The sequence below is a fragment of the Archocentrus centrarchus genome, chromosome 7, assembly GCF_007364275.1.
Source record: "Archocentrus centrarchus isolate MPI-CPG fArcCen1 chromosome 7, fArcCen1, whole genome shotgun sequence".
NCBI classification, from domain to species: domain Eukaryota; kingdom Metazoa; phylum Chordata; class Actinopteri; order Cichliformes; family Cichlidae; genus Archocentrus; species Archocentrus centrarchus.
Window position 1 is genome coordinate 33,865,062 of NC_044352.1, and position 72,089 is coordinate 33,937,150.

At 41.9% G+C, this 72,089-nt stretch overlaps 2 protein-coding genes across 3 annotated transcripts; both read right to left on the reverse strand.

Annotated features, from left to right (window-relative positions):
* Positions 1 to 27,812: 27,812 nt before the first annotated feature.
* LOC115783410 (uncharacterized) lies at positions 27,813 to 31,014 on the reverse strand. 2 transcript variants are annotated; one of them, XM_030734219.1, is made up of 3 exons: positions 30,998 to 31,014; positions 30,792 to 30,856; positions 27,813 to 30,641 (listed from the first exon to the last, which is right to left on the reverse strand). In XM_030734219.1, exon 3 carries the CDS (start codon positions 30,307 to 30,309, stop codon positions 27,871 to 27,873), a length of 2,439 nt encoding a protein of 812 aa, XP_030590079.1. In that variant the 5' UTR covers positions 30,310 to 30,641; positions 30,792 to 30,856; positions 30,998 to 31,014; the 3' UTR covers positions 27,813 to 27,870. The 2 variants fall into 2 exon arrangements, with proteins under 2 accessions (XP_030590079.1, XP_030590078.1); XM_030734218.1 differs by having other exon boundaries at positions 30,792 to 30,919; positions 30,998 to 31,013.
* LOC115782470 (uncharacterized) lies at positions 30,324 to 33,856 on the reverse strand. The gene is made up of 11 exons (XM_030732645.1): positions 33,486 to 33,856; positions 33,109 to 33,193; positions 32,735 to 32,887; positions 32,480 to 32,634; positions 32,251 to 32,387; positions 32,054 to 32,144; positions 31,850 to 31,961; positions 31,544 to 31,770; positions 30,998 to 31,169; positions 30,792 to 30,919; positions 30,324 to 30,641 (listed from the first exon to the last, which is right to left on the reverse strand). The coding sequence occupies exons 1-11, from the start codon at positions 33,543 to 33,545 to the stop codon at positions 30,324 to 30,326; spliced, it is 1,638 nt and encodes a 545-aa protein (XP_030588505.1). The 5' UTR covers positions 33,546 to 33,856.
* Positions 33,857 to 72,089: the final 38,233 nt, after the last annotated feature.

Below are 72,089 nucleotides of genomic sequence, written 5' to 3' on the forward strand. Positions count from 1 at the left end.
TCCCCTCCCTGATGGACATCTACACCTCCCGCTGCATCAGCAGAGCCAGGAACATCATCAAGGACAGCTCACACCCTGGCTTTGACCTGTTTGACCTGCTGCCCTCTGGCAGGCGCTACAGGTGCATCAAAGCCAGAACAAACAGACTCAGGAACAGTTTCTTCGCCAGAGCAATCACCACCCTGAACTCACACACTCACCCACTGTAACTGTGCAACACCCACATCTCTGTGCAATATTATATTATTCATACTGAACAATATCTAACATTCCTATATTGTGTAATATCCAGTATTCATTCACTAGTGCAATATTCATTCACCAAGTGCAATATTCATCATCTTCATTATTATATATATACACGCATTTACTTTCTTACAATGTACAGATGCACCAATGTAGGTATGTATGTATATATTTTTATACATTCTATTTTTTGTATATTTTACACATTGTTTATTTTCTGTATATCTCTTGATCATATTGATTATACTAGATTATAATATTTTTATAATATTTTTATTTTCATTCTAGAGAGTTTGATTTTCTGTTACATGGCACTGAACAGGAGTGGCCCTCCAATCTCATTGTACATCCTGTATAATGACAATAAAGGCATTCTATTCTATTCTATTCTATTCTATTCTACAATGCCTGGGCATGATCCTGATGAGGTGGCGGATGGTCTCCTGAGGGATCTCCTCCCAGACTCATCTGCCGCGACTGGTTGGGCTGAGGGGAGAGAAAAGACATGCTGTGGAAGAGAGCCAGAGATTAATAACAATTAATGATTAAATGCAGAGTGGAGTATAAACAAAGTAAATAAGGTGAATGAAAAGAAACAGTCTATTGTGGGAACCCCCCAGCAGCCTAGGCCTATAGCAGCATAACTAAGGGAGGGTTCAGGGTCAGCTGATCCAGCCCTAACTATAAGCTTGATCAAAAAGGAAAGTTTTAAGCCTAATCTTAAAAATAGAGAGGGTGTCTGTCTCCCGAATTATTCAAGACCTTGTATGTGAGGAGAAGGATTTTAAATTCTATTCTAGATTAACAGGGAGCCAATGAAGAGAAGCCAATATGGGAGAAATCTGCTCTCTCTTTCTAGTCCCTGTCAGTACTCTAGCTGCAGCATTTTGGATCAGCTGAAGACTTTTCAGGGAGATTTTAGGACAGCCTGATAATAATGAATTACAATAGTCCAGCCTAGAAGTAATAAATGCATGGATTAGCTTTTCAGCATCACTCTGAGAAAGGATGTTTCTAATTTTAGAAATATTGCGCAAAGGCAAAAAAACGGTCCTACATATTTGTTTAATATGTGCATTTAAGGACATATCCTCATCAGTGGTCAAAAAATGAATCAGTCAGTTAAGTCCAAGAAAAAAACAACGGGTTCAAAATGCTGCTTTATCTCTTCTTCCATCCAGAGGACAGTTATGGAACTCCATAACTGACCTTAGTGTGTGAAGAAGACTCCCCATTTACATGAACAAATTGGAGTCTATGAGATAAATATGATTCAAACCACTGCAGCGCAGTACCTTTAATACCTATAGTATGCTCTATTCTCTGTAATAAAATGTTATGGTCAACAGTATCAAAAACTGCACTGAGGTCCAACAGGACAAGAACAGAGATGAGTCCACTGTCAGAGGCTCAAAGAAGATGGTAAATGGACTAGTTCTTATATAGCGCTTTTCTACTCAGTCAGAGCACTCAAAGCGCTTATACAACACGTTTTTTACATTTACCCATGCACACCCATTCATACAAGCACTTCCATGTTTACTAAGCTAAGTGCTTTTTAATTATATAACATCCACACACATTCACACTCCGACGGAACGGTCGGAGAGCAACTTGGGGTTAAGTATCTTGCCCAAGGATACATTGGCATGTAGCCTGGAGTAGCCAGGAATCGAACCCCTGACCTTCCAATCAGTAGGTGACCTGCTCTACCTACTGAGCTACAGCCACCCCAAGATCATTTGTAACCTTCACTAATGCTGTCCTGGGGTTCACTGCCAAGAGCATGCACTGTACCTCTGTGCTCCTGGACAGTGAGTGGGGTGGAGCTGGAGCCCGGTGGGGGTGGGGGGGTGGGGGGGGGGGGGGGGGCGGATTAATTCCTCTTTTCAGGTCAGCTTGAGCAGCACTGTACAGAGCTCTGTCATCTGACTTGAAGGCAGCATTGCAGGTTTTGAGGAGTGAACGGACCTAGCTGTTCATCCAGGGTTTCTGGTAAGGGAAAATCCAGATGTTTTTGCAGTCACAATGTAGTCTAGTACCATCCCTGTGAATGTTTCGAGACCATCCCCACACCATCCCCACTGTCAAATATGGTGGTGGCAGCATCATGTTATGGGGCTGCTTCTCTTCAGCAGGGACAGGAAAGTTGGTCAGAGTTGATGGGAAGATGGATGGAGCCAAATACAGGGCAATCTTGGAAGAAAACCTGTTGGAGTCTGCAAAAGACTTGAGACTGGGGCGGAGGGTCACCTTCCAGCAGGACAACGACCCTAAACATAAAGCCAGGGCTACAATAGAATGGTTTAAAACAAAACATATTCATGTGTTAGAACGGCCCAGTCAAAGTCCAGACCAGAGTCCAGAGAATTTGTGGCAAGATCTGAAAACTGCTGTTCACAAACGCTCTCCATCTAATCTGACTGAGCTCGAGCTGTTTTGCAAAGAAGAATGGGCAAAAATTTCAGTCACTAGATGTGCAAAGCTGGTGGAGACATACCCTAAAAGACTTGCAGCTGTAATTGCAGCAAAAGGTGGTTCCACAAAGTATTGACTCAGGAGGGCTGAATACTTTTGCACACTGCACTTTTCAGTTTTTTTACTTGTAAAAAATGTTTTGACTCATGTATAATTTTCTTTCCACTTCACAATTGTATACCACTTTGTGTTGGTCTTTCACATTAAATTCCAGTGAAATATATTTATGTTTGTGGTTGTAATGTGACAAGATATGGAAAAGTTCAAGGGGTATGAATACTTTAGCAAGCCACTGTATACCCTAAAAGCAGCACAAATAGAATACCATATTCCTACTCTTATTGTTTAAGCCTTCATTAGACAGATAACTAATTGAAAATGCTGCACAGTTTAAGGAGATTTTTTTTTTTTGTTTTTTGTTCTTTCTTTTGAGTCTCATTCCGATTTGATCTTAGTTGGCCACTTGCTCAAATTCAAAAGTCTCCAGTTTGGTTGCATATTCATGATGTTTATTTCTTTCTGGAAATCCATGTCAGAGGTGACTCTTTGTCAGAATCCAGTCAAGATCTGGAAAGTGATTATTGTCCCTCATCTTCAGAGTCCTCTGAAGATGAAGAGGTTAAGCCAGTGTCAAGGTTTAAGAAAGCAAGGGGTAAACACCAAGAACCTGACATAAATTCTCTTGATCAAAAATCTGAAAAAAGGAGTGCTGAAGAACATGAAGACAGAGAACACAGTGAAGATCTTGATAAAGATTGCAATGCTGACAGTGATAAGGATAAAGATGAGAATAAGTTGCAAGTTATTACAGTGAAAGCCTATGTCAAGGGAGAGAAAGGAAAATGGGACAAGAAACAAGATTGTGTGTACTGCAAAGCACCGCAAACTAAAATGGCACGCCATCTAATACAGAGACGCAGTGATGAAAAAGAAGTGGCACCAGCAGCATGTCTTCCACCAAATTCAAAGAAGCATCAGGAGATACTAGAGCTACTTTGCCGGAAGGCTAACTACTTTAATAACATTGATGTGTTGCAGAAAGGACAGGGTGAGATAATACCCTACAGATGCCCATCAGAATATGCAGATGCAAATGATTATTTGCCATGCAATGTCTGTTATGTTTCTTCCTGAAAGCTGAGCTGTGGAGACACGAGAGTGTGTGTGTGGTCAAAAAATGAATCAGTCAGTTAAGTCCAAGAAAAAAACAACAGGTTCAAAATGCTGCTTTATCTCTTCTTCCATCCAGAGGACAGCCATCAAAAAGGTGCTCAAAAATTATTAGTAGAATGGTAATTGATGCGGTGTCCCGTGAAGTAAAGCATGACCCACTCATATGTGAATTTGGTGACAGACTACTGGAGAAACGTGGAAGTGAGCACTCAAAAGATGGCCATGTCAGTCAAAAGATGAGGGAGTTGGGTAGATTTGTATTTACTGCCAAGTCCCTTGACCCCAAAGTGAACACACTACAAGATGTTTTGGTGCCACCTATGTTTTCTTTAGCAGTGGCAGCAGCAAAGAAAGCATCCGGTTATACAAAATCTAAATACAGGTATGATACACCATCTCTTGCTTTAAAATTAGGACACTCACTGAAGACAATATGTGAAATTGTAATTGGGCAACATGTAAAGGCTGAAGATAAAACAGCTGCACACAGACTTAGAAGCTTCTTGGGCTTGCTAGCTCCAGAGAGGGGCCTCTATGTGTCACATCATGCAATAACAAATTTAGAAGAGGACAGATGGAACAAAAAAGAGATGAAGCTTCATGAGCTCACAGAAGAGCTCATGAAGCTTCATAAGATATTGAAGTTTACAGAGGAGGAGGCAAAAAAGACACTCTTGGAAGGGCCCAACCTGAGTGCATACAAGACTCTCGGTGAGTTTAAGATCCAGGGTCACTTAACCACGAACAACCCCAGGAGGATTTGGGCAAGTATTAGGAGCATTACAGACCACAGTAGGAAAGATGCTGTATGTTCCGACACCCTCTTCATGTAGCCCCTTTCACTGGGGTTAAATGTGTAGTAGCATTCCAACAGTTCCCTGTTCTCATCTCGTGCCTACTTATGCCGTCTTCTTGTTCCAGTAGCCCACTTGTCATCAGTATGTCCTGGTTCCTTTTTTTTTTAAAAGCCTGTCATGTCTGGCAGTTTTCGCAATCAGAATGATGTTCCAAATGCACTGTTGTACCAAACACTTTGCATTTACAAGAAGAGCTCTATATGTTTTCTATAAGCTATTCTTGTTAATGTTTGTATTTTTTTTTTTTTATTCATGCCAGATCTGACAGGAAGGAAAGGGTAAAAAGATGAGAGCTAGAGAGAGAAAGGGAAAAAATAAATAAATAATATAAATATATAATGAATAAATATGTCCTGGTTCCTTGACAGCCTCAACATAGGAGACTTGACACAGGAGGAAAGAGCACAGAGGGAGGAATTAAATTCTGCAACAGGGAACTAAGAAAAAAAATCTAACACTAGAAATATGCAAAACAAATATAAACATTTAACAATAGAATAGATCACAATAGAATATTGTTAAAAACAAAGCTTGACAGTCCAAAACAAACTAACTAAACCCAAACTAACCCAGGGCCATGACAATATAGAAGTAAACATTAAATTATCATACTGATGCAATGTTTTTTTTTATATGGAAGTGGGGATAGCCACTGTAACATTACCATTTGACTAGAATTTTGAAGCCTCATATTTAATGCTTTGGTTATTAATATATTGGGGTTTTTTTGTTAATTTGTCTGTTTCTTTTTGGTTTGTGTGTTTTGCTTTGGTATTTTACCATTCAAATAAGAATTGGAACCTTGGGTGGATCAGAGTGCCATATACAACTATGGTATGGTAGAATTCTCATTCCTTTCTTGGTTGTGAATTAGGTTCTTAGTGTAGTTACTTTACATAGTGAGTCTTAGTCTATTCCATCTCCATCAGTGTACATCAGGGATACTCAACTTGATCTAGCCGAGGGCCACATTTGGAAAATGAGAAGTGGCCGAGGGCCAGCCATTAAACTACATTCATATAAAATGAGCAAACTTTAAAAAAGACTGATAGCTTGTGCTCATATTTTGATGCATTTTATTAGCTCCACTGCAATTCAGCAAGATATATTTTGAACCATCGTGAACAGCATAGCTGGAACGTTTCCTATTATGCAGGCAAATATTGGACAAATTCAAAAATGAAAATGATTATTAACAGTTCTTAGGCATAGAATGAACATATTTCAGCTCTTTTGGTGTGAAAGCTGTTTATAAAATATATTAAGCACATAACTGCACAGTGCAAGCCACCAAATGTTGGAATAGTTCAGAAATACAATTTAAAAAAAAAAAAAACTGCTTTACTATATTTCAGTTATTTTAAAGTTTGGAACAGACAGCACAGGTATGTAATCAGATGTTTATGTTTTAACCTCTTCATGCATCACATACTATTAGTTACTGACTACATGCTTAATGTGAGGTAACACATCTCATTTCCTTTGAGAGCTTACTGAAGTTTGGTTTCTGAGAGGTCAAGGCAATATGCAAGCACTGGTTGAGATGTGAGTCGGTGAGTCTATTGCGCTTTTTGTCCTTAATTAGATTCATCACTGAAAACCCCGACTCGCATATGTAAGTGGATCCAAACATTGTCAAAATGTATATAGCGAGTCTTTTAGAGTTCGGATACTGATGAACAGAGTGTGCCCAAAATTCACACAGTCTCTCCTCTCTGAACTTGGCTTTTAGGACATCATTAGCCTGCACCTGGACCAGTTCCAGCTGGAAAGCGCCCTCACTGATAGCAAGCACAGCGTTTTTTGCCTCTGCTGGGCAGCTCCCGGTGACAGCAACGGCGAACGGGTTGCGCACAAACAGTAGCAGTTGCTGTGGGATTTTGAAGTTGTGAAACCGCGATCTGAAGTTCTCTGACAGATTTTTTAACAGTGCTACCATTCGTGACAGCACAATCCCATTTGTAGGAACATCACGCAGGGTAGGGAAGTGAAGTTTTTTCCCCTCTATGTCCATCACGAATACGCCCAAGGTTGTCTGAAAAGCACTCACTTTTTCAAAGAGCTCTCCCACATTCGAATCCCCACCTTGGAGCTGCAGGTTAAGATGGTTCAAGTGATTAGTGATATCACACAGAAATGCAACCAGAGCCACAGATTCCTGATCTTGCATAAACTGAGAGAACTCATCTGCTTTCTTTGTTTTTTGACCGGAAAGAAATTCTGTGATTTCTTTGCGCAGTGCAAAGAAGCGCTGTAGGACTCGCCCCTGCTCAGCCATCTGACATCATTGTGCTGTAGTAGGTCTGAATATTGAGCTTCTTGCTCCTGTAGTAGCATTTTGAAAAGCCGGTGCTGTAAACTTGAAGTTGAGCGAATGTGATTTACAATTTTGATCACTGTGTCCATCACTCCTTTCATTTCACCAGACAGTTTGGCACACAACACCGTCTGGTGAATGATGCAGTGTAGTGAACTAACTGTGGGGTGGTCCGCTATGAGACGTGATGCTAAGCCCCTCTCTCGTCCTATCATAGATGGCCCACCGTCAGTTACAAGGAGGTTGATTTTATCCAGCTCCAGAGAATTCTTATCAAAGAAACTTTTCATAGAATTGTACATGGCCTCACCTGTTGCATTGCTCTTGATGGGCAAAAGGCACAGCAGCTCCTCTTTGAAAAGCTCCCCGTTAAAATATCTCACAAACACGGACAGCTGTGCAGTGTCTGTTGCATCTGTAGACTCGTCCATAGCTATTGACATGTAATCCACACACTTCAGTTCAGCAAGTAAAGTAGAAAAACTGTCCTCATACAAAGTTTCTAGTCTCCGTGCCGCCGTTGAATCCGAAAGCTGAACCTGCTTCACGCGGTTAACGATGTCATCTTTGTGTTTGTCACCGGCAAACAACTCCTCCACGATTCCCAAAGTGCACACTTTCACAAGCTCAGCGTCCACAAATGGCTTGCCCTTTTTAGCCAGCTCCCAGGTTACACGCAGTGAAGCAGCGGTGGCTTTTTCAGCAGCAGTAGTGGAAGTCGTCAAGATTGTTGATGTGGTAGCATAAGACAACTTTAAGGCCTCAGTCTTGTCTTTTCGTGCAATGCTACCAACCGGGAAAGCTGCACTGAAGCTAGCATGTTTTGACTCGTAATGCCGCTTAATGTTAGCAACTTTGCATACAGCAACTGTCTTTTGGCAAATTAAACACAACGGTTTTGCGTTGGCATGAGGTGGCAAAATGAATGCAAAATCATCTGTCCATTTGTTATTAAACTGTATGTTTTCGACGTCAACTTTTCTCCGCTTACTAACCTCACTCATTTTTTGCCAAGATATTCATTTAAGGACACGTCTTTTCCTCGCAGATCAGCAGTGATTCTTGACCTGCGCAAACTGTTCACTACCTTAAAGGCCCAAATCATTAGGACCTAAAGGGCCGTGTACAAACTAATGATTCTGTCTTACAGACAGTTCACTTGTGAACACAAGGGGGAATTATTCAGCATTTGTTAAACAATAAAAGGGAAAATTATTTTAATTTTGAGCAATTACAAGAAATGGCCGCGGGCCGGTCACCAGCCAATCACGGGCCGGATTTGGCCCGCGGGCCGTGAGATGAGTATGACTGGTGTACATCCTAGAGCTCCACTTTAGTCTTATCTTGCTTAACTCTCTCTCTGCTATTGTCATAACATTCAGTGAACAGGTGGGACTCAAATGGGATCTGGGATATGGGATATGGGTTCCTGATGAAATGTTCACAAGCTTATTGTCCAATACTGATTTTGGGGACTGAACACGGACGCTCCAGATCCAGTGGGGGTTCAGGTTTCCAAAAAGGATTCTCCTAGGTCACTCCTTTCTCTCTTGCCTCGCTCAGGGGAAAAACACACAATCAGGTAGGCAGCGGAATATCAGTCCAGACAGAGAAGAAGCAGGTGAGTGATACAGGAATCACGTTCAACATTGCAGGCACTAATACAGGAGCCAATTTATTAACGTGACTAGGCTGACAATCCAGCACTGACTCAATGGCAGCTTCCGCTTAAGAAGCCACAGCAAACGAGTCAATGAGCCACAGGTGCAATCATCCCCTCCAGGTGTGCAATCAGTTCCCAGGAACCCCGCCTCTTGAATACCAAGGCAGGACACCAACTTCACACACACCACTGAAGGAGAACAAAGCACCAATCCAAACAGAACAGGCAGTTCCTGCACTGAGAAAAGTGAATCTCTGGTGAAGTAAATTTAGCATAACTGATTCTGTGAAATCAACAATAAAAATTCAAGTTAGTATCTTTAAACAAATATACAAAGTATTGAGGTCAAAAACATTTGTTCAAGATACAAGATGTAATTTTTTTTCGGAACATAAATTGTTTAAGTACTAAGACCAATCTTTTTAAGTTCATTTACACACAAAAAAAAAACTTATCTTTACTGCGTTTCATTTGATTTTCACATGACGTCACACAACTTCCGTTCAGCCTCGATGCTGGGTATCTTTAATTCCAGTGATGGAGTTTACACAGTCTAATACATTTGCCACAAATATGGTTTTAGGATATACTATGACATGCAGACAAGTTTTCACTGACAGCACATACAAAACTGGACAAAGGCTGCAAATTCTTCATTGAACATCATGGAGGTACATGTTTTTGTCTTTTCTAGCTGTTAATTAATATACTAGGATAGCATTAGTCAGTTTGTTAGCTAGCTAACATTACGTGACCTTTCTGTTTTGCAAATAGAACGTCTTTAGGCTCTAATCTTGATTAGGTCCTTATAGTATAGACTGAGGTTGCAACCCATCGAAAAATACGAAATTGTTTCTTATTTAGCAGTTAAATGTGGTTTCCCAGTGCTGCCTGAGTGTCCAGAAGTTTTGGTTGCCTGCAGACAGCCGCCACACACCTGAGCCATGTTTTTACTGTCCACCCGCTACGTCACCATGTCCTAAGAGACTGAACTGTTGCAAAGATACAGACATGAGTAGGAAGACTCTCATCCCAGGCTGAACAGCTTTAGCAAGGATGAAAGGCGCACGGTGAGCTGTCTGATGTCAGGAGATAAACACTGCAGACAAATAAGGACCTAGAAGACCCAGGCATCAGTCACATTTCTTCATCTGTCAGTCATCTAAATGGCTATTTAAAGAACAAGTTATGCTAATGGATTAACAGTAAATAAATAGTTTCAAAAACATTATATATATATATATATATATATATATATATATATATATATATATATATATATATATATATATAAAATTTTACTATTAAAATTTGTGGGAGCTTAAACTAACTATTAGAGGAGTTATTTTGCATTACAAACATGTACAGGGAGGTGATAGTGTGACTGTCATAGTTTGAAAGGTTGCATGAGATAATGAAATCTATGTTAAAAATGACATCTCTCACTTTGCAGGTCCTCTTCCAGATCCTCACATCATGGCCAGCAGGGAGAAACTGAAATACACACACATGGACTTGAAGGGATCAGGAGCTTATCCTCTCACTGGTACAGAGGCTCAATCATCTACATGGATGTCTTCTTAAGTTGTAATTTAGTTTAATGTTGAAATGAACTGATATGCCTTTTGTAAATACATTTCTCTGCCAATGCAAAATGGACTAAATTGTGTATGTACTTCATATATATATATATATATATATATATATATATATATATATATATATATATATATATATATATAGATATATATATGTACTAAGAGCCAAAAAGATTGGCTCTTAACACTGACATTAAAGCTCTTAACCACTTTAATGTCAGTGCTTTTATTTAGCTTGTATTTTGTATAATAGCTTGAGTTAGCTTTTTGATTCATGGAAGTCATGTTGAAGCCAGGGAGCAGAACTGAACACACAAGTCAACAGTTCTTTACTCTGTTAACTGTTTTACTGTTTCTAGAAGATTCAAATGATTCGTTCTGCTTTGATGGGAGTGCTGTCTCTTGAATGGATGTGTTTTGAAGAAAAATCTTCGCTGACAAAGTCTTAATGCATATAGACAAAGTTTATTGCAAAAAACAGACGTCAAATCGGACGCCTCTTTCTTCGCTGTCTGGGAGAGGGATTTCCAATCGCCCTAACTCGTAAGACAAAGAGAATGGCAAGAGTTATATAGCCAGCACCCACATTCTTGACCCCTGACATTGTACCACATATAGTATTCTATGGAGAACCAGGTATAGCTTGTTTCCTGCATGTATGTTAGGTCGTTCTCTTTTTGGAGAGAGAGAGAGAGAGAGAGAGGAGAGAGAGAGAGAGAGAGAGAGAGAGAGAGAAACCAACAAAGGGTTACAATCTCTCATACCATTTTACTAATGGAACTATATACTCATTCTGAGCTATCCTTTTTTGGACAAGGTCAAAGCAGGCCTGAACTCAAGGCCTTCATCCTAAACGAGAAAACCCATACATAGATGCAGTTTAATGATGTCCAGCTTTTCTTGAAAAGTCCGTCTTGGCTTTGGCAATAAATCTGCAACCAAATCCATTTCTTCTCCTCCTTCAGCCATTGTGGGTTGACAAAACAGCTATAAAATCAACACAACCATATTTTTGCTTGTGCAGCTGGCTACAGATGCAGTTTGCTAGCTCTGGCTAGTACACTGACTATCCAATCAAAGTGTATGAATATGCTGACGTTACCGTACGCCTGCTAGAGGGCCTCGGTGTTGCCAACTCATAATCTGATTGGTTGATCAAACTGTTTGATCGACACTTATTTTTGTACTACGGGGCCCGCAGAACTGATATGAAGGCCTCCAGGCAGATTTCTTTGACCCTGGCAACAAATGATGGCTGAAATGTGATTGGTTAAATGCTTAATATGAAATACACGTCTGGAAACAGCGCGACCACAGGAAAGCTGTGAAAGGAACCGTACAAACCATTTGGAATAAGTATTGATGGACATGATATAATTAACATCAGTCTGTGATTCAGATATTTTTTAGGCCAGCAGAGAAGGCCTTGCAGGCCCTGACGGCCCCACCACTGCACTGCATCACCTTTTTAATAAAAAGGTGATGCAGTGCAGGTGAAAATAATTAACATTGAATGTTTATAGTTTCAGCAGCTGTAACATTTTGGGACCTAAAAGATAAAAAGTGTATAATCAGTTTAAAGGTGCCTCAAGGGTTAATGACCAAAATCACTTAAGTACTTTTATCAGTGTTAAATTTTTTCAAAGTACTTGTTCATTGTCTTTTATTCACAGGATGCAGGAGTTGGTACTTTGTCAGATAACCATTGTTTCTGATGACAAAGATGGGCTGATTAATTTTTTTTTTGCATTCAGGGTCTTATCTGCTATGTGTACATTCAAAGTCAAGAGACTCAAACTTTCAGTGTAGTTTCCTGATTTTCACAATATTTCATATAGTTTCATAATGACTTAATGTGTGCTCTGTGTCAACAGCTGCTGGAGGCGAGGACGAGTGACCTGGCAGTGAAGGAGGTTGCCTTCTGGGACGGTGTCACCACTGACCTCATGTTGGATGAGGAGGATGGCGTCTCAGAGGGCGTGTCGGGCTGGATTAAGACCCCCCATCTTCCCCAGCCAGGAGCTCAGTGACCTCTGAGCCAAACTGCAAGACAGACTAGAAGCTCACCCTAAATACAACACTGTGCACCATAAGTGTTTGTATGCTGGACCATGCTCTGAGAGAAAGCCACCACCACATGGCCAGAAGTAGCAAAGCATTATATGTCATAATGTTTTTGTTTTCTTTATATATATAGATTATATGATGTGTGTGTGTGTGTGGTGTGTATGTGCATATTGCTTTATAAATAAAACAAAAAAATATTCAAACTTGTGCCTCACAATTTGTTTCTCTTAATTGAATTCCTTTTAGTTGAGGTTATTAGCATGGCATGAATACAACATAACATACAAGGTATATCACAGAAATAATAATTTAAAAAATTTTTATTACTGGGTTATTATTTATTAGGGAGGGGCTTACCCAGGCCTGTCTTTATAAAGGCCAATGGGGGGACAGATCTACCAACCAATCACATGTGAATACTGAATTGTGATGTCATTTTTATCATCCAGTGACTGAGAAGCCACGTGGGTCTCTTGCCGCTGCTTCGGCTTGAGGCGCTGCTATTCATATGTAAAGTGGAGTCGTTAACACCTCTCGCTGGCCGGCTCCCCCCGTACCTCTACCCCCCGCTGATTCTAGTGGTACGTAAATGACCATATCCGTCTCAGGCGAACGAATATGCGCATCCCCGTATGCTGACAACAGCTGCCGTTTACTAGAGGCGCCCGCGTCAGTATACGGGGACGGATATGCCTCTTTTCGTGCAGTGCACAGGTTTGAACTGAAATTTGACTGACTGGATGTAGTCTTAGACTTGTAATTCACTATATAACAAGATGCCTTTTAAAATTAAATTAGACACAGCAATAAGCAGTGCCTAATTTTAAAGTGGTAAGCAGTGGTATTGAATAACATCCTAACATTGTTGAGTTAGTTTTAGAGACAAAGTTAGTTTCAAGCTAACTTTTATCTCTAAAGCTGCAGTGAGGCTGATAAACCATATTTTTAAGCTAACATCATTTTTTCACAGGCAGAAGAAAACACACTTCACAACACAGGGTTGTTTCTGGTTTGTTTTGCTTATATTGTTTTCAGGTTAATTTTTAAGATTACAAAGAAATTACTATCCTTACTATTTGAATCACAAATTTGTCTCACCTGGGGATATATGATGAGGTAGAAGCTGTTCAGCATGATTTCCTTGGGCACCTTCCTCTGACCAGCAGCAAGGTTGCAGGAGTATTTAATCTAATTATCCATGCATTTACTGCGCCAGGCAGTTAACCGCACTGGGCTGCAAAGTGTCTTAAGTGGTTGAAAAAAAAATCCCATGGCCCATTAATTTTCAAATTATGCAGTGCTTGCCAGCTCCCATTTTGCCCTTAGTGATAAAAGGATTGACGTAGAGGTTATTGCTGCCTTATGTGTATAACTCTTCAGAACTTGTCTCAGTTTATTCCCGTGGGCTGCTTTTAGCTCTGTGTGTTCTGGTGCTCCAGCCAATTTGCTTCAGCTGTGTTAGCAAGCATGCACCATGCAGGGCTGAATATGCCCAAACCTGCCTCTCTGATTTATACATGGGATAATGTGGCCTCATTATCCCATCCAGCTATAAACAAGTGCTTGTTCACACTTTGAACAAGCGTGTGTATGCTTGGTTTTGCTTATGCCATACATTTAATTACACCAGTTGGTGAAGTCATGGCTGCTGCTCTGTGGGCTGCATAGTTTCCCTAAAACTACTGATCTCCCGTCCAGTAAAAACTGAGTTATTTGTAGCACTGACTGTAAACTAGCTGGCAGCATCATGCTTATGATTCACTTTTGATGCTGAAAAGTGGCAAATGGCACTGGTTGTTTCTTAAGCGTTCATTAACCAGCAATAAGATTGAGCACTAACTCATAGCTACATGATATAGATGCAGCCACCTAAAATGGCCGGCTGATCCTTGATGGGACCTTGGCGAGTCCGTGGCCGATTTGTGGCCAATCCTTGGCCAGGCCTTGGCTGAAATGAGATCCCCTGCTTATGGTGTAGGTCAGGGCTCTTCAACTCCAGGCCTCGAGAGCCCCTGTCCTGCAGGTTTTAGATGTGTCCCTGATCCAACACACCTGAATCAAATGGCTGAATTACCTCCTCAGTATGCAGTCAAGTTGTCCAGAGTCCTGCTAATGACTTGTATATTTGACTCAGGTGTGTCTTGGACAGTGGCATCAACCTTGTGCACCGCGTGGAGAAACGGCGTCAGGATGGCTCTAACAGATCGACAATCATTCTCTTCACACTGAGACGAATTCGGGATGCCGTCTGGAGAGAAGCGAAGGGCTCAAAGTTTCTTCTCGACAACAGATTGAGGATCACGGAGGTCCTTTCTCCTGCAGGTAAGGATGCTAGAGAGAAACTGTGGGCCCTGGTGAAGAAAGCCAGAGAAGAGGGGAAGAAAGCTTCATTCCGCTTCATTGACTGTCCAGAGGTAACTTGAATACACTCCTAGGCTATGCTTTATGCCAAGTTCAAAACCTAGCAAGATTATACTTGTCATATGTTCTCAATCTGCTTTCTGTTAATATGGTGACAGCTTATAAGCATGTTTTATTGCTTGCTTTTTGTTTATGTTCTCTGTTTTTGGTTCTCGCAAGACTTAAATCCTTGTGCCCATATATAAGATACAATAACCTTTTATTACACATAAGGTTTTTTCAAATTTTTTGTTGTTAAGGATTCAATGTTGCTGCCTGTCATCTCAGTTACTTTATAGAGTTTTAATTTATAAAATTGTTGTTCCTCTTCACATTGTCAAAACTCCAGACCTACAAGATCCTCTATGGTCTAATTCATTATTGTTCCTACCCAAAGTTAAATGTAGCAGAAAATGTAAAAGAAAAATGAATGTGTCAACCAATTTAAACGGTTGTTAATCCCCACCTCACTCTTGGTGGATTTTTTTTCCAGCACATTTTAAATATATATTTCTATTTTGTTTCCCTAGTATTAGGTGATTTAAAGGTTCAATTTATTTTATTATTTTATATATTATATATATATATATATATATATATATATATATATATATATATATATATATATACATATATTAGGGGTGGTTAATTTCAGTTAATTAATTACGGGGAAAATAACGAATTAAAAATTTTAACGCATTTTAATCGCACTTTGCACCGTGGAACGTTTCTCAGTGCACGAGTTCCAGGCATACAGATTATATCGACGCACAATGTCCAAATTCGGGGGCCGCATCCTTCAAAGGACCCGGCCCACATCCTTCGCAGCCCAGGAAGACCGCAAAGATTGGAAGTGAGCGGCTATATATATATATATATATATATATACCAGGGAGATAGAAGCCAGGAAAATAAACCGGATGTTCTCCACTGAACCATCCAAGGTATACTCTCAGTGGCAGGGGGACAATATGAGAACAGCACCCCCACCAAGGCAGGAGATGGAGCAATACTGGGAGAAGGATGCAACACACAACACCAATGCTCAGTGGCTAGTGGATCTAAGAGCAGACCACAGCAACCTCCCAGAACAGGTCCCCAGTAACCATCAAGAAAGTCTCACACATGAAGAGCTGGACAGCACCAGGCCCTGATATGATTCACACCTACTGGCTAAAGAAGCTAACTGCACTCCACGAGCGCCTGGCAGCACAAATGAACCAGCTGCTAGAGGCTAAGAGACACCCAAGCCTCTTTCCCACCAACAGGGTTCAGGAGCCGGAGCCGTGAATTGAACCGTTAGGCGGGTTTTCCACCGCCGAAACACTCGGTGCTCGGCCGAAAAACGGGTTCAATTCCGGCCCCGCAAACTAGCTGGTCTGGAACCAGGAACCCGTGCTGAAAGCCGCAGAGGGGCATGACTCTGCCGTCTCAACATCAAGTTTTCTACCATATTACATGTGTATTACATGAGAAAAGCGAAGCGATCTTCACGGCTGTGCATTAGGTTGGGCTCTAAGGCTGAACTTGCTGCTTTGTATCAGTTCATATCACAGATAAACGGACACAAATTGCGTACTTGTCCTCTTGCTCTAATCGCTGTCTGTGTTTCCCTCTGTGCTGCGCACAGATGCTGCAGTAGTTTGGTTTGGACCCTAAAATGTATTTGCAGCACAAGAAAGGGGAGCGTGTTCTCCCACGTTTGTGCGCTTCAGCTTCCGTGTCCAGACGAGGACCCGCCCACACTCATACGTAAAGGAGCAGTTCACAGAAACGCGGTGGGAACGCGGGCCTGTTCTTAAGCGTTTCGCCAGTTCATTGGGATCGGCACAGGAACTTGCTCCGGAACCTTGGCGGTGGGAAAGTAGCACCAGAATGGCTGACTGAGGGCCGGGCGGTCCTGATCCCCAAGGACCCCCAGAAGGGACCAGTCCCATCCAACTTCCGGCCCATAACCTGCCTCAGTACAACATGGAAACTCCTGTCAGGAATCATAGTAGCTAAGATGAGTAGGCATGTGGCACAATATATGAGCGAGGCCCAGAAAGGGATAGGCAGAGAGACCAGGGGAGCAAAACACCAGCTACTAGTAGATAAAGCAGTCACTCGAGACTGTAAAACCCGGCTGACCAACATGTGCACCGCCTGGATTGACTTGGATTGAAGAAAGCCTATGACTTGATGCCACACACGTGGATCCTGGAATGCCTAGAACTGCATAAGATCAACAGGACCCTAAGAGCCTTCATCAAGAACTCAATGGGTATGTGGAGAACAACACTAGAGACCAACTTCAAGCCCATTGCACAAGTCAACATCAAGTGTGGGATTTACCAAGGAGATGCTCTGTCCCCACTGCTGTATAGGCCTGAATCCCCTCAGCCAGATCATCAACAAGACTGGCTACGGATACCGACTGGAGCAAACATCCGCCACCTCCTGTACATGGATGACATCAAGCTGTATGCTAAGAGTGAAAAAAAATATCGATTCGCTGATCCATACCACCAGGATCTACAGCAATGATATCGGCATGTCATTCGGACTGGAGAAGTGTAGTCGGATGGTAACTAAGAGAGGAAAAGTAGTCAGAACTGAGGGGATTACACTACCAGAAGGCAACATTGCAGACATTTAAGACAGCTACAAGTACCTTGGAATCCCACAGGCAAATGGGAACCATGAAGAGGCCGCTAGGAAAGCTGCAACCTCCAAGTACCTGCAGAGAGTAAGACAAGTCCTGAAGAGTCAGCTGAATGGGAAGAACAAAATCCAGGCTATCAACACTTATGCCCTGCCAGTTGTCAGATACCCTGCTGGGATAATAAGCTGGCCAAAGGAGGAAATGGAAGCCACTGATGTTAAGACAAGAAAGCTCCTTACCATGCATGGTATCCAGCACCCTGAGACTGTACGCTAAGCGGAAGGAAGGTGGCCGAGGACTAGTGAGTGTCAGAACCACTATCCTAGATGAAACGATGAAGATCAATGAATACATCAGGAAGATGGCCACAAAGGATCATGTGCTTAGTGAGTACGTCAGGCAGCAGAAACCTGAGAAAGAAGAGGACGAAGAACAGGAACCATCATGGAAGGACAGGCCTCTGCACGGCATGTACCACCGGCAGATAGAAGAAGTGGCTGACATAGAGAAATCCTACCAATGGCTGGACAAGGCTGGACTAACAGACAACACAGAGGCACTAATCATGGCAGCACAAGAGCAAGCTCTAAGTACAAGATCAATAGAGGCTGGGGTCTACCACACCAGGCAGGACCCCAGGTGCAGGCTGTGCAGAGATGCTCCTGAGACAATCCAGCACATAACAGCAGGGTGCAAGATGCTAGCAGGCAGGGCATACATGGAACGCCATAACCAAGTGGCCGGCATAGTATACAGGAACATCTGTGCCTAGTATGACCTGGAAGTCCCGAGGTCAAAATGGGACACGCCCCCAAGGGTGGTTGAGAACAACAGAGCTAAGATCCTGTGGGACTTCCAGATACAGACAGACAAACTTGTGGTGGCTAACCAACCGGACATCGTAGTGGTGGACAAACAAAGGAAGAAAGTCGTGGTGATAGACGTTGCAATACCAAGTGATGGGAACATCAAGAAGAAGGAACACGAGAAGCTCGACAAATACCAAGGGCTCAGAGAGCAGCTGGAAAGGATGTGGAAGATGAAGGTAACAGTGGTCCCTGTGGTAATCGGAACACTCGGGGCAGTGACCCTCAAAGTGGGAGAGTGGCTCCAGCAGATTGCTGGAACAACATCTGAGATCTCTGTCCAGAAGAGCGCAATACAGGGAACAGTTAAGATACTGCGCGGGACCCTCAAGCTCCCAGGCCTCTGGTAGAGGATCTGAGCTTGGAGGGTAAAATAGACCACCCGTAGGGGCGAGCTGGGATTTTTTTTTTATATATATATTTATATATATATATATATATATATATATATATATATATATATATATATATATATATATATATATATTTATTATATATATATATATATATATATATATATATATATATATATATATATATATATATATATATAAAGATTTTCACCAAACTTTCTCCTGTGGTGTCTGATCTACTGTGACTTAAACTGCTGTGTTAAGAAAGGTCGGGCGACTCCGAAGCTAGCAAGCCTGTCACAACCGGGAAAAGGATGTGTCCACCACTTTCAGTCCACTAATTACGAGCGGTAGCACTGGCTCAGAGGCCCCGAGGAACACTGCAAATTGTATTGCTGGGAGTGCTTGTTGTTTGCCACTGATCGACATGGTGTTTGGAGCCACACTGGGTTGTAAATTTGACTTGCCTAACCAAGGCAGCAACGAGACACCAAAGCACTGCCGGACACTTACAAGCAAAACATTCGGGGACACCAGAGCGGATCAGCTGAGCGAGCAAGTGCGCAGGGAAGCGGAGCTCCACGACGTAAAGGTGAAGAATAATAGGGAAATCTTACAGAGACTGTTAGATTGGCTTTTTTTGGGGGGGGGGGGCAAGCAGGAACTTTCATTTCGGGGTCACGATGACTAAAATGTTTCTCTCTTAATAATAATTTTAGGAGGTTGTTATCAATGCATTTTTATATGTGTCACAGCTGTAGCGGCAGTAAAAGGAGACTTGTGCACCTTGGGTTTGTTTCTTCTGTAAATGCTTTTATTCTGGCTACATGAGCTCTCAATCTGCGATGCAACAGCTCTTTCTACTGCATTTCTGCATAAAAAGATGTTTTTATTGCCATAAAATAGTTATTGAGGGTGGAGTGATTCAGGCGGATCACTACTGAAGGCCTAGGTGTGACATGCACGGCCGACACTGCTTTTTATATACATTTTGGGTTGTTCAGAAGAAGCCAGATTTTATATAAAGTTAAAAAAAACAATAAGTAATATTTTCCAAAAATAACACTGCATTTCCAAGCTAACTACACAAATACAGCAGACCAACAAAACAATCCAATACGTCTTACCGGCTTCCTTCTTGCACGACACCGGGCAGAGTTTTTAATGGCTGCCGCCCTTTCCGGACCGTGAGGCTGACTGTAGCGGAAGCTGCGGCGAACCGTCTGTAGGTTTTTCAAGAAGCTGAAAAACATTTTTGTACATTGTAAATAAACACAGTGCATACATAAACAATATTCAGGCAAAAAAAGATACTTACACACAATTATATCACTGTCCACGCATTAGAAACCCACTCGCGTTGCGAGGCGAACAGTCTGTGGAAAAAAAACGTGAAAATAAATAAGAGTAAAAACATTTTAAGTTCTTCTCTCCTCCACACATTGAATACTGCTGCTTTGTTTCTGATTCTTACCTCTGCAGAGGATCATACTGGCTTTTATTGGATTCAGAGTTGTGCAGGCCGCGAACTGCTTCCTATAAGATAAAACCAAATAAAAATAAGAAACCAAATCACAAAACGTCTGTCAGCTTACTGTGACCATTCCTCCACTCTTAGTATTTTTGTTTTAGAAACGACCAAGTCTTACCGCAGTTTTCGGATCGTGCTGCCGTCTTTTCCTCGAGTCCTTCTGTAGGTGAGGCTTTGTTAGAGTCCAAAGCATCGAGTCTCTAAACAATAGACGCCATGTTGTCTTTCAGTCGTGCTCATACAAACTTGAGTTAACTGAGTCAATAACCCACTCACTGCAGCCTGCAGTGTCTTCTCGTCTGCAGCGGGGCTGGTTGAGGCTGGCCGGTAGAGAGGCTTCTGGGGGGTTGAAATATAGACGACGTCCTCCATTGTCGTACCGGGAAAGCAGCGTAGACAAAAACCGCCATTCAGTTTGAACGGAAGAGAAGGAAGGCACTGATTGGTCCTACAGCGTGATCCCGCACGTGATCTGTATTGTCCAATCACAGGCGAGGAAGCTGCCACACGGAAATTAAATTCATTTCATTTCAAGTGAATTCAATTTTATTTATATAGCAGCAAATCACAACAAACTGTCGCCTCAAGGCGCTTTGTATTGTGGATAAAGACCCTACAATAATACAGAGAAAACCCAACAGTCAAAATGACCCCCTATGAGCTGCAAGACACACATCCACTGTCTGTTTAAGCAGGACAACTGAGAAGGTGACTGTTGCATTAAAATTTTCCTTATTTTTTTTTTTTTATTTACCTTTTTACATTTACATTTTTTTCATGAAGGTTTTGCTGATATCTCTTATGTACATCCATGTATAGCAAAATAAAAGTTTATACATTTTCGTATTCCATCTGCCTTGGTAGTCTTTAATGTCATTGATGCATGTGAACATTCACTGAACATTTATAGCAGCGTTCATGGGATGTTGTCTGAATGTTCAATGCTAGCTGGGAAGCCACTGCACAGGAGAGGATGATGGTGTGACAGACTTTTTGTTACAGTGAATTAGACTGAAAACTGAGTATGCTTTTCAATGAAAATAATGCTTGTGGTGTCACCAAAATCAAGATATAGCCTTTGTTTATCTCCCTCAGTCCACTAAAGTTCAGGGTTCACAAAAAACTCCATGACAAAGGCTCACAGACAGAAGCTCACAGCCTTATTGGAAAAAGGGACAAAAGCTGAAAACTTCCAAAAATATATTTCCAACTAGATAATTCAAATTTATAAATTAGAATGATTTCTTGTGAGATTAGTCTTGTTTGAATGTTTCGCTGTAGAAATAAAAATATGTTGGTTACAACTTGGGAGGGGTAGACCACTGGTGAGTATTGGTGACCACTGGTGAGTACTTGATTTGCATTTGTATGACTCACAGAAACATCCTTTACATATGAGAGCCTGCCCCAGACCTGAGGAGAGGGGGGGAGCTGAGGGAGCACTGACACAGAGAGTCCACGGCAGTTTCCCTACAGTTTATTGTTCTGGCCAAAGCCTCCTGCTGAGAGCCCTAAAACTCAAGGCGCGCGTCAGTATTACATACAAGAAACTGTCGAAAAACCCACTTTTCATGCAGTGGTGAATAATTGGAAGAACTGAGGTTTACAAATATTTACAGACATAAAATGAACATGTTAAAAAAAGACTTTCTCTCTTTTTCTAGATCAGTAGTAGTAGATTAAAGCACTGACCACCTTAACTCCTTCCTACAAAATTTTACATTTCTGTGAGTCGTATCTTTCATTAAACCATTGATCTATTTATAAGAGGCTGATTCAAACAACCTTCAGGGTGTTTACATGAGTCTGAGCCCCTCTACCTGCAACTGTATATGTATATAAATATATACATATACACACACACACGTATATATATATATATATATATATATATATATACATATATATATATATATATATATATATATATATATATATATATATATATATATATATATATATATATATAAGGGGTGGGACTCGATTAAAAAAATTAATCTAATTAATTAGGAGCTTTGTAATTAATTAATCGAAATTAATCGCACTTTAATCACATTTAAATATTTAACATGAGAAATATTAATTTATGTTTGGTTGATGAATGAATCAATATACATAAGCTTAAACTTCAAAATCTTGTTTATTTTCCCACCAGTCTACTACACAGACCAACAAAGGGTGGAAGTGCTCCTGTGATAAGCAAACTCAGCATTTTTGTTTGTACTTACACCTGGAAGTTTCTTGTATTTAAATGTCCCATCCACCAGCGCATCTGTCATCTCCATAGCTGTGTGTCCAAATTCAGGGGCGGTGTTGTGCGAAATTCTTTTCCCCCGTGAAAATCTGTTTCCCCTGTTTCGGAAGAGTGAACTACAGCCAGAGAGGCAGATCCGACAGTCTTCACGGCGCTTCTGATCAATTTCTCGGTAAAAGTCTTTTACAGTGTTTATTCCTCTCATCAAGAACAACAACTCTTGTGAATATGAAAACATTTGCTCTTTATTTGCCAAAGTTATTACACGGGGGGAACCAAATATTTCAGCCATCCAAAATATTGTGTTCCCCCTCCATGAAATGGGAACAAATTAATTTACGAGCAAGTATTTTAGAGTGTCTTTTTACCGAGAAATCGATCAGAAGCGCCATGAAGACAGTCGGATCCGCCTCTCTGGCTGCATTTCGCGCTCCTGACACAGGGGGAACAGATTTTCAGGGGGGAACAGAATTTCACCCAACACCGGCAGTCGGGTGTACTTTCCGGCTAGAGCGAGCCTCGATAGGCCAGTCAGCTGACAGCTAGCGCAGCGAGCTGCTGGTAGAGCAGCGGCAACGGACAGCTCCGAGAACAGCGGAGCACTTTTTATAAATAAGCGATATGAATTTGGACACAGCTCATCACGCTCATCACATTGTGTGTCGATATAATCTGTATGCCTGGAACTCGTGCACTGAGAAACGTTCCACGGTGCAAAGTGCGATTAAAATGCGTTAAATTTTTTTGTTATTTTCCCCATAATTAATTAATAGTAATTAACGTGTTAAAGTCCCACCCCTAATATATATATATATATATATATATATATATATATATATATATATATATATATATATATATATATACATGTGTATATATATATATATATATATATATATATATATATATATACATACATACACACATATATACACACATACATGGTTACACAAACCAACAGTTTTGTTGTGTTGTTATTGCATGGGTGTTTGTGTCTGTTTCATGAAATGTACTTACCAATGAGGGCAGAACGCCGCAGCACCAACCATCATGAGCTAGAGGCAGGCAAAGAAAGCCCCAGGAAACCCAGGCCACCAGTAGCCCGCCAAGACCTACGAAGACCCACGGCCACTCATTCCAGAGACAACCGCATACCCACCCCAGCAGATGGGGGAGGGAGGTTACAGACGGAGCCGCCCCCAGTAGACGAACAAGGGCCCAGAGAACCCAAGGCAATGAGAAGCCAGCCCACCTCCAGCGGCAAGCCCCCTGCACAGTCCGATGGCCCTGGGGCCCTGCCGACGGACTGTGCAGGAGTGCCCGACACCCCACAGACCCCCCCCACACACGTCGAAGAAGCCAACGCAGCCCCACACCACAACCCCCAGGGGAGCAGGTCAACACCCACTTCAGAACATCCAGCCCCACCCAGGAACCCCAAGGCACCCACACCCCAGGGGGGCATGGGGGGAGGAGACGAGGAGGCAACCAGCGAGGAGCAGCCGGGAGGCAGGGCACAAGGCCCAGACCCAGGTCCAGCCATACATACAAACACGCATACACACCCGCATGCACATCCACATCCACATTTATGCACATGTAACAATGCCAGTTCTTTGTTAATAGTGTTTATAGTTTACAGTTGTCTCTGCCTGTTATGTTCATATTTATTTATGTAGAATTTCACAAAAATTATTTTATTTAATTTACCTGACGTGTTTGTGTAGCTCCGGTTGGTGTGCGGAACCTTTCTTTTGTTATAGTTTTCTGTACCCCTACGTTTAGTTTTCTGGGACAACTCCTTTATAAGGAGCAGTTTCATGCTCACTCTCCCCCTTCTTCCTGTGGCGGTGAGTGAAAGTTTAGGAAGTTTAGTAATCGTAAATCCAGCTGTACTAGACAATAATGTCTTTGTGTGTTTTGTTTGTGTAGGAGCTTACAACGATCGTCACCAACCAGATAGTGATATTTGTTTACTGTGTCGTCAGGTATGTTTTGTATGATCGATTGTTGTGTTTAATGTGTTGCTGTGTAGTTCCCCCTTCTTCCTGTGGCATTCGGATGGAGCGGGGCTTACAGCGATCGTCACCAACCAGATAGTGATATTTGTTTACTGTGTCATCAGAAATAAAAGGAGATCGCCTCCAAATCACGTCAGTGGCCTGATCTGATCATTGATCCACACAACGCAGAGAGCTGTAGAAGAAGCCACCAGTTACACTCAGATACACATACAGTGCCTTGCGAAAGTATTCAGCCCCCTTGAACTTTTCAACCTTTTGCCACATTTCAGGCTTCAAACATAAAGATATAAAATTTTTATTTTTTGTGAAGAATCAACAACAAGTGGGACACAATCGTGAAGTGGAATGAAATTTATTGGATGTGTCAAACTTTTTTAACAAATAAAAAACTGAAAAGTGGGGCGTACAATATTATTCAGCCCCTTTACTTTCAGTGCAGCAAACTCACTCCAGAAGTTCAGTGAGGATCTCTGAATGATCCAATGTTGTCCCAAATGACTGATAATGATGAATAGAATCCACCTGTGTGTAATCAAGTCTCCGTATAAATGCACCTGCTCTGTGATAGTCTCAGGGTTCTGTTCAAAGCGCAAAGAGCATCATGAAGACCAAGGAACACACCAGGCAGGTCCGAGATACTGTTGTGGAGAAGTTCAAAGCCGGATTTGGATACAAAAAGATTTCCCAAGCTTTAAACATCTTAAGGAGCACTGTGCAAGCAATCATATTGAAATGGAAGGAGTATCAGACCACTGCAAATCTACAAAGCTGTCCCTCTAAATTTTCATCTCAAACAAGGAGAAGACTGATCAGAGATGCAGCCAAGAGGCCCATGATCACTCTGGATGAACTGCAGAGATCTACAGCTGAGGTGGGAGAGTCTCTCCGTAGGACAACAATCAGTCATACACTGCAAAAATCTGGCCTTTATGGAAGAGTGGCAAGAAGAAAGCCATTTCTCAAAGATATCCATAAAAAGTCTCGTTTAAAGTTTGCCACAAGCCACCTGGGAGACACACCTGTGGAAGAAGGTGCTCTGGTGAGATGAAACCAAAATCGAACTGTTTGGCCACAATGCAAAATGATATGTTTGGCGTAAAAGCAACACAGCTCATCACCCTGAACACACCATCCCCACTGTCAAACATGGTGGTGGCAGCATCATGGTTTGGGCCTGCTTTTCGTCAGCAGGGACAGGGAAGATGGTCAAAATTGATGGGAAGATGGATGGGGCCAAATACAGGACCATTCTGGAAGAAAACCTGTTGGAGTCTACAAGAGACCTGAGACTGGGACGGAGATTTATCTTCCAACAAGACAATGATCCAAAACATAAAGCCAAATCTACAATGGAATGGTTCACAAATAAATGTATCCAGGTGTTGGAATGGCCAAGACAAAGTCCAGACCTGAATCCAATCGAGAATCTGTGGAAAGAGCTGAAGACTGCTGTTCACAAACGCTCTCCATCCAACCTCACTGAGCTCGAGCTGTTTTGCAAGGAAGAATGGGCAAGAATTTCAGTCTCTCAATGTGCAAAACTGATAGAGACATACCCCAAGCAACTTGCAGCTGTAATTGCGGCAAAAGGTGGCGCTACAAAGGATTAACGCAAGAGGGCCGAATAATATTGCACGCCCCACTTTTCAGTTTTTATTTGTTAAAAAAGTTTGACACATCCAATAAATTTCATTCCACTTCACAATTATGTCCCACTTGTTGATTCTTCACAAAAAATTAAAATTTTATATCTTTATGTTTGAAGCCTGAAATGGGGGCCGAATACTTTAGCAAGGCACTGTACATGCACATACACACTCACCGACACACATATATATGCATAGATACACACATACGCACACTCATCAAACATAATCCTCAATCAGTGTTAAAGTAACTAGTATTTTGTAGTGTTGTAGTACTTGAGACCGGTCTTGGTCTCGAGACGGCTTTTTGATGGTCTGGGTCTTGTCATGGACTTGACCGCATTTGTAATCTGTCTTGTTACGGACTCAGACATTGAGGTCTTGGGATTTTATTTCAAGACCAGTCAAGACCGCAACTGTGGAAATATCACTAAATTGCCAGAATATTGTCCAATTAATTTTTTAACATCCTTGCTTTTATTGGATGCAAAACATACCGATTCAAATCCAAAAAAGATTGCGCTTGTCCACTGTTGCCAACTCTTCAGTAAGGAAAGTAGCTATTGGCTGTCCTAAAAGTTGCTATATGGCATCATCACCTAATTTGCATTATTGATTATTTGCATGTAGTTCCAATCAAGGCTGTAGGTGAGAGAAATAACATCTTTGGAGACTAAAAGGCCAGTGAAGCACACAGAAAGTAGTACCACTTTGTGTTGATCTTTCACATTAAATTCCAGTAAAATATATTTATGTTTGTGGTTGTAATGTGACAAAATATGGAAAAGTTCAAGGGGTATGAATACTTTTGCAAGCCACTGTATGTATGTCACCCACATAAGCGCTACTTTTGACACAATTAGACAGCTCAGTGTAGTGCTCCTGCCATAACTTAGTAATTTCTTTTACATCACTGACACATCAATAGTAGTTGGAAGTGATGTTTTGCAATTATTTTCTTAATTTCTTTCCAAAAGTCCTTGATATTGTTATTTTTTTAACTTTCTTGCAAGAGAGTCAGACCTCATAGTGTTCTCATTTCTCTTTATAAATCTTAAAGCATATTTAAAATTTGCATTTGCCTATTTTTTATACTCAAACAAAGGGCCATGTCTATGTTTACCTGAATCAACCCATGCTTTAAGAGCCCTTCTGGCCTCTCCGTGAAGCTCTCCTACATAGTCATTCCAGCCTGGCTTGATACCATGTGAGCTGGTTTTATACAGAGGCTTACTTGAGGTAAGAAGGTACGTCACAAGATTCTCATACATACACAGTAAAAAACAAAGTGTCAATTTAACACCTATAGAGTTGAATTTAACTCCGTTTCAGATAACATTTGGTCCCACTCGAAAATAGTGTAAAATGTACTCTATGGCCAGTGTCAAATTTTCAGAGTTAATTTTACTCATTTTAGTGTCAAAATCAACAAGTCAGTGAGTCAAATTATTTAACACTATTGTTGTTTTACACTCTTCAGAGTAATACTGTTATTTTTATGGAGTTAATTTTACACTAAATTTACTTAAAAATGTACACTTTATTGTGTTGTTTTTTTTTCCCCTTTCTTGTTTTGTTTTTTTTACACATATACCATATAATGCTAAAATTTAGCATTATATGGCTTTTATAAAATCTACCAATCACAATAATCACAAAGTTATAAGTTCACAGTGACAACATTTATTCAACTTTATGATCCAGTGCCATAATTACTTTAACAGTGTCAGTTTAATCATCTTCAAAACAATGTTCACCAAAGATAGCAATATGGGACAACAAAGAGAGCAGTGTCATTTGCTTCATATGACATTTGTATGGCAAAGGGCTTCGGATAACATAGATGGTTGACATCAAACACAACAAAACCTTGCATCATTTTAGTAACTTCATAAGCATGAAAATGTTCATGAAAAGTTACTGTACATAAAGGCAATGTAAGCAGCAACAATTTGTCTTTAACTATGAACACAGACTTGATCTGGTAAAAGACAGGCATTTCAGATTCAACTTTGCCACAAATAACCAGATGAGGACAGTAAATAAATCCACTGTGTTTTGCCCAGTTCACTTTCATAACTTGAACCTCACGAGACACTTGCACTGCCTCAGAAATGTCAGAACCTCCTTTTACCATGTTTAAAGATACCATTTTCCCTGGTCCAATGTCCAATCGATTAAAAGTTGATGAAGCTTGCCAAACATGTGCCATATAATTTTGATGTTTTTTAGCGAGTGTTTTCGTAATGTTTTTAAAAGACTTTAATTGTTTCTTAAAAAAATTGTGTTTACCTTCATAGCGCATGCACCAGCTATGAAGTACAGGGCCAATTTTCTGAATGCACCTAGGATAATGGATGAGAAAATGGTGCTTTGGTAAAAGTTTTTTCTGTGGATACAACTTTTTAAACAGTTTGTGATGATCCACAATCAAATGTTTTAAATATACACAGAGACCTTGGGTTAACATTGGAGAAAGAACAATATTTACAATTTGTAGTAGTAAAAGGAGGAGGCGCCAGTGTGGATTATCAGATGTTACCAGATCTCCAAACATGAGAGGAACATTCTTCAGCAAGCACCATGATTGAACTGCATTTAGTCCCAGATCATTCGATTCTCCACATAAATTCACAGCCACTGGCCTGTTGTTCCTCTCCATGAATCCATAGTCAAAAGTTAGTATTCTCAAATTCAGTTCCTCCAATGTAATGTGTTCTTTAAAATACTCAAACAAAATTTTCAACTCGTACTGGCCAATACCTTCAAAAATGTCGTGCATCACATCAACTGAGAAGTTTTCAGTTGTGTGAAAAAACATAAGTGAATTTAAAATACATGAACGCTTCACACCAAAAATATGAGGAAGAGAGGGATTGTAAGCCATTTCTTGGCAGTGTGCAGTGTGCATTTCTTTGGTGCGCAGCACTATTTTGGAAGAATCTTCGGAGAATTCTGTTTGGAAGTCATCTTTTTCAGCCAAACAGAACCTGCAACAATACCTTGCACTGAAAGACTCAACCAGACCAAACAAGCTATGTAGGCCTAAATTATCCCCAGTCACCTGCACAATACTCCCATGAACATGGCAACCGTACAGTGGAATAAAAATTCCATCAGTTTCCAAAACTCTAATGTCTCTAACAATAGGTGCAAGAATTTCACTAAAGCCATACCGTTTAACATCTTGTGCATGAAACAAGGCACAAAGGTGTATGTTAGCTAAAAGAGAATTCCATTTTGGAGAGAAGTTACGTAATGTAAAATATATTGCACCCAATTTGTAAATACCTCGTTTGGAACCAAGAGGGTTTGCTACCTCAAAATCATCATAAAACATCTGGATCTGCACTGAGTGCTTTTCAGTTGAAAACAAAGGATGACCCTTAAAAAAAGATCCATCATAAATATCTTTAAGTGTTGAGTCATCAAAAGTTGAGCTTTTCAACATTTCAGTAGAATATGGACTTTTAAATATAGACTCCAAAGTAGATAGAATTGGAACATACATGAACTTGTCTTGAACTACAACCTGATCATATGTTCCCGTCTTCTTATTTCGTCTAGTGTCAAATCTTGATCCAATTACACATTCAATTGGTTTTACAGTTTCCCACTTGCCTGACAAAAATTTAGATCTTTTGTATTCCGAGTTAAGAATTGTGAAAGGATTCTCAAGTTCTTCAAAACATGCTTCAACTTTCTTGCACATTACAGTGTCTCTTTCACTGCTAAATACATTCTTTATTACAGTTTCTTTAGCGTGATGTTGGATGTCTTTTACAATCTCTTCCATGGAAATCACAACAGAATTCACCAAACTTTGGCCAACACCTGCAGCCTCCATATCTGAAATTACTGATGCACAACTATTTACAATGTTTGTTGAAGATAAAGCTGTGTCAGCCTCTAAAGATTCAGTCACCATTTCAACATCTCTGGCATCTCTTGTGTCCAGAACATTTTTGTAAGGTGAAAACTCCCCATCTTCTACAGATTCAAATAAACCACTAAGATGACATCTATTTAGATGCTTTCTAAAACCAGAAAAGCTACCAAAAGAACGTGAGCATCCTACTTGACCACATTTAATATGGAGAGTCCTGCCAGAACAAAGACCATGGATTAGTTTAAGGTGCTTAACAAGGCTGTTTGGTGCATCACTGTCACATTTGCAGATAAAACACTTCATTGTTTGATGTCACACTAATGGAGCGTTCTTGCTCTCAACTCTGCAACTCTGGGTGTTTCCTTTGTTTCTCCAACATCTATGTTGTAAACAGTTGTTTGGAGAAAGGTGAAGAAGTTGGTCAAGGGAGCACTGTATGATGTACCAAACACATAATGGGCCTTAAAGAGCTCATCAAGAGCTCCAACTGAACATGTTGCCTTACATGGAATAGCATAGTTGTCAATCACAATGAAGAATGCGTGAATACTGCTTTGGATGGATCCCTGGACCAGGAGGTAGGGCTGGGTACGTTGCGTGATTTTGTCAAGATGCTGCTGTACACTGGTTCCAACCTACATAAAAAAAAAAAAATATATAAAAACATGACAAAAGTATTTAGTGACAAATTTCTGAATGAAGATCAGACAGAATCAAATTTTGAATTGTAAAAATGAAGAGACTGAATTATGCATTTTTATCTTTAAACAACTGTTTAGCAGTACCTTTAGAAATCTGATGAGGTGATCCACTGCTTGAGATGCAGACATCTTACCCGGCCTCTTTCGTCCTTGTGCAGATGGTGGTAGCAGATGCAGCAGAAGCAAAATAGCAGACATGTCACTATCCCAACCTACAGACCAACAGCTTCAGGTTACAGTCATCCCACTAACATATAAATTTGTCACAATTACCTAGAGGACCAACATACCATTCTCAGCTTCAGCATCTAACTCTGCATTCCGCAATAAATCCAAGAGCTCAGTGGTGGGTACCAGGCCATGGCTTTCCTTTATAACCTTGGATTTGAGACTGGTGGGCCACTTCTCCAAAAATCTGTTGGCAGTGCCTTCACCAAACAGGAGTCTGAAATCTTGTTTTATCTGAAATGCATAAATAAAAGCATTTCACACAGTGATAAGATGTAAATGGCCTGTACTTGTATAGTGCTTTATGAAGTCCAGAGGACCCCAAAGTGATTTACACCACATTTAGTCATTTACATGCTGATGGTGGTGAGCTACATTGTACCCACAGTTGCACAAGGGAAGACTGACATAAGCAATGCTGCCATGTGCTTGTGCCACCAGGCTTTCTGAACACCACCAGCAGGCAAGGCAGGTGAAGTGTCTTGCCCAAGGACATAACAATTTAGAAAGAGTTGTGGTTCAAACTGGTAATACACAGGTTACAGGACAAACTCCAATGACTGTTGCCACTGAATATTTTAGTAGTGTAAGAGATAAAGCTGTCTTACCAGTCCTGGTGTGTCCAGAAACCGTGGAAAGACAGAGAAGACAGTTGCTGCTTTCTTTTCATCATTGACCATTGAATGACGGTAATGGAAGGTAGCCTTCATCTTCTCACGGACAGTGTCATCATCAGCAGAGTGTTTCAAAACAGCAATAGCTGCTTCCACTTCCTCATCTGACAGCACTTTGTCAGCAGTGAAAACCCTGGATTGACCATGGCCTGGTCCACCACCTTAAAAAAAAAAAAAAGTTTCTAACTCCCAGCCAGATTTTACATTACTTTACATATACTCACTATTGAGAAAACTTACTTTTTGGAGATTTGCTACCTGAGGCACCCCTTTCCTCTGCAGTTTTTCTTTGAATGGTCTTTAAACGCCATGCAAGGTATCCTGAACCGCTCTCTGGATCATAGTAATGCTCCTATGTCAATAAATACAAGCAGACTTACCATTCCATAAACATCTTTGAAGGTAAATATATATGCTTAATGTTGCTGAGACCCTTTTACTTACATATCCATGTTTTGAAAATGGGTCTTCCAGATAGGGAAATAAGGCAACGATCTGAGCATACATCACTCTGATGCTTTTAGGAGGGGATGATCTGATATATGATCAAACAATGAGTCACTAAACTGACGTTTGAAAAAATAATGAAAAACAATTCAAAACCAAAATGTTTCTTTATAGCCTAAGTGTATGATTCTTACCCATGTGCTTCTGTCATTGCAGCTGTAAGGATGTTTATCATCTGTCTTCTGGTTGCATCTGTCAAGCATTTAGTTCTTGCATACTCTTGTATGATACGCTCACCACCAGGCTTTGTTGTCAAGATTTTTTCAATCAACTTCAATTTCAAAGAAAAACATTTTTTAAAACTCTTGAACCACTAAACCTAGAAAGTACATAAACAATGCTAAATTAAATGTAATAACTTACCGCTTGTGCCTCATAATTTATGTGACATGGCCTTTTAGGTTGACTTCCTTCAGCAGTGGCTTCTTCTTCTGATGGGTCACACATTGTGAAATTCAGAATGATTGTATCATCAGATGTGACTGAAGATGAAGATGATGATGATGATAGAACAGCACCTGCAAAAAGTAAAGCAACAGCCTGTTTAGGAGAACTCTAATGCTCCCAAACCAGCTTCTAAATTAAATATAAATACATCGGTGAATTGTTAGTGATTACCAGGATTTTCTTTGTTGCTCAACATAACTCGAAAGGTTCCAGGTGACTGATTCACTATTTCTTCAAAAACATCTACATCAACTTCTGTATCAGACTGGTCATACACCTTCAGATCCTGCTGTCTGCCTTCTGGAATGTTAAATTTCAGGCACACTAAAGCAGAAAGAAATATTAAAGAAGTGAAAATGAAAACATTCACTGCTGATAAATAAAGGGTGAAATAAGTAGAGTAACCCAACTAATTTTACAAAATGCCAGTGAGTTCAATCCAGTACATTTTAATACATGTTAATGCAAAGAAAAAAAATACTTCATGCAAGATGGGTTTCTTATGCAAGAAAAAAGTAGTGAGATTATTTTACTAGCATACTAACCTTCTCTCACGAATGCATCAAATGTTAGGTCAGAAAGTTTCACGTACTTCTGCTCCCCACTAAGCAAAACACGCAGTAGCATGGTCTGTTCGAAAAAAAGAATAACAAAAATAAACAACCACGACAGACACATTTTAATAGTTAATTTATGTGCTTCAAAGGTAATGCCATTTGAAAACTGAGTTAATATTCCCAATACACTTGAACATAATCTGTACAAGCAGTATGGCGCCTATTAGCTGCTACAGCCATGGTGCTAACCATGCTAACATGACTCGGTGGGTGCTACGACCCCGGAGTACCCACGGAATCTGGGCCTATGGCATAAGGCACAGTGATTAATACTATTACAATTTATAACAGTTACGTATTCTTACCTTGACAGCCTTCAGAAAAAAACTGAGCAAATATTTTGAGGTGGACAACTTGTCTAGCATAGGGCTATCCCTCGGCTCTCACCCTAACACAATACAACTTTCTCCAAACGGGTACAAAAATGAGGAGACATGGAGGCGGTTTTTCACCACTAACAAACTAAGCCATGGTGCCAAAAACCATTTGCCAAGCTAGTACTCACGCATAATAGTTGCGAACATATTTAATTGATAACAACAGAAGCTATAATATCGTTCTTCATCACAATTAATATTAAAATAAGTTAGTAAGTTAATAACACCGGATTGTTGAAAGTTACTTAATTTTTATGTAGCACAACTCCGTTCAGAATCCAAAATGGAAGTAGCCGTCTCACGAACTTCAGAAAACTGGTGCTTCGTCTTCTTTCTTCCTCCTCCCCCTCCTCTTTGCGGTTGCCAAAAATCTTTACTGGGGCATTATTGACACTTGACAGAGTAAAAAGTTTCACTGCGTGAATGTAGCATTTTACTCTGACTTTTAACTCCAATGTCAGAGCCGATTTACACTCCATATAGTTATAAATACTCTATTTAGATTAAATTAGGTTTACACTGAAATATTAACACCACATTTTTTACTGTGTAGTGCATAACTCAGTGCTATGTTGAGGGTTCTTACAGTTCATATCATGGCATGACACGGCTTCTTTTGGAAAAAACACCCTAAATATGTTTAGGGCTGGGGAATATGGACCAAAATAATTTCTCAATATTTTTTTAACTGAATGGTGATATACGAAATATATCTTGATATTATTTCTTCCCAAAGGTATAAACAAAAAGGCACTTCTGAGTCAAAGCTACATGTCCCAAATGTCACACAGACACTTTTATTAACACTCAGCTGTAGACGTACATGAGAAATTGCTCAAAAATGAACCACTGGTATATTTAAATTGCTCCTCAAATAAATAAATGTTTTTTTTCCTTCATAAGAAAAGACTAACAGCTATGCTATTAAAATGTAAACAGAAAAGATACAGAGCAAAAATAGCAAACGGCTGACTTCTTCTCTATTCTTTAAATAGCCAGTCTGCAGTGAAGTAGACTTCACCAAAGCACTTCCTCCTGTGTAAGATAACAAAATATGTAAACAAACTGAATGAACAAACTTCCATCCTTCAATCAAAGTGATTACATCACACACGCGCCTTATTTGGTTCAGAATATAACCAACAACATGAAGACATAAGCATCAAGATAAAAAGCATTACAACATTGTGTTCACAGTGTTTCAGCAACAGCAGCAGCTGTTTTACGTGCAGTCTGTGCACATGCAGCAAGCGCTAAAAAGATAGAGCCGTTACCGAGATGTGAGCTCAGTTGGAGCGCAAGGAAGCGTTTTTCTAGTGTCCAAAGCAGCAGCGCTTTTTCCTGTAACCACCTTAAAACCTTTACTTTGAAACAGCTGAAGGTCCTTCATCAACCACCTGATCAGTAAGTGTCAATGTGAAGAAAACTTTGAAGCTGCTCCATCCACCGGTGTTTGTTTTACACAGGAAAAAAACTGCAGTATGAAAGTTAAAATATGCAGATGGATTGTTAATACGGAGCAAATATTTCTAATCAGATCACTTGATTAATCAATGGAATAATTGATATTTTCAACCCTGTTACGTTGTACTGCTTTCACTATACTGTATGAATAATCATCTCCTGTAACATTTAGTTGATGAGGACTGTCAGAGTATGCTGGCTCAGAGGCTGGTTCTTGCACACCTTGCAGTTGTATTTTATGTTAAAATTAGGGGTGGGACTTGATTAAAAAAATTAATCGAATTAATTACAAGCTTTGTAATTAATTAATATTTGACATGAGAAATATTAATTTAAGTTTAGTTGATGAATGAATCAATATACATAAGCTTAAACTTCAAAATTTTGTTTATTTTCCCACCAGTCTACTACACAAACCAATGAAGGGTGGAAGTGCTCCTGTGATAAGCAAACTCCTGAAATTAAAGTTAAGCATCATAACTGGATAGTTTTATTCAACATTAATGTCTCACTTGTTATAGTTGGAAATTAACCATTCTCTCAGCTGTATTCCTTGATGTTGAAATGTGTTATGCTTGTTTTAACAGCTTATTTTGAATTAAAGACTTAAAATTAAACCACAAAAAGGAGAAAAAGTTCGTTCTCGTTTAACCAGCTGCTTTTACACAGCTGTGCTTCGCACTCACGGTTGCTAGGCGACATGAGCTACGCAGAGGTGACGCTGATATGAAGGCTAGCCGCTCACTTCCGGCCTTTGTGGTGTTCGTGGGCTGCGAAAGACGTGGGCCGGGTCCTTCGCAGGATGCAGCCCCTAATTTGGACATTGTGCGTCGATATAATCTGTATGCCGGGAACTCGCGCACTGAGAAACGTTGCACGGTGCAAAGTGCGATTAAAATGCATTAAAATTTAAAAAAAAAAAAAAAAAAAAAAATATAAAAAAAAAAAAAAAAAAAAAAAAAAAAAATTTTAACGCGTTAATTTCCCCATAATTAATTAATCGAAATTAACGCGTTAAAGTCCCACCCCTAGTTAAAATATTAATAGTATTAATGTGTTATTGGTTGTGTACATGTTTGTGTTTCAAGCATGTTTCCGCAGGGGTTTTGCTGTGTTCGGCGGTCCCGCCTCCTTCGCTGATGATTGGACGACCTGGGGGGATTGGCGCTCCATCTGGCGTTTGGTGATTGGCTCCGAGGACCAGCTGATGACCAGCTGATGACCAGCTGACAGCTCAAAAGCTCTTTGCATCTGACATCCCAGGAGGGCGGCCCAAGCTGAGCATATTGTGCGCCGGACCTTGCCTCAGCTACCTAGTCGCCGTGCAGAGTACTGTGTTTTTCTTTTATGTGTTTTAGATGCGGAGCGGAAGGGGTGAGCTGCCATTTCTGTTTTGGGATTGTTTCTCCTGTTTTTTTGATTAGGGAGTTAGGGGTAGTAATTGTCATTTGTTTGTTTTGTTTGGGTAGGGTTTAGGTAGTTTTTCTCCCCTGGGTTAGCTGTTTTTGTTTGTTGTTTTGGCCTTGGCTCACCCCCGAGCCAATGTTGTCGCACATACAATAAATTACACATGGATGTCTGACTCGCTTGTGATGTGTGGTGTTTTGGGGGCTGAGGCAAGGGGGCCGCCTGTCTAACCTTTGGTGTTATGCCCTAGCCCTAGACCGGGGGCGTAACATTAAGTGGGGGCTCGTCCGTTTGTTTTCTCTTGCGTGTGCTGGGTTGTTGTTGTTGCTTTCTGCTTGGCGGTTTTTTCTTTTGGTGGGGGCGGTGGTTGGGTATTGGTTTTTGTTGTCGGCTGGTGCGATGTCGTTTGATATGGATAGCTTTGCGCAACAGCCCACCCTCGATAAGTTAGAGCGGTGCACAAAGGCGGATTTGTTGTTGGTGGCGAATTTGTTTAATGTTGCGTTGCCGTTAAACGCTCGGGTGGCAGAGATGAAGCAGTGTTTGTCTGAGCAGCTGGTTAAGTGGGGGATTGTCGGCCTGTCAAAAGAGGGGGGTGTTTTCCCGGGGTTGGAGGCGGAAGAGGGGGCGAAGGTGGGGAGGCTTTCGAGACCAGTCTGGGTACCGCCACGGGCCCTGCCAGTCTTTTGCAAGCAGGTATGGGCACAGAGGGCCTGCGGTTAACATTGCAGCTGAAGGAGGTGGAGCTCCAAACGAAGGTTAAGGAGGTTGAGTTAATGCATCTGCGGTTGCGAGCTATGGAGCTGGAGTCGTCACGGCATTCTGACGTCACTTCTACACCTGTAAGTGTCCCTTTTTCTGGAGCTGTCCCTGAGCAATTCAGTGCCAGCAAAAACATTGCGTTAGTGTCACCTTTTAGGGAGAGCGAGGTTGATTCCTACTTTAGCGCTTTTGAACGTATCGCGACTACACTGCGATGGCCTAGAGATGTGTGGAGTTTGCTGTTGCAATGTAAACTGGTGGGAAAAGCGCAAGAGGTATGTGCAAGCCTATCCATTGGCGATAGCCTGGATTATGACCTCGTTAAGACCACTATTCTGCGCGCATATGAATTGGTCCCCGAAGCGTACCGTCAGAGGTTTAGATCATGTGAAAAATCCGCCAACCAAACGCATGTGGAATTTGCCAGGGAAAAATCCCACTTGTTTGACAAATGGTGCTCCGCTTGTAAGGTTGATGACTTTGCTAAGCTACGTGAACTGATCCTCCTGGAGGAGTTCAAAAAGTGTTTGCCGGAAAGTGTGGTGTTGTATCTGAATGAGCAAAAGGTGGAGTCTTTGTCAAAGGCTGCTGTGTGCGCGGATGAGTTTGTGTTGACGCACCGCGGCACGTTTTTATCTGCGCGTCGCGAGTTTACACCAGCGTCCAAACCCGTGAAACAAGGGAAGATCTCGCCTAAACGATCACGGCCTAGCCCTGTACCCATGGCTAACCGTGAATGTTTTTATTGTCACGAGATCGGGCATCTAGTAGCTAACTGTCCCTCGCTCCAGCGTAAAGAACATGACCAGAGTGCTAGGAGGCCAAAGAGCGTGGGTTTTGTCCAGTCTGCCCCTGTAGCTCCGCTGGGCCCAAACGGTTGCGAACCGGATGGAGGCAAGGTGGGGGATGGCTATCGGCCTTTCGTTACAAAAGGGATGGTTTCACTGACGGGGAGGGAGGACGATCGGGTACCTGTAACCATCTTGCGCGACACTGGGGCTGCGCAGTCCCTTATGCTGCAGTCCGTGTTACCTTTTTCTGATGAGTCGTTCTGTGGGGCTGACGTTCTGGTGTGGGGCTTGAAAATGAGTGTGGTGAGAGCCCCGTTGCATAATATTCACTTATGCTCAGCTATTGTGTCGGGTCTGGTGAAGGTTGGGGTGCGCCCGCAATTGCCCGTGCCCGGGGTTGCGTTAATTCTAGGTAATGATTTGGCCGGAGAGAGGGTGTTTCCGTCCGCCGAAGTGATCGATAACCCTATTGATTATGTTAACATGCCAGGCTGCGCTGCTGCGGATCCATCCCCAGCATTTCCTGCCTGTGTCGTCACGCGCGCGCAGAGCCGTAAATACGGTGATGTTGACTTGTCTGACACTTTTTTGGGTTCGATAGACGGCCCTGGGGAAAAGGAGCGTCCCACAGAGAAAGCGGTGTCAAAACTCCTGTCGCCTGCCGAGGTTGATTTCACTTTTGACCTAAACAAGGCTGAGCTTGTGCACGCCCAACAGTCCGACCCCTCGTTGGCTAAGTGTTTGTCTGCTGTGCTCTCCAGCGCCCAGAATCCTTGTGTGTACCGGTTTGAGGATGATGTGCTGATGCGTATGTGGCATCCTCCTTCATCTGATGAATTAGGCTGGAATGTGTTTCGCCAAGTAGTGGTACCGCAGAGGTTTAGACTCCAAATTCTTAGCCTCGCTCATGATATGTTCTCCGGTCACTTAGGAATAAAGAAGACGTATCACCAAATTTTGCGCCATTTCTTTTGGCCCGGGCTTAAGAGTGATGTGGTTCAGTACTGCCGCTCTTGACATGTATGTCAGTTGGGGGGAAAACCAAATCAAACCATACCCCCCGCACCGCTGCATCCAATCCCTGCGATCGGAGAACCATTTGAACGCGTTCTGCTCGACTGTGTGGGTCCGCTTCCACGAACGAAGTCAGGACACCAATACCTCCTGACTATAATGTGTGCTGCCACGCGATACCCTGATGCTTTTCCATTGCGCACTCTGAAAGTCAAAGCAGTGGTTAAAGCTCTCGTGAGGTTTTTTTCAGTGTTTGGGTTACCGAAATCGATCCAAACGGATCAGGGTTCCAATTTCACATCTAGGATGTTTGCCCAAGTCCTGCAAACATTATCTATAAAACACCGTAAGTCCAGTGCATATCACCCCGAGTCACAAGGTGCACTCGAACGTTTTCACCAGACACTAAAGTCGATGATGAAAAAGTTCTGCCTGGAATCCGGCAGGGAGTGGGATGATGGTCTGCCATTGCTTCTTCTAGCTGTACGGGAGAGCGTGCAGAAATCCCTTGGATTTAGTCCTGCAGAGCTAGTGTTTGGGCACACGGTACGTGGCCCCTTGCAGTTGTATAAAGAGCAATGTTTTTCGGATCCCGTGTCTACCACGCGAAATGTGCTAGATTATGTGAGTACATTTCGGGAGCGCCTGCATAAGGTGTGTGAGCTGGCGCGTAGTGCTTTTTCGTCTTCCCAAGGGAGGATGAAAAAAAGGTTCGATAGGAAGGCAGTACCGAGACAATTCCGAGTCGGGGACAAGGTTTTGACTCTTCTGCCTGTGGGTGAATCGTCCCTCCAAGCGAGATTCTGCGGACCCTATATAATGGAAGAAAAGTTAAGTGAAACAGATTATGTTGTGGGTACCCCAGATCGCAGCAGGAAAACGCGAGTCTGCCATGTTAACTTAATGAAGCCCTACGTTACTCGTAGTACAGAAACGGAGACGACACCGTCCCGAGCGAAGCCCTTGGCTATAGCTGTGGCTGTACCAGTGGCTCCCGCTCAGTATAATCCTGAAAGTGATAATCTGTATTTCGCCAGCGCGGAGACCGTGTCCCGTCTCCGGAACTCAGAGATAACAGCTGACTTAAAATCTTACTTATCTCACTTAGACGAGTCTGCACAGCGCGACGTGTGCCACCTGATTAATAGCCATTATTCCCTATTTGCTGACACGCCATCCTGTACATCTGTGCTACAGCATGACATTGATGTAGGGGCTCAGCCCCCGATCAAACAACATGCTTACCGGGTTAACCCCACAAAACGTGCGCAACTCCAGCAAGAGGTCACTTACCTGCTGGAGAATGGTTTGGCTGTTCCCAGCTCCAGTGCCTGGAGTTCTCCTTGCCTGCTCGTGCCAAAACCTGACAAAACGCCACGGTTTTGTACTGATTTCCGCAAAGTAAACAGTGTCACCAAACCCGACTCCTACCCGCTACCGCGGATGGAGGACTGTGTGGACCGTGTGGGTTCAGCAATATATGTCACCAAACTCGATTTGCTAAAAGGATATTGGCAGGTGCCGCTGACACCACGCGCCTCTGACATTTCAGCTTTTGTTACCCCTGACCATTTTCTGCAATATACTGTAATGCCTTTTGGCCTCCGGAACGCTCCTGCCACATTCCAACGCCTTATGCACACCGTTCTGGCTGGAGTGAAAGGCTGCGAAGTATATCTAGATGATGTCGTCGCATATTCTGGCACCTGGGCTGAACACATCGACATACTTCGTCACGTTTTTGGCCGGTTGGCAAAAGCTTCCCTTACTCTAAACCTAGCCAAGTGTGATTTTGGCCGAGCAACCGTAACCTATCTGGGCAAGCAGGTGGGACAGGGTCAAGTGCGCCCCCTAACGGCCAAAATACAAGCCATCCTAGACTTCCCCGTGCCTCGAACCAGGCGTGAGCTTCGCCGTTTTCTTGGGATGGCGGGCTATTATCGTGGGTTCTGTCGCAACTTTGCTGAGGTGGTTGTGCCCCTCACTAACCTCACTAGTGTGTCACGACCATTCATATGGTCCCCTGTTTGTGTGCACGTTTTCCAAGCCGCTAAGGCCCTTCTTTGCAGTGCCCCTGTTCTGCCCGCGCCCGATTTCACTCGCCCGTTCAGCCTAGAGGTGGATGCCAGTGCGAATGGTGCAGGCGCTGTGTTGCTGCAGGAGGACAAAAGTGGCATTGATCACCCTATTAGCTACTTTTCCAAAAAGTTTAACATCCATCAGGTTAAATACAGCACAATCGAAAAGGAAGCTCTCGCCTTATTGCTGGCGTTGCAGCACTTGGAGGTGTACATTGGGTCCAGCACCTCTCCACTCTTGGTGTACACCGATCATAACCCTCTCATATTCCTTGCCCGAATGCAAAACTCGAACCAGCGGCCAATGCGGTGGTCACTCCTAGTCCAAGACTTTAATCTCGAGATCCGCCATAAAAAGGGAACAGAAAATGTCGTTGCGGACACATTATCTCGTGGTTTTGACAACCCTCCTTGAGAAGGAGGTTGTGTCTTGGGGAGGGGGGTGTTACGGCCACTGCCGTAGTGTTAGTGGTATGTGTTATTGGTTGTGTACATGTTTGTGTTTCAAGCATGTTTCCGCAGGGGTTTTGCTGTGTTCGGCGGTCCCGCCTCCTTCGCTGATGATTGGACGACCTGGGGGGATTGGCGCTCCATCTGGCGTTTGGTGATTGGCTCCGAGGACCAGCTGATGACCAGCTGATGACCAGCTGACAGCTCAAAAGCTCTTTGCGTCTGACATCCCAGGAGGGCGGCCCAAGCTGAGCATATTGTGCGCCGGACCTTGCCTCAGCTACCTAGTCGCCGTGCAGAGTACTGTGTTTTTCTTTTATGTGTTTTAGGTGCGGAGCGGAAGGGGTGAGCTGCCATTTCTGTTTTGGGATTGTTTCTCCTGTTTTTTTGATTAGGGAGTTAGGGGTAGTAATTGTCATTTGTTTGTTTTGTTTGGGTAGGGTTTAGGTAGTTTTTCTCCCCTGGGTTAGCTGTTTTTGTTTGTTGTTTTGGCCTTGGCTCACCCCCGAGCCAATGTTGTCGCACATACAATAAATTACACATGGATGTCTGACTCGCTTGTGATGTGTGGTGTTTTGGGGGCTGAGGCAAGGGGGCCGCCTGTCTAACCTTTGGTGTTATGCCCTAGCCCTAGACCGGGGGCGTAACAAGTTTCATTCACAATGTGCACGCTTCTGGCTATGGTCGTGAATGCTCTTGATTTTGCGGGCTACAGAAATTGAAATGACAACCGGCATAAATGCGATGAGAAGTAAGAGGATAAATGAAGATCAAATGAAAATTTCAGGCTTCCGATTCAACAAAAAGAAAAAAATAGTATTAAAGGTAAATAACAACCTTCATGTATTTTGATAAACAAACTGAAAATTGAATACAAATTTTAGGGCTGCAATGATTCCTCGAGTAATTCAATTTGATTAATAAAATTCCTCGACACAAATTTGTTGCTTTGATGTTTTGTTTTAACTCTGCAGGTGTAACACAGGTCAGGTGTCTCTGTGTAAGTGGAGCATTTCATTCACATTAGCGGCATTAAAGTTCTCTGTCGCTGCTATGGATTTCCATCATTTGGAAAAAACTACCTTTAACACGAGTGGATCATCGCTGACAAGTTTTTCCACCAGTGTTGCCAGATGTCGCAGTAGAAACAAAGCAACCAGCTCTATTAAAACAAGCCCAAAATAAGCCCAACTGGCAATCCACAACATTGTGTAAAACTGAGGCTGCTTTTAAACAGTGTAGCTCTAATGTAGTAAAGCTCATTTCTTTGTTTTGTATTGTGTTTTGTGCAGTGAAATCCATGTTTGTTAGCTTCGTAGAAGCGAAGGGTGCACAGTTTTCTTTGTGTTTCTCAGTATTAGCATGTTGCATTAAACCAGCATGGTGAGCACATATTTCCCACTTAAAAATCTGCAGAATGCCTTTAACCCCTTAACTGGCAAGGGCCCGGTGACGGGCCGTTTGTAGTCCCTTTTATATGGCAGGCTAGACCCTCCCATTTTTATTGACACGTCATTCGGCCAATCATGTAACTGGCTGCACCAAATCACCTGACAAAGCTACGTGACGCCCTCTGAGTATTATTGGCTCTGGGAAACCCATTTCTTAACATGATTGGCCGAATGAGGTGTCAGTCAAAATGGGCGGGTCTAGCCTGCCATATAAATGCACTTCATTCGGCCGGCGGACCAGACGCAGCCAGTTAATAGGCTATGAAATGGGTTGTTCAGAGCCAATAATAACCAGAGGGTGTTATGTAGTTTTTGTCAGGTGATTTTTTTGCTGCCAGTTAAGGGGTTAATACATCTCTCATCAGGACCACAGCTACTTTCTGAGGTGTATGCAGACACAATTTTAGCCCCCCCCCAAACACACACACACACACACACATCCTCTCAAGGTTCACTGTGTTCATGCCTGCACATCTCACTTATTCATGGACTTATAAAATACAAGACTTGTATTACAGGCTTTAATATTCCATCAATCACAAACAACTGTGTGTGTATAAGGGGGGTGACAGGAGGAGGGGAGGTGAAGGAGCACAGGGGTGCCTAATCAGTGCCACGCCTCTGTTATTGATCAGCTTTCACTGCATGAAAAGTGGGGTTTTCGACAGTTTCTTGTATGTAATACTGACGCGCGCCTTGAGTTTTAGGGCTCTCAGCAGGAGGCTTTGGCCAGAACAGTAAACTGTAGGGAAACTGCCGTGGACTCTCTGTGTCAGTGCTCCCTCAGCTCCCCCCCTCTCCTCAGGTCTAGGGCAGGTTCTCATATGTAAAGGAGGTTTCTGTGAGTCATACAAATGCAAATCAAGTACTCACCAGTGGTCACCAATACTCACCAGTGGTCTACCCCTCCCAAGTTGTAACCAACATATTTTTATTTCTACAGCGAAACATTCAAACAAGACTAATCTCACAAGAAATCATTCTAATTTATAAATTTGAATTATCTATTTGGAAATATATTTTTGGAAGTTTTCAGCTTTTGTCCCTTTTTTCAAAAAGGCTGAGCTTCTGTCTGTGAGCTTCTGTCTGTGAGCCTTTGTCATGGAGTTTTTTGTGAACCCTGAACTTTAGTGGACTGAGGGAGATAAACAAAGGCTATATCTTGATTTTGGTGACACCACAAGCATTATTTTCATTGAAAAGCATGCTCAGTTTTCAGTCTAATTCACTGTAACAAAAAGTCTGTCACACCATCATCCTCTCCTGTGCAGTGGCTTCCCAGCTAGCATTGAACATTCAGACAACATCCCATGAACGCTGCTATAAATGTTCAGTGAATGTTCACATGCATTAATGACATTAAAGATTACCAAGGCAGATGGAATACGAAAATGTATAAACTTTTATTTTGCTATACATGGATGTACATAAGAGATATCAGCAAAACCTTCATGAGAAAAATGTAAATGTAAAAAGGTAAATAAAAAAAAAAAAATAAGGAAAATTTTAATGCAACAGTCACCTTCTCAGTTGTCCTGATTAAACAGACAGTGGATGTGTGAACAACACATCTTCCAGCTCATAGGGGGTCATTTTGACTGTTGGGTTTTCTCTGTATTATTGTAGGGTCTTTACCCACAATACAAAGCGCCTTGAGGCGACTGTTGTGATTTGCTGCTATATAAATAAAATTGAATTCACTTGAAATGAAATGAATTTAATTTCCGTGTGGCAGCTTCCTCACCTGTGATTGGACAATACAGATCAAGTGCGGGATCACGCTGAAGGTCTGTAGGACCAATCAGTGCCTTCCTTCTCTTCCGTTCAAACTGAATGGCGGTTTTTGTCTACGCTGCTTTCCCGGTACGACAATGGAGGACGTCGTCTATATTTCAACACCCCAGAAGCTCCCGGTGAAAGCGGGCCTCTCTACCGGCCAGCCTCAACCAGCCCCGCTGCAGACGAGAAGACGCTGCTGGCTGCAGTGAGTGGGTTATCGACTCAGTTACTCAAGTTTGTACGAGCGCGACTGAAAGACAACATGGCGTCTATTGTGTAGAGACTCCATGCTTTGGACTCTAACAAAGCCTCACCTACAGAAGGACTCGAGGAAAAGACGGCAGACTTGGTCGTTTCTAAAACAAAAATACTAAGAGTGGCAGAATGGTCACAGTAAGCTGACAGACGTTTTGTGATTTGGTTTCTTATTTTTACTTCATCTTACAGGAAGCAGTTCGCGGCCTGCACAACTCTGAATCCAATAAAAGCTGGTATGATCCTCTGCAGAGGTAAGAATCAGAAACAAAGCAGCAGTATTCAATGTGTGGAGGAGAGAAGAACTTAAAATGTTTTTACTCTTATTTATTTTCATGTTTTTTTTCCACAGACTGTTCGCCTCACAACAGGAGTGGTTTTCTAATGCGTGGACAGTGATATAATTGTAAGTATCTATTGGTGTTGTATGTTTGTGTGTGTGTTTTTTTTGCCTGAATATTGTTTGTGTGCACTGTGTTTACACTGTGTTTATTTAAAATGTACAAAAATGTTTTTCAGCTTCTTGAAAAACCTACAGACGGTTCGCCGCAGCTTCTGCTACAGTCAGCCTCATGGTCTGGAAAAGGCGGCAGCCATTAAAAATCCTGCCCGGTGTCGTGTAAGAAGGAAGCCGGTAAGACGTATTGGATTGTTTTGTTGGTCTGCTGTATTTGTGTAGCTAGCTTGGAAATGCAGTTTTATTTTTGGAAAATATTACTTATTGTATTTTTTTTAACTTTATATAAAATCTGGCTTCTTCTGAACAACCCAAAATGTATATAAAAAGCAGTGGCGGCCGTGCATTTCACACCTAGGCCTTCAGTAGTGATCCACCTGAATCACTCCACCCTCAATAACTATTTTATGGCAATAAAAACATCTTTTTATGCAGAAATGCAGTAGAAAGAGCTGTTGCATCGCAGATTGAGAGCTCATGTAGCCAGAATAAAAGCATTTACAGAAGAAACAAACCCAAGGTGCACAAGTCTCCTTTTACTGCCGCTACAGCTGCGACACATATAAAAATGCATTGATAACAACCTCATAAAATTATTACTGAGAGAAACATTTTAGTCATCGTGACCCCGAAATGAAAGTTCCTGCTTGCCCCCCCCCTCCGAAAAAAACGCCAATCTAACAGTCTCTTTAAGATTTCCCTATTATTCTTCACCTTTACGTCGTGGAGCTCCGCTTCCCTGCGCACTTGCTCACTCAGCTGATCCGCTCTGGTGTCCCCGAATGTTTTGCTTGTAAGTGTCCGGCAGTGCTTTGGTGTCTCGTTGCTGCCTTGGTTAGGCAAGTCAAATTTACAAACCCAGTGTGGCTCCAAACACCATGTCGATCAGTGGCAAACAACAAGCACTCCCAGCAATACAATTTGCAGTGTTCCTCGGGGCCTGTGAGCCAGTGGTACCGCTTGTAATTAGTGGACTGAAAGTGGTGGACACATCCTTTTCCCGGTTGTGACAGGCTTGCTAGCTTCGGAGTTGCCCGACCTTTCTTAATGATGTCCAGCTTTTCTTGAAAAGTCCGTCTTGGCTTTGACAATAAATCTGCAACCAAATCCATTTCTTCTCCTCCTTCAGCCATTGTGGGTTGACAAAACAGCTATAAAATCAACACAACCATATTTTTGCTTGTGCAGCTGGCTACAGATGCAGTTTGCTAGCTCTGGCTAGTACACTGACTATCCAATCAAAGTGTATGAATATGCTGACGTTACCATACGCCTGCTAGAGGGCCTCGGTGTTGCCAACTCATAATCTGATTGGTTGATCAAACTGTTTGATCGACATTTATTTTTGTGCTACGGGCCCGCAGAACTGATTATGAAGGCCTCCAGGCAGATTTCTTTGACCCTGGCAACAAATGATGGCTGAAATGTGATTGGTTAAATGCTTTAATATGAAAATACACGTCTGGAAACAGCGCGACCACAGGAAAAGCTGTGAAAGGAACCGTACAAACCATTTGGAATAATTTAACACGTATTGATGGACAGGATATAATTAACATCAGTCTGTGATTCAGATATTTTTTTAGGCCAGCAGAGAAGGCCTTGCAGGCCCTGACAGCCCACCACTGCACTGCATCACCTTTTTAATAAAAAGGTGATGAAACTATAAACATTCAATTAACATTGAATGTTTATAGTTTCAGCAGCTGTAACATTTTGGGACCTAAAAGATAAAAAGTGTATAATCAGTTTAAAGGTGCCTCAAGGGTTAATGACCAAAATCACTTAAGTACTTTTATCAGTGTTAAATTTTTTCTAAGTACTTGTTCATTTGTCTTTTATTCACAGGATGCAGGAGTTGGTACTTTGTCACATAACCACTGTTTCTGATGACAAAGATGGGCTGATTAATTTTTTTTTTGCTTTCAGGGTCTTATCTGCTATGTGTACATTCAAAGTCAAGAGACTCAAACTTTCAGTGTAGTTTCCTGATTTTTCACAATATTTCATATAGTTTCATAATGACTTAATGTGTGCTCTGTGTCAACAGCTGCTGGAGGCGAGGACGAGTGTCCTGGCAGTGAAGGAGGTTGCCTTCTGGGACGGTGTCACCACTGACCTCATGTTGGATGAGGAGGATGGCGTCTCAGAGGGCGTGTCGGGCTGGATTAAGACCCCCCATCTTCCCCAGCCAGGAGCTCAGTGACCTCTGAGCCAAACTGCAAGACAGACTAGAAGCTCACCCTAAATACAACACTGTGCACCATAAGTGTTTGTATGCTGGACCATGCTCTGAGAGAAAGCCACCACCACATGGCCCAGAAGTAGCAAAGCATTATATGTCATAATGTTTTTGTTTTCTTTATATATATAGATTATATGATGTGTGTGTGTGTGTGTGTGTATGTGCATATTGCTTTATAAATAAAACAAAAAAAATATTCAAACTTGTGCCTCACAATTTGTTTCTCTTAATTGAATTCCTTTTAGTTGAGGTTATTAGCATGGCATGAATACAACATAACATACAAGGTATATCACAGAAATAATAATTAAAAAATTTTTTATTACTGGGTTATTATTTATTAGGAAGGGGCTTACCCAGGCCTGTCTTTATAAAGGCCAATGGGGGGACAGATCTACCAACCAATCACATGTGAATACTGAATTGTGATGTCATTTTTATCATCCAGTGACTGAGAAGCCACGTGGGTCTGTTGCCGCTGCTTCGGCTTGAGGCGCTGCTATTCATATGTAAAGTGGAGTCGTTAACACCTCGCGCCTGCCGGCTCCCCCCGTACCTCTACCCCCCGCTGATTCTAGTGGTACGTAAATGACCATATCCGTCTCAGGCGAACGAATATGCGCTGCCCCGTATGCTGACGAAAGCTGACGATAACTAGGTGCGCCCGCGTCAGTATACGGGGACGGATATGCCTCCTTTCGTGCAGTGTTTTAAATACAGAAAATGTGACTAGATAATTTCACCGCATCTTTGGCGTCCCCCTCTTGTGAGGCGCCCCTACGCATTGCATATAGTGCAGACCCTTTTTTTGTGCCACTGTCTCCCATCCGAGCTCGGATCCATTCTTTAAGTGCACTCTCTTTCTCACGCTCTTTATAATATTTTTTCTATATTTAACCCCACTTACTGGAGCTCATTCTTATGCTGCCTCCTCACTTTGGGCTGTTATGAGTGTTTGTTTTGGTGTGCGCCTGGTCAACTTGGGCAGAAACGGGGGCTTGGAAGGGACAAACTACCCACCACTCATCTTTTGCTTTATTATGGGGCGCCGAGAGATAATCAACAAGCTTCACTCGGAAAGAAAGTCAAGCCCAAATAAGCAATTTGTCATTCAAAAACAAGCCAAAAAACCGCAACCCGTGACTCACCAGATTTGCAAGCGACTTTAGAAAAAAAGCAAGCCCAAAGTCGCTTATAATAAGCGGGCTTGGGAACACTGTTTCCCTCGCCTCCACTGTACTGTGAGTGTGCAGTATGGAAGTTAAAATATGATTTGTTAAAATGAAAAATTATTTCTTATCTGATTACTTAATTAATAGATGGAGTAATTGATTGAATACTTGATTATAATTGACAGTTGCAGCTCTACTTGTATTCAGAAAGCCATAGTCAAACATTAGTTTTCAGCACCAGTGGAGCTGAGAAAGGTGTTTAAGAATAAAAAACTATAGTTCCCAGTACAATGATGTTACTTCCTGTTGGTGCATTAAAAACATGATAGTTTATGCTCACAACATGGTGGCTGATATTTGAATGTAGGAAATGCTTTTAACAGCTGATTGTTAAAACATCTGGATCATGTTTTTGTTGTGTATACTTTTTATGTGATTTCTGCAAACACTTATATATCATGCATTTAATGGAAGGAAACATTAAATGCATGATATATAAGTGTAACTCTTCTGGATTATATGCAAAAAATTACCACTATCAATCTAATAAGGCCTGATTTAGAGTTCTGCGTCAGTCCTATGTACATAACCGAAAATCCTCTGAACCTAACCTAACATGTACCTGGAGAAATGTAACTACACGTCCACAAAGACTGTGATTACTGCCTAGGCTTCAGAGGTGCTTTCCAGCTACATATGTCAGCCCCGTCACTCAATTAACAAATGGGAGCGGCATTTAGCAGTTAGCTTTAGCTTACTAGTTAGCATTACCATTAGCACTGGGCTGAAAAATTGTCTGGCTAGAACCCTGTAGTTAGCATGGCCACCAATGATGGCAGATAAGTACAGGTGCTGGTCATAAAATTAGAATATCATGAAAAAGTTAATTTATTTCAGTAATTCCAATTAAAAAGTGAAACTTGTATATTATATTAATTCATTACACCAATGTTAATTTCGTTGACAAAATATTTTCGCCGACCCTTTTTTTCATGACGATAACGAGACGATAACTAAATAAAAGCTACCTAAAAAGATGAAAACGATAACGAAATTAATTGACACTTTCGTCAACAAATGAAAACGACACGAAAATGCTTGGCGGGGACAAAATTCAAACAGAACTGATTTAATTTTGTGACAGGGCGGAACAAGTTAGAAAAACATCCAATCGGAACTGATTTAATTTTGTGACAGGGCGGAACAAGTTAGAAAAACATCCAATCAAACGCGCAGTTGCGCAAATTTGCTCTAAACCCGGGAAGACCAAACTAGCCTGTGATTTGTCTTTACTTCTGATAGAACTAAGTTATGTAAACAATGTCAGCAGGGGGAAAGAGAAGAGCCAGTGTATGGACACATTTGTCCTTTGACGTTGTTGTTAAACAAAACGATGTGTAAACCATGTGGAGCGACTATCTCGGGTAAAAACACGACAAATCTTAAACAACATCTGCAAACCAGTCACCCAGATCTCCATGCAAAAGGTAAGCATTTAATGTCATGCAGGGTAAAGTGTTTTTCCCAGTTTAGCGTTTGTGTTTAGAGAAAATCTCCACACCGCGGTGGATTAGCCTTTCCTAATCTTAGTCCTGAACACTGCCCTGTACCTTTCAGAGCGTCCTGCTGTAAAACGCTCGTATTATCTCAGTAAAGTGGTGTTAATGATCAGCTGTGTGGGAAGCAGGTGAAACGCTAATGTTAATATTATTAATAATATTCTATAACTTTTAATAAATGTTTAATTTTGTGTAAGTGTGTAGAATGACTAATTCAAGGGAACTGAAGAAAAAGCATTTACATTTTACACCCTTTAAATTTTGGTCTACTAAATCGACTGTAGATTTAGTCGACTATATTCTTACTATAATTTCGTCGACTAAAACTAGACTAAAACATTTTCGTCAAAAGACTATGACTAAAACTAAATCAAAATTTGCTGTCAAAATTAACACTGCATTACACACAGACTGATATATTTATTTCTTTTAATTCTGATGATTATAACCACGGGTGAAAGTAGTTTTAAATTCTTGCCGGTACTCTGACAAGCGCGCGCGCGCACACACACACACGCATATGTATATAGCCTGCCTGGATAAGGTATTAATTAGAATCAGTTGACAATGTGGAATATATTTTTGTTGTCAAGGCTCTGTCCACCAATACAAAACTTCTGGACAGAAATAACCACCAAACTTTCGCAAAACTCAATCCTCTTGGCAACCACTGTGTTTTGGAGCTGAATGTGCTCTCTTGTAGCATAAATGAAATCTACGGTCATAAGCACTGTTTTTGAGCTGCGCTGTGTTGTTGAAACTGAGCAGAATAACATGAAACACAATTAGTTAATCTCTATTTGCTTTCAATTGAGATAGTTTGTAACAAGCAGACCGACATTAAACGTAGTGATGAACGTTTTAACCTGTTAACTGGCCGAACCAAAATCACCTGAAAAAACCTACGCCCTCTGGTTATTATTGGCTCAGGAAAACTCCTGTCGTTGCCCGTTAACTGGCCGTGCCCTGTCCTCTGGGATGTAGTGCATTTTATATGAAAGGCTAGACCCTCCCATTTTGATTGACGCCTCATTCGGCCAATCATATTAAGAAATGGGTTTTCCAGAGCCAATAATAACCAGGGGGTGTCACGTAGGTTTTTGGTTGATTTTGGTGCAGCCAATTACATGATTGGCCTAACGAGGTGTCAATCAATATAGGAGGGTCTTGCCTGCCATATAAATGCACTGCATCCGTTTCGCTTACAGGACGTGGCTGTCCTCGATCTCTGAGGGGAGAGAAGCTAGAGATTTGAGGCACCAGCATAGCACGAACAGTTCAGAAACAATTTGAAATGAGAAAAAAAAGGCAGTTTATTAACTGATTATGTCGTGTTTTAGACTGTAGTCATGACCGTTCTGAATGTTGGCTTTACAGCAGACAGCCGCTCCAACTTTTGCCGGTACTGTGTACCGGCACAGAATCGTTTAGTGGTACGCAGTACCGGCTTACTTTCACCCCTGATTATAACCGACAACTACTGAAAACCCAAAATTCTGTATCTCAGAAAATTAGAATATTGTGAAAAGTTTCAATATTGCAGACACCTGGTGCCACACTCTAATCAGCTAATTAACCCAAAACACCTGCAAAGGCCTTTAAATGGTCTCTCAGTCTAGTTCTGTAGGCTACACAATCATGGGGAAAACTGCTGACTTGGCAGTTGTCCAAATGATGACCTTTGACACCTTGCACAAGGAGGGCAACACAAAAAAGGTCATTGCAAAAGAGGCTGGCTGTTCACAGAGCTCTGTGTCCAAGCACATTAATAGAGAGGCGAAGGGAAGGAAAAGATGTGGTAGAAAAAAGTGTACAAGCAATAGGGATAACCGCACCCTGGAGAGGATTGGGAAACAAAACCCATTCAAAAATGTGGGGGAGATTCACAAAGAGTGGACTGCAGCTGGAGTCAGTGCTTCAAGAATCACCACGCACAGACATATGCAAGACATTGGTTTCAGCTGTCGCATTCCCTGTGTCAAGCCACTCTTGAACAAGAGACGTCAGAAGCAGGGTTATTATAGTTAACAAAAACGAATGAAATAACGAAAACTGAAATGGAAAAACATTTTCGTTAACTGAAATAAATAAAAACTAACTAAAACTGTATTGTGAGTTTAAAAAACTAACTAAAACTAACTGAAATTATAGATTAGATGACCTTCCTTTTCATGTTTGTCATTTTATTTAAAAGCTTGCGGATTGATCATTTTTCCGCTCTCCCAGTTTAAGCTGGGAGCGCCGTCGGGCAGCTGTGTGCGTGCGTGCTGCGCTCACCGAGCTGGTCCACAAAGTAATGGCAGCGGTCTGCCGAGAAAGCGGCAGAGTCCCATATAGAGTTTCTTTGAGTCCGATAATACAGATAGAAGCGTATCTTATTGTGAATGATGAAATGTATGGAACACGTCTGAGTGAAGAAAAAACACCAACATCAAAGTCCACCTGTGAAGAGCACACAAGGGAGCTACGGAAACCGCTCTGAACCAACGTAATCAGGCGTTCTTGTCCGAAGAAATGTGACTACTCGTCGCTGCCACGCAGCTGCAACCTTGTGATGAACTGGTTCCATCCTTGTGCATTTCCGGCCACTTTATCAGTGAGAGAATAACAATCAATATAAGGACTCGAGGGAATGAAGAAAGTGAAAAAACAGGGACAAATTTTTTTCAGCCAAAAAACTGAACACAAAGAGCAAGGACCAAAAGAAGTTCCAGCCGGCACCACATATAAAACACCAGCACACGACCGTAAGGTAATGAACACACAATCCAGCTACACAAGCAGAAATGCGACTTGAGGTCGGATACATATCGAGCATCTAATCAAGCTAGCTCCAAAACAGAAGCTGTTGTTAATCTGCTGCACCGACACTGAACTTTATTGGAAGTTTATTGTAGAATCTATTGAGTTTTGGAGTTCATGTTTTCTTTGTTTCTCCCTGTTGAGGTTCATGTGTGTCCTTAATATTACACACATTTAGCACAAGTGATGTCAGTAACACGTTACTTAGTAACGAGTAATCTAACACGTTACTATTTGCAGTCTAGTAATCAGATTAAAGTTAGTTATCCAAGTCACTGTGCGTTACTTTTTTGTCATTTTCCTCAGTACAAAGATATATTTTTGCTTTCTTCTTGCGTCTCGGGGAGTGACGTCTGACCTATGCCACAATTGCATCCCGTTTTCAGCATGAGGACAATAACAGCACAGCGACACAAATGTAAACAATGGAGGGAGGAGAGAGATGCGCGTTTTCTAGCTGAAATACAGGCACTATTGTGAGTCTGTGTCAGGTAAAGATGACAACATCAAGGTTGGTTATGCACTCTGTGCTGGCGACAAAGTGTTATCTAACTTCAAAAACACTAAGTCAGATTTGAGGAAACATCTGGAGTCACAGCGCAGTCAAAGTTACAGAGCGAGGGGCGGCCGCTGAGGTGGCCCCATTCAGATCCTCATTTCTGTCTGTCCCCAAATTTTATTTGCATTTTAGACATGGAGGGTTTTTGGGGGGGCAGTGTGGGCGAGCACTGACGTCCAGCAGTTGGTGCTTGTGGCACAACTGCCCCCTCAATTTTAACTGCACCCTATACAACTCATTCATTCACAACATAAACACATACACTTATAAGTTGGGCGGGGGGAGGGGGGGGTGGGCCATCTCACACCCCGATTTCTTATGCCTCGCCCGGGGTCGGGGTCGGGTGGTTCCTTGGGGACCGGGCTGGCGGCATCTTGGGGTCACTGTTGGCCCTGGGGTGGTTTCCGCTCCCATCTTCAGAGAGTGGGTAGCTATGGATGAATGTGTCTCTTTGTATTTGTCACAGTCTTCGTGAGTATGGGTGGGCGAGTGAATATGGTGTATCTATGTTTATATGTGTGTGGGAGAGTGTGTTTGTGTATAAATGTGTACATGGGTGTGCTTGCCGGTGTGCGTGTGGTTGTATGTTTGGCTGGACCTGGGTCTGGGCCGGTGGCTTGCCTCCTGACCGCTCCTTGCTGGTTGCCTCTCCCCCCCTGCCCCCCTGGGGTGTGGGTACCTCCTGGTTCCTGGGTGGGGCCGGATGTTCTGATGTGGGTGGTGACCTGCTCCCCTGGGGGCTGCGGCGCGGGGCTGCGTTGGCTTCTTCGGCATGGGGGGGGCCCTGTGGGGGCTCGGGCGGCCCTTGGGTGCTGGGGGCCCTGGGGCCCTGCTGCCGGCCGTGCGGGGGGCTGGCCGCTGGGGGGGGGCTGGCTTCTCGTTGCCTCGAATGCTCTGGTGCCCTTGCTCCTTGGCTGCTGGGACTCCATCTGAGACCTCCGTCCTCCGTCTGCTGGGAGGGGTGTACGGTTGTCTTTGGAATGAGTGGCCGCGGGTCTTCGTAGGTCTGGAGGAAGAGAGGAGAGGCACAGAATCCACGTTGGCTGAGGTCCAGTGTAAAGTTTCCACAGTCATTGATGGTTTGGGGTGCCATGTCATCTGCTGGTGTTGGTCCACTGTGTTTCTGAGGTCCAAGGTCAATGCAGCCATCTACCAGGAAGTTTTAGAGCACTTCATGCTTCCTGCTGCTGATCAACTTTATGGAGATGCAGATTTCATTTTCCAACAGGACTTGGCACCTGCACAAAGTGCCAAAGCTGGCAGTACCTGCTTTAAGGACCATGGTATCCCAGTTCTTAATTGGTCAGCAAACTTGCCTGAGCATAGAAAATCTATGGGGTATTGTGAAGAGGAAGATGCAATATGCCAGACCCAACAATTCAGAAGAGCTAAAGGCCACTTTCAGAGCAAACTGGGCTCTCATAACACCTGAGCAGTACCACAGACTGATCAACTCCATGCCATGTCGTATTGCTGCATTAATCCAGGCAAAAGGAGTCCCAACTAAGTATTGAGTGCTGTACGTGCTCATACTTTTCATGTTCATACTTTTCAGTTGGCCAACATTTCTAAAAATCCTTTTTTTTGTATTGGTCTTAAGTAATATTCTAATTTTCTGACATACTAAATTTGGACAGCACGGTGGTGCAGTGGTTAGCACTTCTGCCTCAGAGTTAGAATAATATATGGAAGGCCTGGGTTTGATTCCACCTTGGCCCAGGACTCTCCCTCTCTCTGTGTGGCGTATCATCTTTTCGGCCACCGTCTGAGCCTGCTGGTCCCTATCACCTACCCCTGGAGTCCCACAGGCTAACCAAGCCCGATAGAACTTCTTCTTCAGCGTGATGGCTCCCTTCACCTCTGATGTCTACCATCTTGTTCAGGCACCAACCACATTGTGGCCACAGCTCTGAGCAGCAGCCTCAACAATGGAGGTTCAAAACATGGTCCATTTGGACTCAATGTCCTCAGCCCCCCTCAAAATGCTGTCAAAGTTCTGCCAGAGGTGGGAGTTGAAGATCTGGCAGGATGGGGCCTCTGCCAGATGTTCCTTACTATACGTTTGGGTGTTCCAGGTCTGTCCAGCATCCTCCCTGCCACCTGATCCAAGTCACCACCAGGTGGTGATCAGTTGACAGCTCAGTTCCTCTCCTCTCCCGAGTGTCAAGAACATACGGCTCCAGATCTGATAGTATGATTACAAAATTGATCACGTGTCCTGGTGGACATCTTTATGTTCAAACAAGATGTTTGTTTTGGACAAAAAGTGGTTTACACAGAAGTCCAACCAAACACCACCATGTTCAGATAAAATGGGCTGTTCTTCTCAATAATACTCCTCCAGGTCTCACTGTTATTGCCCATGTGAGCGCTAAAGTCTGTCAGTAGGACCAGATGGAGCACCCTCGAGCAGCCAGCCCAGCAACTCCAAAAAGGCTGGGTACCCTGAACTGTCATTTGGTGCGTAAGCGCACACAACATTCATGACCCACTCCTCCAGCCTGAAGGCATGGGGAAGCAACCCTGTCATCCACTGGTGAAAACAACATACAGGTAGCAAGCCGAGGGAATGCAAGAATACCCACCCCAGCTTGCTGCCTCTCGCCGAAGGCAACTCCAGACTGAGCTCCCTCCCCAGGCCTGGCTCCAGGGTTGGGCACCAGTAACCCTATCCCATGCAGGGTAAACTGTTCCCTTGATGTATGCTCAATAGGGGTCATTGTAATCACTCTTCTTCTGGCCCCTCATCCAAGTGCAATTTGCTGGGAGACCCTACTGGGGGGGGGGGAACCAGACAGCACATCTCCTGGGATCACCACCACCAGGAAAAGGTGGTGATTCACAGAGGAGCAAAACAGAGTACACAGTTGCAATATCTTAACATCAATGACTCGTAGGCTTTTGCCCACCACCATACGTTGTTAACAGGCACCAAGTCATTCCTTCTAAACACAATGTGTTGTCAAAATAAATATTTTGACTTGACCACTTTGGTGGAGAAACCACCTTAAAAAGTACCTGTATGCTTAGTAAAAATAATAAAATATTATTTTGAAAGAAAAGAAAGTGACTGTTTCCTTTTAGACATAAGAATAATAAATAAAAAAGTGTAAAGCCTTACTCAACATTTCTCTGATTTGTTTTATTTGTCTTTTTTTTTTGCATATTTGTTACACTTGTATATTTCAGATAATAAAACAATGATTTAATGAAGATAGTAAATACAAATACTGAATTAATACAAAATGAAGTTTTTAAATTATTTCATTTATTAACACTGCATGAAAAGTGGGTTTTTCGACAGTTACCAGCATGTAATATTGCCGCGCGCCTTGAGATTTAGGACTTTCAGCAGGAGGCTTCGGTCAGAACAGAAAACTGTAGGGAAACTGCTGTGGACTTTCTCTGTCAGTGTTCCCCCAGCTCCCCCCTCTCCTCAGGTCTAAGGCAGGCTTTCATATGTAAAGGAGGTTTCTGTGAGTCATACAAATGCAAATCAAGTACTCACCAGTGGTCACCAGAAGGGATGCGCCGAACCCATATTCAGTATTGGTATCGGGCCAATCCTGGCCTAAATTACTGGATTGGATATCGGAAAGAAATAAAAAATGCAATCCGATCCAATCCCACATTAGCTGCATTACATTTCTCTGTCGTCTTCTTCTTCTTGTGGGTTTCCCGTTGACCAAACCAGCTTAAAGCTGCATTACCACCATCTACCAGAACGGAGTGGGGATCAGGAAATAACCCCGTCAATTCTCCGTGGCTGCGACGGATTCCCTTTGACACTGAGCGATCATAGCTGACATGTTTTTCTACGCCTCCGCCGCTCTCTGCGTGTTCGTGTGTTGTGTTCGCTGTGCTGAGAATTTCAGCTGTTATTTTTTTCTCTACTTCAGCTCCTGGACATACTGCTAGCGAGCTAGTAATTGTCCGGTACCGGAAGGACCCCTTCCCCAATACTTTAATCCCTGATTTGTGACTAAATATAGACCTGCAGTAGAAACGTATTTAGGGGAATGCTTGTGAATATAAAGCATTACAAGATTACGCTCACGCAGTCCCCAGTTTTTCAACATAAACACTGATGATGCAACAGCAGCAGTCAGCTGATTTACCTGCAGTCAGTCTGCACAAGCGCAAAGAGGTGGAGCCGGGGAGCTCAGATGGAGCAGAAGAAAGTTTTCTCCCTGTAACCACTATTAAACCTTTACTGGGAAACAGCTGGAGGTCCTTTATCAACCAACTGATCAGTAAGTGAAGAAAAGAGAACTTTGTAGTTGCTTCATCCACCCTGTTTGTTTCACACAGGGAAAAACTGCAGTACGGAAGTTAAAATATGCAGATGAACTGTTAATGTGAAAAAAGTATTGCTTATCCAGTTACTCGGGTAAATGATGGTATAATTGATTGAATACTTGATTACTAAATTAAGCAACATACCATAAGCCAATGCATCACCTTCTCACATAGGATCAACAGGATTCAGGTGATAGAGTGATTGTTGTAAGTAAGTAAAGTTTGTTTATTTAGTGCTTTTCACCGACAAAAAGTCACAAAGCACTGTACAATAATTAAAACACAATATCAAAAATACCCAGATAAAACACAATGTTAAAAACATATTAACATTACCATATTAAAAGAAAAAGAATAAAAATAAAGACAACAGAAAGCCTAGTTAAACAGAAAGGTTTTCAACTGTTTGTTTTTTTAAACTCCCCAGAGCCAGCTAAATGGAGCTGGAGTGGTAAGCTGTGGTGCCACTGCCTGAAAAGCTCTGCCCCTCCCTGGTTCTTAGTCTTGTACAACTAAAAGATTTTGATTTTGTTGTGTGTGAGACTGTTGACCTATGTAAAATGTATCCAGGCATTTGAAATCAATTGTTTTTTGTTTTTTGTTTTTTAAAAAAAGATCGGATTTGTATCGGCATCGGCAGATAAAGTATCGGTATCGGACCTAAAAAAAGTGGTATCGTGCGATCCCTAGTCACCAGTACTCACCAGTGGTCTACCCCTCCCAACAGATGTAACCAACATATTTTTATTTTGATATATATATATATATATCATCTTTTAAGCCTTTTTCCATTACAATGTGACTACACATAAATTATTATACAGCGAAACATTCAAACAAGACTAAAGTCAGAAGAAATCATTCTCATTTATAAATTTGAATTACCAAGTTGGAAATATACTTTTGGAAGTTTTCAGCTTTTGTCCCTTTTTCCAATAAGGCTGTGAGCTTCTGTCTTGTGAGCCTTTGTCATGCAGTTTTTTGTTAACCCTGAACTTTAGTGGACTGAGAGAGATAAACAAAGGACCCAAAGATAAAAAGTGTATAATCAGTTTAAAGGTGCCTCAAGAGTTAATGACCAAAATCACTGAAGTACTTTTATGTTACATTTTACTTGTTACAAGTACTTGTTCATTTGTCTTTTTTTCACAGGATGCACAGGAGTTGGTACTTTGTCAAATAACCATTGTTTTTGATGACAAAGATGGGCTGATTAAATTTTTATTTATTTTTTTGCATTCAGGGTCTTATCTGGTATGTGTGCATTCAAAGTCAAGAGACTCAAACTTTCAGTGTAGTTTCCTGATTTTTCACAATATTTCATATAGTTTCATAATGACTTAATGTGTGCTCTGTGTCAACAGCTGCTGGAGGCGAGGACGAGTGTCCTGGCAGTGAAGGAGGTTGCCTTCTGGGACGGTGTCACCACTGACCTCATGTTGGATGAGGAGGATGGCGTCTCAGAGGGCATATCAGGCTGGATTAAGACTCCCAAGCTTCCGCAGCCAGGAGCTCAGTGACTTCGGTGCCAAAGTGCAAGACAGACTAGAAGCTCACCCTAAATACAACGCCATGCACCATAAGTGTTTGTACGCTGGACCATGCTCTGAGAGAAATCCACCACCACATGGCCCAGAAGCATTATATGTCATAATGTTTTTGTTTTCTTTATATATATATATATATATATATATATATATATATATATATATATATATATATATATATACATGGCAGCTGTTGAAAGCTGCCGTGTACTAGCTCTGCCTGCGTTAGTATACGGGGTCGAAAATCCCTCTTTTCGTGCAGTGTACATGCCTTACAATAGCAATCATGCATATAGAAACACTAATTTGAGAAACATACAACCCTGTATACTGAAGGAATTTAAATAATAAGAGTATGTGCTGCTTCTTAAGCCTTTAGGTTTCTGCACATTCGTTTTATCGAACAGGAATGACACAAAACAGGAATATGGAGTCCAATTATTAAATTTAATAAAGCCATTTCAAACAGTTTACAGTTTAATCTGTGTCAGACTGCATGCCATGCCCGTGTGAGATAGCATGAAGTACTGGCACATTCTAATTCAACTTACAGTTTCATATAGTCAGAGCATATCAGTCTTGATTACATCATTTACAAAACAGAATGTGGAAAACAGAGAATTTCAACAACAGGGTGACCTCGAAGTTTCTATTTCAATCATTGTGTAGTCTCCATCAGTGTGGTTCATTGTACAGTCAGAACACAAAGTTCTTGATGACACAGAACATTATAAGCTTCTGTATTTTTAATTGTTATGTTTATCTTCCAATTAAAAGCAAATTTCTCAGGCAAGTAAATATATGTAAGATATACATGTGGCATATATCATGAATATCCTAACAATACTTATAAGACACATATGGAAAAACTAACAATTGTGACTTATAATGTCCATGGCTTAAACCACCCTATAAAGAGGAAGAAAATTTTCAGCCAGTTAAGAAAGATGCAATGCTCCATTGCTTTATTACAAGAAACCCATCTAAATGGACTAGAACATAAAAAATGGAGACAGGACTGGGTAAATCAAACATATAGTGCATCATTTGGAAATAAAAGAGGAGTAACTATTTTAATTAACAAACTACTGGCATTTTCCACTGATAAGGTCATCCAGGATAAAATGAGTGATATGTTTTGGTTACAGGTTTGATATGGGAGGAGAAATTGTCTCTCATGAATCTTTACGCTCCTAATGAATGTGACGAAATCTTCCTTAAAGAAATAGCCAACATAATAGCAGAGAATGCTAAAGGTATAATAATTGTTGGAGGAGATTTTAATGCTGTACAAGATGGTAAAATAGATAGGACACTGGCAGAAGGGGGAGGACAAAGTAGGAAAACAAAAATACTTAATAATATGATGACAGAACTGGGATTGGAGATTAGTTGTTCAAGGATAGACTTCTGTATCTCTCAAAAATGCCTATACAAAGTAACTGATTGTAGTATTGAATCAATTATATTGAGTGATCATGCACCAGTCACTCTGAAGTTAGACATATGTAAAGATACCCCCTTCAGTAGTGTTGCCAACTTGGCGACTTTGTCGCTAGATTTTTCAGACCCCCTTGCGAGTTTTTTTCCAAAAAGCGACTAGCCACAAATTTAGCGAGTTTTCGCGATGACGTCGGTGGCTTTTGGAGACTTTTTTGTTAACCTGAAAATCTTCCGCTATCGCCGTGTTTTGTATAAATACAGCCTTCGTACTGTGTCCGTTCAGACGCTTTGGCATCGCTCACATCCCCAAGTGTACCTGGCTGTTGGTATGTACCGTGAGTCACGTGACTTTAATAGCTGAAGTGGGTCTGTACGTGTTCTCGTGATGCAGCCGGTGGATACGACGCCGCATTGAGCGGGTGGGCCCGTTGCTGTGATACGTCAGCGTATGGATTTACTGAGCTAGAAATCCTGCTGACTGAAGGATGGAAGTTTGTTCATTCAGTCTGTTCACATATTTTGTTATCTTACACAAGAGGAAGCACTTTGGTGAAGTCTACTTCACTGCAGACTGGCTTTTTTTTTCAGTCAGCCTTTTGCTATTTTATATATTTCTGTATCTTTTCTGTTTACATTTTAATAGCACAGCTGTGAGTCTTTTGTTATCGAAGAAAAAAGCATTAATTTATTTGAGGAGCATTATTATTTAAATATGCCAGTGGTTTATTTTTGAGCAATTTCTCATGTACATCTACAGCTGAATGTTAGAAGTGTCTGTGTGACATTTGGGACATGTAGCTTTGACTCAGAAGTGCCTTTTTGTTTATACCTTTGGGAAGAAAAAAATATCAAGATATATTTCGTATATCGCCATTCAGCTAGAAAGTATCGAGATATTATTTTGTCCATATTCCCCAGCCCTAGTAGTTCTAAACATATTTAGAGTGTTTTTTCTTCACTTTTTGTCTCTACAAAGATGTTATTCCTCTCTCCTACAGCCTTGATTGCAGCTACATGCAAATAACCAATTATGCAAATTAGGTGATGACGTCATATAGCGACTTCTGGCTACTTTTAGGACAGCCAATAGCTACTTTCCTTGCTGAGGAGTTGGCAACAGTGCCCTTCAGATACTGGAGACTAAATGTATCACTACTCACTAACACATCAGTGATTCAAGAACTAAGACAGCACCTGTTAGAATATTTGGAGATTAACGATAATGGAAGTGTCACTCCACCTACGATGTAGAGCGGAGTCAAAGCAGTACTAAGAGGAAAAATGATCCAGATATCCTCTAGACTTAAGAAACTGTGCCTAGAAGAACAAACAAGGCTTGAAAACAAAATAAAACAATTAGAAATTGAACATAAGCATTGAGGGGCAAATGCTACACTAATGGAATTGAAAGAGACTAGGAAAGAGCTTGATACAAAGCAGAAGGAGCCCTGAGATTCTCCAAACAAAGGTCCTATGAGATGGGGAACAGAGCCAGCCAACTTCTATCCTTCCAACTATTTCTTCCAATAATACACAACGCAGGCCAAAGGAAATAAACAAGAAACCATGCTAATAAGTTTTTCATGCACAGAAAGTATGTGATACAGTTAGTTGGCACTTTCTATACAACACAGTCTTAGCTATGGGATTCCACACACAATTTGTAAAATGGATAAAAATTATATATACAAATCCTAAATCACGGGTAAGGGTTAACGGATGCTGCTCTGAGTTCTTTATGATGGAAAGAGGTGTTCACCAGGGAGACTGTCTCAGCCCCTTACTTTTCGCCATAAACATTAAACCTCTGGCAGCAGCAATTAAAATGAACAAGGATATTAAAGGTATCAGAGACAAAAACAATAAGGAGCACAAGATTTCACTTTCTGCTGATGACATCCTGATCTAAATAAATGACCTGGCAATATCTGTTCCCCCACTAATGGAAACCTTAGAGGAATATGGTAAACTCTTGGGCTACCAAATTAACCGTTCAATATCAGAAGCAATGGTAATACAGGGTCACCTACCTAAAAATCTAACAGATTTTAATTCAGAACATCCAATCAGGAATTCAGATATTTGGGAATCTTTATAACACCTCAGTTAACACAATTATTTAAAGCTAACTATGTAAAACTAATGGACGAGATTAAGAAAGATCTTATGAGATGGGATATCCTACCCCTATCACTTGTGGGAAGAATTGAAACCATCAGAATGAACATCGTCCCAAGACTGCTTTTCCTATTCCAATCCATACCTATAAATATACCTATGGCTATATTTACCATACTAAACAAATGGCTCTCAAAATTTATTTGGCAAAACAAATGCCAGAGAATTAGACTGAAGACTCTTATGTGCCCTAAAAGCCTCGGGGGACTAAACGTACCAAACCTTAAAAAATACTACTGGGCTGCCCAAATTAGGGCAGTGGTCACATGGATATGCCGAGATGAAGATACAATTTGGTATAAGATGGAACAAGGTGATTGCCAAGATATATTCCTTGATAATATCCCCTTTGTGAACCAAAACACATAGTCAAAGAACAAAATCAGTAATCAGTGGATTAAGTTCACTCTATCGACATGGACGAAGATCAAAAAGATACTAAATCTACCCAGCTCCTTATGTAGCGTTATACAAATTAATCATAACTCTGAATTCCCTCCTACAGTGGGGTTAGACACCTGGACTGAAAAAGGATTAACACTGCTAGGTCAAATGATCGAGAATGGAAGACTAATGTCCTTCCAACAACTCACCGGCGCCATCTTGTATAAGATGGCGCCGGTGAGTTCAGCAGCCGTCGTACCTGCTCCTACACTTTGTTTGTATATATTAGGTTTAGCTTTAATTCTCGACTTTATAATTCCGCCTGCTCTGTGTCATATCACGTATGACAGACAGACTCTTTTTAATATCAGAATACAGCACTCTGGCTGTATTCTGACACCTTTTTCTCCCGACCCGGCTTGGCCCCAGGAGATCCTGCGTTTCCAGTGGGCCAGCTCAAACAAAGGAGGGCGCGGAGCACCCAGGTCACGGACAAGGCCCCGAGGGAAAAGAGCCGGCGTAAGAGAGAGGCTGAGGCGTAGAGCGCACCAAACGCCACTGCCGAGCATCCTGTTGGCTAATGTCCAGTCACTGGATAACAAGCTGGACAAACTCAGGGCCAGGATACAGTTTCAGAGGGACATAAGGGACTGCAACATCATCTGTCTCACGGAGACATGGCTGACCCACCTCATACCGGACCACGCCGTACAGCCGTCGGAGTTCTTCAGTGTTCATCGCACGGACAGAACGAGTGAGTCTGGAAAATCAAGAGGAGGAGGTGTGGGCCTAATAATTAATAACAACTGGTGTGACAGTAGGAATGTTGTCCCTCTGAAACAATCATGTTCGCCTAACCTGGAGCTCCTAACCCTGAAATGCCGCCCCCACTACCTGCCCCACGAGTTCACTTCGGTCATCTTCAGCACCGTCTATATTCCACCTAAGGCGGACACAAACACTGCACTATGCGAGCTACATGAGGCTATTTCCACCTATCAGGCTAACCAGCGTGATGCGGCTCTCATCATAGCCGGGGACTTTAACAGTGCAAACTTGAAAAAGGTAATACTGGAGTTTATTCAACACATCGACTGCCCCACCAGAGGAGAGAGGACCCTAGACCACTGCTACTCTCCATTCAAAGAGGGCTACAAAGCAAAGCCTCTTCCGCCCTTTGGGAAGTCCGATCACACCTCTGTCCTTCTCATGCCGAAATACAAACAACGGCTCAGGCAGGAACCCCCTGCTGTGAGAGAAGTGACACGGTGGTCTGATCAAACAGAGGCCGCTCTGCAGGGTGCGTTGGATTCAACCGACTGGGACATGTTTCGCAGCAGCGCGGGCGGAGACATCGAGGAGTTTACGGAAACTGTTGTGGGATTTATTGGGAAAGTTGTTGATGACACTACGCTTAGGAGGACCATCAGGACTTTTCCCAACCAGAAGCCGTGGGTGGATAAATCTGTCCGCGACACCCTGAGGTCCCGCACCGTTGCCTACAACTCCGGCCTCGCCTCTGGGAACATGGAGGACTACAAGGTTGCATCATACAACATCCGCAGAGCGGTGAAAGAGGCTAAACATCGCTACGGCCGCAGACTGGAACAGCAACTACAACAGTCTGACTCTAGGGGACTGTGGCAGGGACTACGCACCATCACGGACTACAAAGCACCACACACACCCCCGGTGAGTGCCGACGCTTCTCTGGCTGATGAACTCAACAACTTCTTTGCGCGCTTCGAGTCGGGAAGCCGACAGCCCGCTGCGCTCCCGGCCGGAGGGGCGGAGACACTCACTGTGACGGAGCGCGATGTGAGGAGGGCATTTAGACGTGTAAACACCAGGAAAGCGGCTGGACCAGACGGTATTAGTGGACGTGTCCTTAAGACCTGCGCTGACCAGCTGGCACCTGTGTTTGCACTGATATTCAACCTCTCACTGAAACTGTGTGTGATTCCCACCTGCTTTAAAAAGTCCATCATAGTCCCTGTCCCAAAGAAACCACACCCCAGCAGCCCTAATGACTTCAGGCCCATAGCGCTCACCTCAGTGGTGATGAAGTGTTTTGAGAGACTTATCAAGACATTCATCACCTCCTCACTGCCCACCACCCTCGATCCACTACAGTTTGCATACCGGCCAGACAGATCCACAGATGACGCCATATCCTTCCTCCTCCACAAGACCCTTTCACACATAGACACTGGTAAGGGGAACTATGTGAGAGTGCTCTTTGTAGATTATAGCTCAGCATTCAACACCATAGTTCCCTCCAGGCTGGTCTCTAAGCTGCTGGACCTGGGCCTGGGCCCATCCCTGTGCAGGTGGATTCACAGCTTCCTGACCAGCAGACCACAGGTGGTACGAGTGGGTCACCTCACCTTATCCTCCCTCACCCTCAACACTGGATCCCCCCAAGGCTGTGTGCTCAGCCCTCTGCTGTACTCACTGTACACCCATGACTGCGAGGCCACGTCAGAGTCCAACGTCATCATCAAGTTTGCTGACGACTCTGCTGTTGTGGGACTAATCTCCCACAATGAGGAGACAGCCTACAGGAGAGAGGTCTCCCGCCTGGAGAACTGGTGCCAGGAGAACCACCTCCTGCTCAACGTCAGCAAAACGAAGGAACTGATCGTGGACTTCAGCAGGAAGCAGCAGAGGGACTACCATCCACTTGTCATCAGTGGTGCTGAGGTGGAAAGAGTGGACACTTTCAAATACCTGAGAGTGACCATCTCACAGGACCTGTCCTGGACCCATCACATAAACATCACTGTGAAGAAGGCCAGACAGCATCTCTACCTCCTCAGGCGGCTGAGAGACTTCAAGCTCCCACTCAAGGTGCTCAGGAACTTTTACACCTGCACCATCGAGAGCATCGTGCGTGGGAGCATCACCACCTGGATGGGAAACTGCACCAAGCAGGACTTCATGGCCCTAAAAAGGGTGGTTTGTTCAGCTGAACGGACCATCAGAACCACCCTCCCCAACCTGCAGGACATTTACACCAAGCAGTGCAGGCTGAGGGCCATGAAGATCCTAAAACAGCCCAGCCACCCCGGACACTCTCTCTTCTCCCTGCTCCCATTAGGCCGGCGTTACCGCTGCCTGAGGGCTAAGACTGAAAGGTTGAAGAAGAGTTTTTACCCACAAGCCATCCGTCTGCTCAACTCTGAGCCCTAACTGGACCATTATTGCACAATGTAAATATTATAATTCATAATCTATAATTCCACGTAAAAGTGTGTATAGTGTATAGTATATAGAGTATAGTGTATAGTGTGAATTACTTTTTTATTTTTATTCTTCTTATTTATATGTGTGTGTATATATGGTTGCAGGTACAAAATACATTTCACTGTGCATTGTACTGTGTATAACTGTGCATGTGACGAATAAACACTATCTTAATCTTAAAATCTTAATCTTAATCTTAATCTTAATCTTAATCTCAATCTTCCAGCCCATGACTTATATAAATACTTACAACTGAGACATTATTTACATAAACATAAGGAATGGAACACCTTACAAGTGCCACCCTCTAATATGGAGAACTTCTTCCTTTCTGTATTAAAAGGAAAAATACCTACTAGATACATATCCCATATCTACAAAATATTACAAGAAGAAAATACAACAGACACAAAAGACATAAAAGGGAAATGGGAGCTGGAAATGAATGTAATAATTGAAGATGAGGACTGGGAGGAGATGTTTCAGGAGGGTCATAAATTATCAAATAGCCCAACACTGAGAGAATTTGAATGGATCTCTGTATCCTGCATTTTTTTTTCTTTGTTTTTCTTCTCTTCTTTCTTAATTTCAATCTCTTTTATATTTGAACTGTGGACAAACAAAGCCTCCTATAGAGCACAATACAGATGGCTGCGTATATACTATGTGTATTATGCATTATATGTATGACATGTTTGATGTGATCAGCACTGGAAATTTTTGAATAAAAACAAGTTAAAAAAATGAATAAACCATTTTCAAGAAAGGCAAAACCTAACTTTAAACTTCCAGTGAACTCATTGTTAAGGTTTTTTTTAAGATATATATTTTTTAAAAAATAATTATTTAATCAAAAAATAATACATTCTTGGAGACTTTCCAAGTACCACCAGTGGTATGCACACCACAGTTTGAGAAAGAATTCTCTGTATCTAAGGGACACAACATGCCTTAATCACACAAACACTTTTTTCGACACCTAAGTGCTTTCTAGCTAATATTCAGAGGTGAAAGCAAGCTGGTATGGTCCGGTACTGCATACCATTAAAAGATTTTGCGCCGGTACGCACTGCAGTACCTGGAAGAGGGGAGCAGCTGTCTGCTGTAAACCTGTCATTCAGAACCAGGGTCAGAATAGATCCGCTAGCTATAAGAAATCTAAAACATGACTTAATCAGTTGATAAACGGCTTTTTTTTTCTCATTTCAAATTGTTTCTGAACTGTTCGTGCTATGTTGGAGCCTCAATTCTCTAGCTTTTCTCCCCTCGATGCTTGAGGCTTTTGTCAACGTCCAGCCTTTAAAATGTTCGCCACTACGTTTATGTCTGTCTGCTATTACAAAATATCCCAGTTAAAAGCAAAGACAGATTAAGTAATTGTGTTTTATGTTATTCTGCTCAATTTCAACAACAAGAACCGCAAAAACAAATGAAGTGTCAAATTTTTAATTCAAAGAAATAAAAAAAAAAAAAGTTTAGTGATTTTTTCTTTCTAGAAGTTTTATATTGGTGGACAGAGCCAGAATCCCTGCAGGTGGTGGTTATCAGTTGTGTGAAGTGTACAGTGTGTGCAACAAGGTTATTATAGTTAAAACAAACAAAATAACGAAAACTGAAATTGAAAAAAGATTTTCGTTAACTGAAATAAATAAAGATAATTAAAAGGAAAAAACAATAACTAACTAAAACTATATTGTGGGCTTACAAAACTAACAAATGAACTGAAATTATAGATTAAGTGACCGTTGTTTTCATTACTTTATTTAAAGGCCTTGTGGGTTGATATGAAATAATTTTTTCTGCTTCTGTAGTTTAAGCTGGGGGGGCCACAACTGTGTGTGTGCACACCTCACTGGTCCAAAAAGTAATGGCAGCAGTCTGTTGAGAAAGCAGCAGAGTCCCATGTGGAGTTTGATAGCACAGATATTAGTGAGTGTCTTGTTGTGGATGATGAAAACATATGCGGAGCACTTCTCAAGTGGAAAACCACCAACGTCAAAGTCCACCTAAAAAGTTCACACAAGCCAGCACCCAAAGAGGAAAAAGTCCCAGCTGGCACCGCATATAAACACCGGCACATGACCACAAGGTAATTACTGCACATAATCTAGCTTCAAAAGAATAAAGGCAGACATAAATGCAGGGTTGTGTACAGAGGCTGCAGAGACCGAGCTGAAGTCTAATTAGCAAGCATCTAGCTAGCTAGCTTTCTGAGCAGCTTGATGTGGCGATAACATCAGGATGCAGCTGGATTTGAGTTGTGATTCCTTCGAAGAGTTCAGTTTGCTTCTGTCAAACACCACATGAATCTATGACTTTGAAATTTATTGTAGATTTTATTGAGTTTTGGGGTTTGTTTTTCTTTTTGTTTCTCTCTGTTGATATTCATGTGTGTCCTTAATATAACACACATTTAGCACGCAATGCTGCTGTCTTGTGAACAGTTGGATGTTGAATATATTTCTTTAAACTGTATCTTTTGTCGAGTTTTTATTACAGAATAGTCACTCTTGCAACTTGAATCTTGCACCTGACAAAGTATGAAAAACAAAACTAATACTAAGCATTAAACCAAGAATAAAAACTAATAAAAACAAGCAAAACCACTCTGAAAACTAAGACTAAATTATAATGTAAAATCCAAAACTATTATAACCATGGTGTGTAAACAATAAGTTCCTTAACAGTTGAAAAAATATATTCCACTTCTAATTTCTGCCTTATACAGGCAGGCAACAGTAAAGTGAAAAAAAAAAAAAAAAAAAAAAAAAATAATAATATATATATATATATACACACACACACACACAACACACACACACACACACAAACACACACGGTTTTTATCATAGTACCAGCAAGAATTTAAAACTACTTTCACCCCTGCTAATATTCACACAATGAAGCAAGCAGACTGGAGCAGCCAAGAATCAAACCACCGATTAGCAAATTACCTGCTCTACCTCCTGAGCTACAGCCACCCTCCAAACAGAAAGTCACATAAAAAGGATATTATATATTTAGTTTAACACTATCTTAATTAATAATGGGATTACATTAATAAATATCAGGGATCAGAACATTTTTTATTTATTTTTTTTTTTTTTAAATGTGTTTTTAACGCTTTCAAAATAAAACCACATAATGAAACATTTGATGTGGTTTCTATTTTTTATTGATAGTAAAATATGAAATTTGCAAATTATTGTGTTCTGTTTTTATTTACATTTTACACAGAGTACTTTTTTGAAATTGGGGTTGTACATATTGACAGAGCCCTGCACCCCAAACCATCCAGCCTCCCAGAAGTGCTGTACACCTAATAGAGAATGGTCAATTGAGACACCAGGTGTGTGCAGCAGAAAGAAAATTAAATTAAATCAGTTTAATAAGTTCCCACCATTTCAAAAGCCCTACCAGGAGGCAAAACCATGAAAAGCTGCAGGGTGGTTGAGTGACTTGTGTGGGGCTGGAAACTTTTATTTGACCCGAGTTAATTAGATATGTTGACCTCTTTCATCAAGGCCACCTTTCTCTACTAAGGTTCCATAACTCGATCCACTATAATAGAAACACGCAGGCATTTTGGCACCGGTGTCAATCACTGACAATGCCCTGTGTTAATTTGCTTCTTTTGATGCACATTTTTATTCACTCACCATCATTCTTGTAAAGAAGAAGAGAAAGGTTTCGAAAATTAATTGGATCAACGATTAAGTGGGAGGCATCCCACCCTGCCGAGCAGAGACAATAGCAGAAGAAAGGGTCAATGCAGGCCCCAGCCAAAAATTGACACTTGAATTAGATAATGAAGAATTGAGTGCAGAAAGGGAAAGAGGCCTATTGGTGTGAGGTCTTCAAGAAGGACCAGACTTTAACTTGCCTCCTGTATATCTATGTATGTATTGACTGAGCTAGTTAAGTGCATGTATCGAGCATTGAGATGCCATTGTGCAATATTAAATGCTGCCTTTGTTGCACTGAAATGCAACAAAGTTAACTGGTCTGAGTAAAAAGTTCATTTAATTATCACAGGCCTTTCCAAAGTTCCTGGCCTGTAGGTTTTTTGTTTGGTTGTTTGTTTTCTCTTCCTATCCCAGCCATCATAGGAACACCCTATACAAGTTGTTGCAGAGCTAACCCAGAGACAGACAACTATTGACATCTATGGGCAATCTAGAATCAATAATTAACCTAACCCAGGGGTGGGCAATTCCAGGCCTCGAGGGCCAGGGTCCTGCAGGTTTTAGATGTGTCCCTGATCCAACACACCTGAATCAAATGGCTGAATTACCTCCTCAGTATGCAGTCAAGTTCTCCAGAGTCCTGCTAATGACTTCTATATGTGATTCAGGTGTGTTGGCTCAGGAACACATCTAAAACATGCAGGACACCGGCCCTCGAGGCCTGGAGTTGCCCACCCCTGACCTAACCCCACATCTTTGGACTATGAGAGGAAACCCACACAGACAGGAGGAGAACATACGAAATCCACACAGAAAGGTCTCGGCCAAGGTGGATTTGAACCCAGACCTTCTAGCTGTGAGGCACCAGTGCTAACATCACCACCATGCTGCCCAGGAATCAACATTTATTAGATTTATATTCTGAGGCCAAATTGACCAAGAAGTAAAATTAAGGTTGTTTTTTTTTAATCACCTAAGGCAGGCTGACCTGGTCATGCCACATTCACAATTACAAATTAAGCCTTTGTGTTAACATGTTCAAACTTCTGAGCTCCACTTACCCTGGACCCTGGATACTTTATGATCCAGGGTCACTGGTGATTGTTGCCATGGAAACTCAGCTACAACCACTCTTTTTTGGGAATCAGCATATACATTCTCATTCACTAAACACACTCCACACGTGTGTTGCTGAACCGTAAATACAGTCTCAGTCATTTCACACCTGCATTGCAAAATCGTAAACACTGGCAGCAGAACTCCAACACTGCTGTCATCTGTTACACACAGCAACTCACAATTGAACACACAAGTCTAATGATGTGACCAGACCAATTGGACAGGATAAAAGTCAGTTTAGTGTGCAGGTGGCACAGGTGCATCTACAATGGACAGACACATACAGAGAGGCAGAGGAGGAAGAATGCGTGTGAGAGCTGGCAGACAAAGAGGAAGGGAACGAGGACAACCGAGAACGATCGCAAGGTTGTGTGTGAACAGCTGG

Excerpts from the sequence above, each read along its gene's own strand:
- LOC115783410 (XM_030734219.1), bottom strand. The coding sequence starts at position 30,309 with ATGAAGTGTTTTATCTGCAAATGTGACAGTGATGCACCAAACAGCCTT.
- LOC115782470 (XM_030732645.1), bottom strand. The coding sequence starts at position 33,545 with ATGCTAGACAAGTTGTCCACCTCAAAATATTTGCTCAGTTTTTTTCTG. Across the intron at positions 31,962-32,053 it reads CATTTTCAAAACATGGATAT|GAGCATTACTATGATCCAGA; the intron begins GTAAGTAAAAGG and ends TTATTGACATAG. Across the intron at positions 30,920-30,997 it reads AGATGCTGAAGCTGAGAATG|GTTGGGATAGTGACATGTCT; the intron begins GTATGTTGGTCC and ends GTTGGTCTGTAG.